The 70,488-nt window shown below is 38.2% G+C and overlaps 1 protein-coding gene across 3 annotated transcripts; it reads left to right on the top strand.

Annotated features, from left to right (window-relative positions):
- The first annotated feature begins 11,787 nt into the window (after positions 1 to 11,787).
- SUCLA2 (succinate-CoA ligase ADP-forming subunit beta) lies at positions 11,788 to 57,296 on the top strand. 3 transcript variants are annotated; one of them, XM_035003384.1, is made up of 12 exons: positions 11,791 to 11,930; positions 16,579 to 16,759; positions 28,755 to 28,854; positions 29,265 to 29,427; positions 40,241 to 40,369; positions 43,183 to 43,321; positions 47,650 to 47,811; positions 47,906 to 48,048; positions 53,509 to 53,629; positions 54,061 to 54,149; positions 56,024 to 56,124; positions 56,509 to 56,601. In XM_035003384.1, exons 1-11 carry the CDS (start codon positions 11,841 to 11,843, stop codon positions 56,114 to 56,116), a joined length of 1,410 nt encoding a protein of 469 aa, XP_034859275.1. In that variant the 5' UTR covers positions 11,791 to 11,840; the 3' UTR covers positions 56,117 to 56,124; positions 56,509 to 56,601. The 3 variants fall into 3 exon arrangements, with proteins under 3 accessions (XP_034859276.1, XP_034859275.1, XP_034859277.1); XM_035003385.1 differs by lacking the exon at positions 56,024 to 56,124 and having other exon boundaries at positions 11,788 to 11,930; positions 56,509 to 57,296; XM_035003386.1 differs by lacking the exons at positions 11,791 to 11,930; positions 56,024 to 56,124 and adding an exon at positions 12,653 to 12,734 and having other exon boundaries at positions 56,509 to 57,296.
- The last annotated feature ends 13,192 nt before the right edge of the window (positions 57,297 to 70,488 follow it).

Genomic DNA, 70,488 nt, shown 5'->3' with positions numbered 1-70,488 from the left:
AAATTAAGGGCGATCAATAAATTGTGCTGGGAGGAGCTAGTTATTTGGGAGGAAAGAGAGAACCTGTTCCAGATGTTCACACACCATGCACCGACCAAAAAAATCCCAGCTGAATCAGAGTTGTAATGAAAACGAACTAAAAATGAACAAATGACTAGTCTCTGGATGGGGAGGATTTACTTTTTTTCATTAATATAAATCAGGTTTTACTTCTACCAAAGTAATGTGCATATAATTTAAAAACTCAAATGGTAGAGAAACAAGTTAGGATGAGTAGGGATGACTTTATCCACTAGTCCTGCTTTCATTCACCTTTAGCTCTTTGAACTATTATTCCTGATATTTGTCTACATATTTCAAGTAATATGTTTATTCTTCATGTTCTGATAAATGACTAAACATTTGTATAGCATGTTTCCTTCCACCCACAAATACGTCCTTTAATATGTTATGCACCACAAAGATATTCTATAATATTTTCCCAAATAAAAATTGGCAACACATAGAAAGGATAATGTATCATAACTGAATGGAGTTATTCCCAGAAATACAAGGTGGGCTTAATATTTGAAAAATCAATCCATGTAATTTATGACATTAAAAGAGAGAAAAAGGAAACACATATAATCATTTTTTTTATAAAGATTTTATTTATTTATTTGAGAGAGAGAGAATGAGAGACAGCATGAGAGGGAGGAGGGTCAGAGGGAGAAGCAGACTCCCTGGCAAGCAGGGAGCCCGATGCGGGACTCGATCCAGGGACTCCAGGATCATGACCTGAGCCGAAGGCAGTCGCTTAACCAACTGAGCCACCCAGGCGCCCCCATATAATCATTTTTTAAAGAGTTTATTTGAGAGGGAGGGAGGGAGAGAGAGAGAGAGCAAGCAAGAGCACAAGAGCACGGGGAGGGAGAAGCAGAGTCCCCACTGAGGAGGGAGCCTGATGTGGCGCTCAATCCTAGGATGCTGGGATCATGACCTAAGCGGGAGTCAGCTGCTTTATCCAGAGCCACCCAGGTGCCCCAACACATATAATCATCTTAATAGATGCAGAAAAAAACTTGAGAAAATTCAGTACTTATTAATGATTTTTAAAGAGTTAAGCAAACTAGAATTAAAGGAAATTTTAACAACCTGATATAGGGCATTTACAAAGACTTACAACTAACATCATATTTAATGGTTGTTATGGGCTGAGTCATGCCCCCCCCCAAATTTGTATATTGAAGTCCTAACCTGCAATACCTCAGAATATAACTGTATTTAGAGAATAGGGCCTTTAAAGAGGTAATTAAGTTAAAAGGTCATTAGGGTGAATCCTGATCCAATATAACTTGTGTCCTTAAAGAAGAGGAGATTAAGGCAAACGTAGACGGGGAAAATCCATGTAAAAACACAGGGAGAAGACAGACATCTGCAAGCTAAGGAGAGAGGCCTCAGAAAAAGCCAACCCCACTGACACCTTGATTTTAGACTTCTAGATTCCACAACTGTGTGAAAATAAATGTTATTTAAGCCAGTTAGTTTGTGGTACTTCCTTATGGCAGCCTTAGCAGACTAATACAATGGTGAAAGACTAAGATTTGAGAGAAGCAAAGATACCACTTTAAGTCATCACATTGCTGGAGGTTCTAGTTAGTGCAGCCAATAAAATCAAGAAATAGTAAAAGATAGTTAAATCGGAAAGAAGTAACTGTCTTTAATCACAGACAATCTTAAGGAATCCACAAAAAAGCTACTAAAACAAATAAATGAGTTTAGCAAGTTCATAGGATTCTAGGTCAATATATAAAATCAATTATATTTCCATATACAGATAGTCCCCAACTTATGATGGTTCTATTTACAGTTTTTTGACTTTATGGTAGTGTGAAAGCAGTACACATTCAATAAAAACCATAACTTGAATTTTGAATTTTTATGTTTTCCCAGGGTAGCGACATGCAATGTGGTACTCTCTTACGATGCTGGTCAGCGGCAGTGAGATACAGCTCCCAGTCCGTATACAACCATTCTGCTTTTCACTTCCAGTACAGTATTCAATAAATTACATGAGATCTTCAATGCTTTACTGTAAAATAAGTAATAGTAAATAATATTTAATAAATTCAGAAACTGAATTTAAAAAACAGTATCATGGAAAATATAAAATATTAAGGGATACGTTTAGCAAAAGATGTGCAAAACCTGTACACTGGAAACTATTAAAGTTACTAGGGGAAATTAAATAAAAGGAGAGAACTACCATGATTATGGATCCGAAGACTACATATTGTTAAACTGTCAAGTCTCTTCAAATTGATTTATATGGATTCAATGATATCCCAACCAAAATACCAGAAGGCTTTTTTTTTCCCAGTAGAAATTGACAGACTGATTTAAAAATTTACACAGAAATGCAGAGGAATAGAATAATCAAAACAATTTTGAAAAAGGAAAAACTTGGGGGATTCATACTTCCTGATTTCAAGACCCAGGATAATGCCACACTAATCAAGAGAGTGTGGTATGTATGTATGTATGTATTTATTTTAGAGAGAGAGCAAGCACAAGTGGGGAGGAGCAGGGGGAAAGGGAGAGAGAGACTCCTAAGCAGGGTTCATGCCCAGAATAAAACCTGACATGGGGCTTGATCCCAGGACCCTGAGATCATGACCTGAGCTGAAACCAAGAGTCAGACGTCTAATCAACTGAGCCACCCAGGCACCTGTAGAGTGTGGTATTTATTAAAGCATATACATATAAATCAATGGAACAGAATGGAGAAGCCAGAAATAGACTTTTTTAACAGATGGTGCTAGAGCAACAAAAACAAAAGATCATTTATACTTGATGCCACATATAACAGTACATTCAAAATGGACTATTCCTAAATAAAAACACCTAAAAGTACAAATTTTCTATAAGAAAATATAAGAGAATATTGTGATCTGGATTAGGCATAGATTTCCTAGATAGGACACCAAAGGCATGATCTGTTAAAAACAATTGATAATTTGGACTTCATCAAAACTTAAAACTCGGGTGCCTGGGTGGCTCAGTTGGTTAAGTGACTGCCTTCAGCTCGGGTCATGATCCTGGAGTCCCGGGATCGAGTCCCGCATCGGGCTCCCTACTCGGCAGGGAGTCCACTTCTCCCTCTGACCCTCCCAACCCCCCCCCTCATGTGCTCTCTCTCTTGGTCTCTCTCTCTCAAATAATAAAATAAAATCTTTAAAAAAAAAAAACAACTTAAAACTCACTCTCTTTGAGAGACACTATTAGGGATGGATTGTATTTCACCCCTCCCCAAATATATTTAATTATGGGGACTTTGGGAAGTAATTTGACTTAGATGAGGTCATAAAGGTGGGATCCTCATGATGGGATTATGCCTTTACTTTTTTTTTTTTTTTTAAAGATTTTTTTTATTTTTATTTATTTGAGACAGAGAGAATGAGATAGAGAGAGCATGAGAGGGAGGAGGGTCAGAGGGAGAAGCAGACTCCCTGCTGAGCAGGGAGCCCGATGCGGGACTCGATCCAGGGACTCCAGGATCATGACCTGAGCGGAAGGCAGTCACCTAACCAACTGAGCCACCCAGGCGCCCGGGATTATGCCTTTACAAGAGACCAGAGAGCTTGATCTGTCTTTCCCCAACATGGGAGGACATAAGAAGAAGGTGGCTATCTGTACACCAGAAAGAGGGCTCTCACAAGGAGTTGAATCTGCTGGCACCTTGATCGTGGACTTAGCAGCCTCCAGAACTGTGAGTAACAAATGCCTGTTGCTTAGGCTGCCCCGTCTATGGTATTTTATTACAGAATCCTGGGCTAACTAAGATCTAAACTATGTTTCAAAATGAAGACAAGCTACAGACTTAGGAGAAAAATGTGCAAAGCACATTTCTGATAAAGGACTTGGATACAGAATATGTAAGGAATCCTCAAAACCCAACAATAAAGCTAACAACCCAGTAAATAAATGGGCAAAATTATTGAACTGAGATTTCACCAAAAAGCGATATGGGTGGCAAATAAACACATGCAAATATGTTCAACATGATGAGTCATTAAAAATTTAAACTACATTGAGGTACCTGTATACATCTATTAGAATGAATAAGATTTTTTTTTTTAATCACAAAGACTGGTAATACCAAATGCTGGAAGTCCAGTTAGAACTCTCACACAAATCTCTTGTCAAATAAATAAATAAGGGAGTGCTGGGTGGCTCATATGGTTAAGCATCTGCCTTCAGCTCAGGTCATGATCTCCAGTTCCTGAGATCGATCTCCCAGCTCAGCAGGGAGTCTGTTTCTCCCTCTCCCCCTGCTTGTGCTCTCTCTGTCTCTCTCTCAAATGAATAAATAAAATCTTAAAAAAATAAAATAAAATAGTGATTTATAAACACACATACACAAACTTTAAAAAAAGTTTATTAAAAAAATAACTCTCACACATTGTTGGTGGGAATACAAAATGGTACAGCCACTTTGGAAAGCAATTTATTGTTTCATATAATGTTAAGCATAGGTTTATCATACAACTCAGCAATCCCATTCTTAGATATTTACCCAAAAGAAATGAAAACTTATGTTCTCTTCAGGACCTGTATGCAAATGTTTTAGTGGCTTTATTCATAATAATCAAAAACTGTAAATAACTCATGGTCTTCAACTGGCAAAGGGATAAATCAGCTGTAGTACATTCATCCAGTGTAGTAAATTCAGACAATAGAAAACTACTCAGCAATATAAAGGCACAGACTTCTGATACATTTAACATGGATAAACTTACATTATACTAAGTGAAAGAAATCAGACATAAAAAGCTACCATGTGTATGATTCCATTTCTATGACATTCTTTTAGAGGCAAAACTACAGACATAGCAAGAAGTTCAGCTTTGCCTGGGGCTGAGCACGTGAGGAGGTTGACTAAAAGGGCATGAGAGATGTGGGTGAAGGAACTGTTCTATATCTTGATTGTGGCAGTGATAACATGGCTACGTGTTGGTCAAAACTCAGAATTATACACTAAAATGGGTGAAATTACTATATATATATTATACCTCAGTAATCCAATCTAACTTTAAAAAAAAAAGCCAAAAAAGAAAAATGCAATCTGGAGTTACGGAAAGAAAAAGTTGAGTTGGCAGTTCAGCAGTGGAGAGCTTCAAGGCAGCACAGAGCTAAGCTGCCCTATTTTACCAATGTTAAAAGTTGTCATTCTTGTGTGTGGAGTTATTCACTGGAGATTATGGTGTTTCCTGGGAGCTAGCCTTAGGATGGAGCCTGAGCTCGGTGGGGGGGGGGGGGGGGGTGGAGTGTGTGTTCAAGGTCACAGGCATCCTGTTAAGGAGAGTAGGCTACTCCTAACACATAGTAGGAAGTCAGGGGCTAAAGGGAGTGGTGGGCGAGGACAGCCTGTGACGTTCAGGAGTCACATTTAGTAGCCAGTTTAAAGTTTTCCTTTATTGGGTTTATAATTCCATTTTACTATCCTGAAGCCTTCAATAAAGTCTGTTTACATGTTACAGGCTGGTCTTAACCTATGCTTTGAAGAGTTGTGTAAAGATGTGAAAAAAGAATAGCATCAGGCCCAAGACGCACTGAGGTCAAGGAGAATGTCTTTGATCTCAAAGTTCTGGGGACTAGGAGCAGTGACTGACATGTAAGTGCCCTATAGATGAATACTTGAACAGAAGCTTCTCTCCTTATTATTGATGTGGAGAACAAAGGCAAAAGAAAAAAAAATAAACTTCCTTAAACTTACAGCCCATTGATAAGTATTTGGGACAGGCAGTGTGACCTTCCTCCAGGAACTCAACTGCCTCAATGTTAATACTTTGCTAAAGGCAAAAGGCAAGCTTAGCTTGACATTAGTCTGACCTCCAGGATCCTATAAGTCTACTTTAACTTATGAAAGTCCCTTGGCAACTCCCTTTATCTCTACCCATTCTGCCACTGCAAGATATATGCTAGCAATAATCCTCCAAGCTTATGGCAAACTGATAAACATCTGAAGAGTCTCTTAACTAGGGTTTTACAGGACAGTAGTAAATGACCTTTTCCTAACAACAGCTAGCCTCTCAAGGTCCTGGATACCTTGCTTCTAAATTCCTTAGAGACTCACACCATCCCTAACCCTCTCCCAACTTGAAAGTATGTAATCAGTCACTCATGACCCCAGGGAAGCTCATACTGCCCATGGTTTCTGTTCCTGTGCTTTAATAAAACCACCCTTTTTGCACCAAAGATGTCTCAAGAATTCCTTCTTGACTGTTCGCTCCCGAACCCCAACATTTCACATCAATTATCAGTATAACAAAATAGTTTCAATGTATTTAAGCAAATAGAAAACAATTTTTTCCTGAAATATTTATGTATATGTAAAAAGGTGGCATGATTCACATGAAATACAAATAGTGATGAAGGGAAAAAAAGACACCAAACTGATGTTTATGAATCATACAAGAGAAGTGTAAATCAACCCACTTAGTTGTCACTCTATTTTAGGGAATCCACATATCACAATTCCCTTCTGCAGGGTTTCCATCTAGGTGACCAAGGTATATCAGCAGTTCCTGCAGCATTAGAACCTAACAGAGCTTTGTATTGCCACATCTCCTTCATAGTTTATTCAGATTCCCAGCTAAAGGGTAGGGTAGCCAGGCAAAGGGCCCCTCCCCTGCCCAATTCCAGGACTTTATTGGGAGAGCACTGTTCTCCTCCCAGCCTGTCCTGTGTTTGATATTCAAAGCTGTATATAACTCACGCACCCACCTGATGGTTTTACGCAGCATGGTGTTGTATGCATTAAGGCAGAATTTAAATTTAACAAATTTAACTCACATCACAACTCAGATGCACAAAAATAATGACTTTCTTTCTCTTTCTCCCTTCCTTCCTTTCATTTTTTTCCCTCAAATTCTTTGTCACTAGTTGGCATATGGGTCTGTAGAGAATTCATTACATATTCAGTCTGGTTCAAGACAGTCCAGCCTAATAATTTAGTCAGGCCCCTTTAAAATCACATTCAGTTTATCTTGGTTTCAACAGCTGGCCTCTCAGTCACCTTTCTCCCTCTTATTTTTACTTAAGACATCCAGATGTATGAAGTTGTGTGTGGCTTGTGACATACTGTAACACTTTTGGAAGACAGTTTCCTTGAGTCCATGTGGACTTAACATGTGCCCAAGGATCAGGCAGGTAAGAAATCTGGAGTCCTCACATAACAACCAAGGGTGGCTGAAAGCCCCCCTCTGCCTGACTATACCATGTTACCGAGTGCGTTCTGGTTCCGGAGATTCTTCAAGGCAACCTTCTCTCAGAGCCTGAAAGTGGAAGTGTGACAAGACTGGGGCAGGACAAATCTTCTGCCTTCAACATTGCTCCCAGTGGAGCAGTGATGCCAAGTTCATTTCATATTTTCATATGTAGGAGAGAGATGAATATTTGTGTACATCGGAAGTTGAATTCTATTATTAATCTTATTACATCAAGTGCCAGAAAATCAACCTCTGGCAAATCAGGATCTATCTCCCTCCCACCTCCTTAGATCCAGGAGATAAATGCAGTGACAGATGAGCAGGGAAGAGCTAGTCTTTGGTACTGTTAGATAACTAAGCTGACATTGTCACATTCCTCTTCCAACATGCTCTGCGTCATTGTTCTTTAGAGGTCTATCCTTACATGTTTTCACCTGCTGTCTCTCCATGCTTGCCTACATAGCTGTCAAGGTTCTGGAAGCCCTTGCAGGCTTCCCCAGCTTTGGTGGGGTGGGTACAAATCCTGGGAATATGATTCAGCTCCATTTGCAGGGGTACACCAGCCTGCCAGAGGTTTCCACTTCTTCTGTGCCACCTGTGTGCTCAGGGGATTTTGTGTCTTCTTCCAATATATCTTGTTTTAGATCCCCCAAACTCTTTGGGGGTGGTAGAATAACCTTTCATCCTGGACACAATGGCATTGGGGAGTATACGACACGGGGGCTCTCCTCCAGGAACCACCAGAGTGTCTTGCTTCCCTCCCACTTTCCTCTCTCCATATTCTCTAGGGAAGAGGTAATTCCAGTTCTATTTCTGAGGCATAAACTTTCCTTGAGTCCTTGGTTCTGGCTTTTGAAACTTGAAGTTCAGTCTCTTGCAGGTCTCAGCCTTTGCATTTACGTCTCAAAGTCTGTCCTCTGATGGTCTGCACCATCATTTTTTCCTTTAGGTAGTGAATACTATTAATAAATGAAGTGAAAGGTAAAAGGTTAATGAAAATGATAAGATGATATGAATCTTAGTTATTTTCTCAAATTCTCATCTTGCCATTCGGAATTGGGTTCAGATGTTGTGCTGGAACAACTAAGTAAAAGCTATGACTGTGGGCAAGTTATTTATTGTTTCTAAACCTCTGTTTTCCCTTCTGTAAAATGCAGGACTGTGAGGATTACTAAGATGTATTTCTCTCTGTCTTTTGCTACTGCCATTCTAGGGTGGTCTAGATAAGTGTTCCTAATATTCCTTTTGAGGCTTTAAAAGAACTAAGAGAAATCCTGTGTAAACATACAGTTGTCCCATACTCTGTTACTCCTTCCTTCACTCCTAAACTCTATATAAATCTGGTAACTGTTTCTTTCTCCGGCACAGATTGGATGGGTAAAATGGAATAAGTTGAAAACCAGAGAATTCTGAAAATGTCTCATGGCAAAATAAAGGATAGAAAAAAATGTATGTAAGAATCTGGCACCAAGGGTGCCTGGGTGGCTCAGTCGTTAAGTGCCTGCCTTCTGCTCTCAGGTCATGGTCCTGGAGTCCCAGGAGACAGTCCTGCATCCGGCTCCCTGCTCAGCGGGAAGCCTGCTTCTCCCTCTTCCACTCCCCCTGCTTGTGTTCCCTCTCTTGCTGTCTCTCTCACTGTCAAATAAATAAAATCTTAAAAAAAAAAGAGAGAGAATCTGGCACCAAAAACTAAGTGTTCAGTAAATCGCCATTATTCACTCAGTCATCAATAGAAGTTCAGGGTAAGCCAATATATTGGAAGTTGTTTCTACAGTACTTGGTAATTCTATTAATTCTATAGTTAACAATAGGACAATTTATTCCAAGTGTTTCATTTCTCTGTAAAAAAATTTAGCAAGAGTAATTTGGACTACATTTCAAACTTGCCTCCTTCTTTTTGTATGACTTACAATACAAACCAAACCTCTTTTCTGTATCTTGGTGAATTGTCATACTTGTTTCTAAGTTTGAATCTGTCTCCAACATTTTATCCATTGCATTTTCAGGGTCATTCATGGCAGCCACTTTTCTCATCTCTGTCGATAAGTTTGCATTCAATAACTGGCTACATATTTAGAATCTCTCGAATCTAGATGGTGTTAACACTGATAGGTAGGGCTAACATTTCCAAGTCAGCTCTTTCTTCTATAATCCCATTTACATTTGTTTCAAATACTGCAAAGTTATTTGTAAAGTGAGTTAAAAGATTTTTTTAAAGTTTTTATTTTAATTCCAGTTAGTTAACATACAGTGTTATATTAGTTTCAGGTGTACAATATAGTGATTCAACACTTCCATACATCACCCAGTGCTCACCACAACAAGTACACTCCTTAATCCCCATCACCTAACCAATAGAATTTAGATAAGGCTTTGCTCTGGGCAATAAAATGTGGAGCGTATAATAATTTAATAATTTTAAAGGACTGAAAAAAATTAAAGTCTCTCCGTCAGGAAATTTCTCTTCCCCTTTTTCCTGCACACCACACCCATCCTTAATCTCCAAGTAGAGGTAGAGATAGACAAAGTGGGAGACTACAGGTCAAGCATAAGAATAACATTGCACGTGAAGAATATTTTTCCCCCCGTCTTCATATACTCTCCCCCTACCCTCCACCTCTGCATGTTCTACTTAATACATTCTGCCTACTAATTTCTAAGATCCTTGTAGAAAAAAATTACAAAAGTGTTTGCTGTAGAAAAAGTAGTTTCTTAGTAAAGCAATTTCATTTTTTAAGGCTGACTGCCTGATGATGAAACAAGGTTAGCAGGTAGGAGTCCCAACATTTTACCTCACTGAATTCTTTTAGTAAGGTATCAAGGCATAAAGAGCTCTGAACACAGTCAAGGAGTGCTGAGGAAGGAGTGCACCTCTGCCCCTTGCTTAGGCTTCTAAAGGAGCCAGTCCCACACCATCTGCATGTTCTCTTTCTCACTCCTTGACTTATTCCATATTTCTGCTGCTGCTTTTTCTGTTTTTAAGCTAGGGTCGAAGAGGACATACCAGGGGAGATGTTTAATGGATCACCTGTGACCCAGACTTGAAGGGTATGAAGCCAGTCAGGCTCCTACCAGGGGTAGAGCCTTACATCTTATTTTAGTACATTGACTTATTCTGAGTTTACCATGTGCCCTTTAAATAACTGGCCTTGGACTCAGATGGTTTGTTGTACCTGGTAGTTCAACTGCTGTGTTTACTAGCAATTAAAAACAAATGGCTTGAAAATAAGTATGTCCTATTCATATCTGATGAGATACGTGTTTCCAACAGAAACTGGTAGGTCCCAGGCCCAGCTTTTTGGACAGATTATCCCGATTTTATTTGATTGGCAATGATTGGCAGTTGAAGAGTAGAGCAAGAGATTTGAACTACCAATGTCTCTTTCCCACTCTCCCTATTTCTAACTGCACATAGTATATCTTTTAGTGATGAGGAGAGCTTTGAGGACAGTCCTCCATGAGTGCCAATGAAATGAAAAAGTCCTTGAGAAAGTTTTGCCTTTAAGAGCTCAGAGATTTTGGGGGCTGCAAAAAGCCCCTTCCCATTCCCTCAACTGATAGGCTGCTGCTTTAGATTCCCTTTTTTCTTTATACAGTGTTGTTCTGTGCATCAGGCCACTGTGCTTCAGAAGCAGCTCTGCCAGAGCCTGTACAATGCTTGTCAGCCACTCCCATCTATTCCTGGGTTAACATCTTTTACACTGAAAACTCTTCAACACAGTTGGTTAGGTGTCTGCCTTCCGCTCAGGTCATGATCCCAGACTCCTGGGATCGAGGCCCGCAACGGGCTCCCTACTCAGCGGGGAGCCTGCTTCTCCCTCTGCCTGCCGCTCCCCCTGCTTGTGCTTTTTCTCTCTCAGATAAATTAAAAAATAATAAATAAAACTAGATATCCAGAGGAGAATAAGGCTCCAGTCATTTGTCCAGTGGTCAAGTCTTGATGGGGCACACGTCTCATCTCAGGGTTTTCAATGTTTAGTGTGTGTATCTCATTCACCTGAGAGCTCTAAGAAATCCTGACTCCATCCTCAGGTGGGTCTGGTGAGGGAAATTTTCCTAAAGCTTCCTAGGCGATTCTGTGTGCCATTTGGATTGGTAACTAGTGGCTGATAGTCTTTTTTTTCTTTTTTGAAGGTAGAATCGCTCTGTTTTATTCACTGCTGTATCAACGCAAACTTTGGCACAAAGCAGACACTGAGTACTTATTTTTTGAATGAACCCCATCTTACAGATAAGGCAACTGAGGCTCAGAGAAGTTTAGATCGCACAGATGGCAACGCTGGTCATTTTTCCAATACCACATCTTACCACTTTACCAGGAAGTGTTCAGGTTGCTTTCTGTCACAGGTTGGATTACTGAGGCTGCGGTGCTGATATCTGAAGGTTAAAATTTGCTCTGTGCGAGTCAAGCCCAACCCGCCTTGAGCTGGCAATTCTGCTGAGGGAATCCGCTTTTGCAGAGTTAACCCCAGGTCCCGCCCGCCTGGGTGGGGCCAGGGCTTGGAGTGCGGGTCAGGAGCAGCTGGGTCGCCGGCCGCCTCGCGCCTCTGCGCCTGCGCACGGCGCCGAGGTACGGGGTCGGGCTCAGAAATGGCGGCCTCCATGTTCTACAGCCGGTTATTGGCCACAGCCGCCCTTAGGAGCCGCGGGTCCCGGCCGGCGCTGCGGGCCGCCGCCCAGGTATTGCGGCCCAGCCCGCTCTCGCTTCGAGGGTCGGCAGGAGAAAGGGCGAGGTGGGAGACCTGGCTCCTGTGGGCGAGGTTTGCGGGGATGTGAGGCCCGGCTCGGGGTCATTTCGCAATAGGTGACATTGGGTGACATGGGGGTGCCCAGTCGGGCCCGCGGGCGCTCGCCCTGGGGTGCTGCCCGCTGTGACTGCGAGCGGGCCCATGTTTGCGTCGCTCTGCTCTGGTCCTCAGCCCGCGAGGAGCCCGGCCATCCGGCTGCGGCTGCTCTCAGTTTCTGAGGGGCGGCGGGCAGGCGGGTGAGGGGGCCCGGGCAGTTTGTGCTGCTTTTTCCGCACCCCGCGCGGTGGGCAGAGGCATCCGTGGCCCTTCTTTGGGGAGGGGGAAGATGCCCTTCAGATGTACTTTTATGTCCCTTGGGAGCTGTCATAGGTGGGAATGTTTTCACAGGACCAGCTTGCTGACCGGCCTCTCTTGTGACGAGGCAGGGAAGTTTCCCACCTCCTGCCCCGTGTAGTTGTTTTCTGTTTGTCAGTTTACCAGCTGGGGAAGTAAGACAGTTACCTTTTGGATCACTTCATTTCTGGGTAGAGTATAGCATAATAATCACCAGTTTTTGTTTGTCTGTTTTAATTTTTGTTTTGGAGTGTTTACCGTGTGCCAGGTACTGAGCCAGGCATTTTACTTGTAGTTTCTTGTTAGGCTTTCCAGCAGCACTGTAAGGGCGTCATTAATATCCTCCTCATTGATGAAGAAACTGGCTTAGAGAGCGAGTAATTTGGGCTCCGGCACAAAGCAGGTAGGGTTAAAGCTAAGGCTTAATTCCAGAACTGTCTGGCTCCAAAGCCTGTGTGTTTGAGTCCGCTCTTCAATTTTTTCCAGAAGACTTGGCCTGTTCTTTCCAGCGTCGACACCAAGAAACTTGTGAAAGGGCATGATAGGCTTCTTAAGTCAATTCCAGAGGTTTAGATTATGTTCTGAAATTAACTCCTTAGACATGATAAAAATGAATTGATTTAAACTTTTTTTTTCTTTATTCTCTAAACCTGGAGGCAGTGAATTACATGAGTATGCTTCTTAATAGGAGAAGTGATTTTTTTTTTTTTGGTCTTGAACTTCCTTCTTAGGAGTCTTAAAGAGTGCTGTCTTTCCTTCCTAGGAAACTTGTTCAAGGTCACACAGTGAGTTTAGCAAATACTCTTAAACATTTTGTTTAGTTCTATGACCCTCCTAGTTTCTCTCTGTCTTTTGTCCAGTGTATATCTGATAAAATAGTTCAGGTTGTGAGCAGATGAACTAATTTTAAATATTTTCTCAGTTGTGAATCACATTCCCCAGTAACTACATTTTCCCACTTTTGAATTAATATGATTTAAATTAGGTGAATGATTAAATGGGTGGTGGTATAGGGATTTGGCCAGGAATTGGTGGCCTTTTGGCAGTAGGAATCTTCTAAGTGATAATGTGGAGAAAGACAAAGACTTCAATGTGGGAATCCTTGTGATTCTTCAGGAATATTTTTTACCAGGGTAACTAAAAAAACTGATATTTCAAGTCATAACTTCTAGAGGTGCAAGGAAAGGATTATCAACACTTCAGATATTAAAAAACCTTTAAGGAGGTATAAAAGCTAGCAGCATTACCTTATGAGTACTACTATTCTTTGTGAATATAGATATTTGAAAGAAACTGTAAAAATATACTCAGAGCTTTGTGTCATTGGTTTACCCTGAACTTTTTTTGGAAAAATTTCAAACTGATAGAATGTTCCAGCAATAGTACAGTGAGGACATATATTGCTTTCACCTATATTTAACATTTTGCCGCATTTTCTTTATCTTTAAAAAATTACATTCATTTGCATATATATGTTTATATATGTATGTATAAAATTACATTCATTTATTTTTGCTCAACCATTTAAGAGTAGGTGGCAGGTATTGGCACTTTATCCCTACATAATATTTTACCACACGCCTTTTAAACATAAGGACATTCTCCTAAATAACCACAACATAGTTATCATATTTAGGAAATTTGTAATTATCATACTTTGGAAATTTAGATTTAGATTTCCCCAGTTGTTCTCAAATGTCCTTTATAGATAGTAGTTTATTTATTGATTTTTTTCAAAGATTTATTTATTTATTTGTGAGAGAGCACCTGTGAGTGGGGGGAGGGGCAGGTGGAGAGGGAGAGGGGAAGGGGTCTTCCAGCTGAGCCTGGAGCCTGCTGGGGGCTCCATCTCACCATGAGATCCTGACCTGAGCTGAAGCCAAGAACCGGGTGCTTAACTGACTGAGCTACTCAGGAGCCCCAAGTTTTTTTATTTTCAGACTGGGATCAGGCCTCCGTAGTATTTTTTCTAGTCTTTCCCCTCATTAGGTGCTGCGTAATGACTCTGAATAATCTTATTTGTGTTGTAGGTGTTCATTTACATGCTCATTTACATTAAATGAATTCTGTGGCTGAAACCAAGTTGGTTTTATCCTTTTAGCATCCCTAGCACAGTGTCTGGTATATAGGCATTCAAAAAATGTTTGAGTGTATAACTATTTTTACCAAGCTCTGCTAGGTATTCCCCTTCCCCCCTTATTTTTATTGTTATTTTGAGGTATAATTTATATAAAGTGTACAACTTTGAGTGGGTAGCTAGATTAATTTTTATGTATGTATACATTTGTGTAGCCACCATTCAGATCAAGATATGTAATACTTTCAGCCCTCAGAAGCACCCATATCCTCTCTCCTTATTAGTACTCTCCAACAGAAGGTGACCACTAATTCTGGCTGACTTCTATCACTAATTTTGACTGGTTTTGAACTATATAAAAAGTATGTATTCTTGTGTTTGGTTTCTTTTCCTCAAAATTATGTTTTGAGATTAATCCATTGAGCAACAGGTATTTTTAAAAAATTGCTCTGTAATATCCTGGTATATGAATATGCCATATTTTATTCTGTTGATGGGAGATTGGGTCATTTTCACTTTTTATTTATTATGAATAAGCCTGTTATGCATATTCTTATATATATGCCTTTTGGTAGACGAAGCACTCATTTCTGTTCAGTATATACCCAGGAATGGGATTTCAGAAAGTAGATGTGTACTGAATGGTTTGGGATATTGCTGGTTTTTAATATTGAAGTGAACCTAAATCAGGGAGTTGAGTTACTCTGGGGAAATGTTCTTCAGGATTTTAGCTTACCAGATGAATCAAATAAGTTGTTACTAGGTGTGACTGACTTTTCAGACTTGTGTTTCTCAAACTGTAGGGTGCTTAAGAATCAGGTGAATGACTTGTTATGAATGCAGATTTCCTGAGGCCCATTCCAGAGATTCTGATTTTGTAAATGAGAGTGGGGCCCCAGAATCTGCATTTTTAGACACATTCCAGGTAATTTTGATGCAGATGGCTCATGAACCGCCTTCAAGAAAGACTGTTTAATAAAGCAATAGTTGATAGTCCAGCACTGCACAGTTCTAACCCTCTTAACTGTCTGTAACATGGACTATTAGTAAATGGTTTCCAATATTTTATATTAAAAAGAAATAGACTGTATATATGATCCCTTTAAATTCAATTCTTATGCTATTGTGTGTTTCATATGAGCTGTGTTTCAGTATTCTGCATTCCTGTATAGAGAATGGAAATGTATGGCTAATACTTAAATGTGTAATTTCAGTTCGTTCTTCCAGGGCTTTCATAGCACTTAATTTGTTCTACATATTGTCGTATAAAGTTGATAGGATTGAGGAATTTGGATGATATTTGCGGGCTATGAAATAGAGAGTTTCATTGAAGAAGTCAACTGGAAAGTGGTATCTGGATCAACACCTGTGGGGGAGTGAAGGAAGGAGGATTGAGTAGAGGGAGAAGTAGAAATGTGGTACAGTTGCAGTAGGAACCTTTGCCTTTCCTGTGGGATATCTGGAACTAAGATGGTCCTTCAGAATTATCCCAAATTGGGGTGAAGTGCTAGGACTTCATATCCTTACCTTAACCCCCACTGACCAGTCATTGGATGCAGGCTGACAATGGGAAGGTGTGACTTGGGCAAAGAAGCCAATGAGAGGACTCAGCTGAGAGCTGTCAGTAGCCAGCACTCCCAGCAGCTGGGCTATGAAAGGGGAATCTGAGTAGCACACCACAGTGATCACTACAGATGAAACCAGGGTTTTGAGTCTTGTGTGTATGAAAGAGTAATAACTATCACTCAACTAGGTACCACATATCTAGTGCCAAGCTATTTGTTTGGTGCTGGAAGAATGATGGAGAGAAGAAAGTTGGGAAGGATTTTTGGTTTGTTGGAAAAGATGAGGTTGGTTTTAGATCTGCTGAATTTGGCATTGAGGTAGAAATGCTCTGTAGGTCATTAGGGTAGTGGAGTCAAATAAAAGATAAGACCAGACATGATGAGAAAATAGTTGAAACTACAAGGGTAACATTTGGTATTTAGCTGGTAGGTTAGCTCTTAGGTTATAATTTAGGTACTCTGAATATTATTCTTTGATGATTTAATGTAACGGTTTTATTATAGTTATGAAGAACCAAGTACTGTATATAAAAAAGTATTTTGGGAAGGTGTTTTTAATAAGTTCCAAATTACTGTCATATATAATATGTCCCCAATTTCTTTAGGTTCTGGGAAGTTCTGGATTTTTTAACAACCATGGACTCCAAATACAGCAGCAGCAAAAAAGGAGTCTCTCACTACATGAATACATGAGTATGGAATTGTTGCAAGAAGCTGGTGTCTCCATTCCCAAAGGACATGTGGCAAAATCACCAGATGAAGCTTATGCAGTTGCCAAAAAATTAGGTACTAACTTAAGAAAAACTTAAGCCACTTTGACATGGGCACTTCTGATAAGATGTGAACTTTACTTATAGTTTATAACAGCTTATAGGTTTTATTTTATTTTTTAAAAAATGAATTTTATTTATTTAAAAGAGAAGGTGGAACTTTGTTGACATTCTAAAATTATTATGAGATTATTATGAGCTCCCATAGAGCTAGTAACTTAAGAACCAATTATATTGGAATTAGGAAGCCTTTAAAGTCCTGTTTTTAGTCGGAATATAATTGTGGGGAAGGAAGATCTGTTTAATATTCTGAAGCTTAAAAGACTGGTGTCTGTGATGATTCTTCAAGGAAGTAATGAAGAAAATCTTAGCTGTTTATGTGGTTGTAAAGAGGTCTAATATTCCTCCCCCGACTTTTTTTGACAGGAAAAGTATGGAACCAAGGTGGTGGGAGGGAGGGGAGAAGCTGAGCCCTAGACTGTAAGCTCCATGAGAGCAGGGTTTCTTTGTCTTATTTTGTCCAGTGATACCTCCTAAACTCTTAGAAGAATACCTGGCACTTAGGTAATCAGTAACTATTGATATTTGTTAAATGAATTAAGTACTCGCTCATGTTTATTAGTAGATTCTTTTATTGATAACAGAAAACTTAATAGCTTTTGTTAATTTATATTAATCTCTTATTTAAAAAATATTGACTTTAGAAGATATCCTTCACTTTACATTTTTAATGATTTAATATGAGGCCATAATAATGAGTAATTTACTAGTTATACACTGCATTTTATTTTTAGCAGTATTTAAAATCCCACCAATTTTATGTAGATTAGCACAGTCTGTTGTATGTATACTTGATTAATAAGGCTTTGAATGTGCTTTGGGAAAGACTTTGCTTTTATTAGTATTTTAAGAAGGCAGTGGAGCATTTAAAAATGTTTAAAATTTTTAAAGTTTTACTCTCATTTTGTATTTACTTGTTTCTAGAATGAGTTTTTCTTTTAAAAGTAAGGGCATGTACAAGTTCAGAAATATGTCATATAAGTTATGTTTTTGAATGAGATGACTTGGAAGCATGATTTTTCATTGACAGTTTAATTTTTTGTTAGAAAAAAATCCTTTTTATTCAGATTATAAGCAAACTTCTTTTTATTCATTGAAAGCCTTGTGTAAATTGATACTAATTTTGGTGAAATTTTTGTTAATTAATGGTGACCTGTAGCTTGAACTTGTGCATGGTAAAATATGTGCCTCATTTTTATCTTCAAAACACTGTATATTAGAGGCTCTTAAAGGTCAAGTTTAAAGAAAACTTGTGATTGCACTTTGTATTTCTGTAGTATTTCTTGTAAAGGCTACTTTTTAATAACTCTTCCCTTGAGATTTGATCTTATTTATATGACCTAAACTTTAATTTCTTTTTTATAATTTTTTTTTTTAAGATTTTATTTATTTGACAGAGAGAGAGCGAGAGCAGGAACAGAAGCAGGGGGAGTGGGAGAGGGAGAAGCAGGCTTCCCGTGGAGCAGGGAGCCCGATGTGGGACTCGATCCCAGGACCCTGGGACCATGACCTGAGCCGAAGGCAGACTCTTAACGACTGAGCCACCCAGGCGCCCTAAACTTTAATTTCTAAAGAAGAGTCAGCTAAGTAGAAGGGAAAAGTGGAAATGCATTTGAGAAAGTATAAGGTTTTCTTACTGTACTGTTCTGTCCTTAAGAGTGAAATTTAGACCCTTGACTTTGTTCCTTTATTTTTGTTAGTCTAATCTCTTGAGTGATGATTTTTTGTTTGTTTACCAATTCTTTCCTTTGTAATAATGCTGAAGCTTAAAATGTTTTTCATGCCAGTGTTAGTAAGGCCTGATTTATATTTAATGAAGTTGGTAAAAATTATTTTTTTCTATTTCCAAATTATAATTGTTTTTTCTGTATTTTCCGTATATTTACTCATTTAGTCAAAATTCATTGTTTTGTCAAAAAAAATCTGTAGGAACTCTTTCATAAAACAAATAGGATTTATTTGGATGCCAGTTTCTTGATTTCTTTATTCCTTATAAACTTTAATGATGCTTAAATGATTAAAGGAAGAAAGAATAGTTAACATGTGCAGGGTATACTCTAATTATGAGTATTTCTGGGAAGGCCTCTGGGACCAGGACTTCTATGAAGTAAGGAGCAGGTAGGCAGCTCTGATTTTGAGCCCTTTAGAACAGAAGATATCTTATTCATCTAGAAAGTATGTTTTTGTTAAATAACACTGCAGATGATGATTATAGTATGGAAGTGAGATTAGTGACTAAGGAGGTCTTTTAAATTTAGAGAATCAGAAATGCTACTTTTAAAAGGTATATTTAGTAACTACTATGAAGATGTTGAGGACAGTTTTGTCTTTTGTTGGGAGTCATTAATGTCAGAAGATGTTGATATTTAATGTCAGAAGATGTTGATTATAGGATCTAATTGCACAAGGTATGGTATAAGGTGCCTTAGAAATACACCTGGTTCTGGGCGCCTGGGTGGCTCAGATGGTTAAGCGTCTGCCTTCGGCTCAGGTCATGATCCCAGGGTCCTGGGATCGAGTCCCACATCGGGCTCCCTGCTCCTTGGGAGCCTGCTTCTCTCTCTCGCTCTCTCTCTCTCTGTCTCTCATGAATAAATAAATAAACTCTTTAAAAAAAAAAAATACACATGGTTCTGTCCATCTAGCTAGCAATTCCCAATGCTGATTTTGGCTCCTTTGCTCCTTGAGTTATTGAACAACTCACAAAGTATTAATTCCCATTTATTAAAACTCTTACATCACCAGCTGATATAGTGAGATATAAATGCTTTACAGGTGGGTCAAACCTGCTTCCCCTCAGTTCTGTGAGTTAGCATGGGGACTGGGGCCGCTGAGCCTTACAGCTGGTGATGACTCCTGAAATAGCCCTGGCCTCTTTCCCCAGTATTCCCTACAAATTCTATAATTTTCTGTGTATATCATGATGTGAAAAAAGTTGGAAACACTATTCTGGAGGCTAGTTTTGCCTGTTGTGAATAACTGAAGTTAGGGATGGAAGAATGGTTGTGAAGAAATATAGTTTCTTTTCCTTTGTGTGTGTGTGTTTTTTTTAATAGACTGGTTTTCTCATATCCATTTTTAAAAAGATTTATTTATTTTGAGAGAGAGAGATTGAGAGCATGTGCCAGGGGTAGGGGCAGAGAGAGAGAATCTCAAGCAGACTCCCGCTGAGCACAGAGCCTGATCCCAGGACCCTGAGATCATGACCTGAGCGAAAATCAAGAGTCAGACACCTAACCAGCTGAGCCACCCAGCCTCCCCTTCTCATATCCATTTTTATTTTATTTTTTACTTATTTTATTTATATTTTGGGAAAGATATATTTATTTGTTTGTCAGAGAGAGAGAGTGCACGCGAGCGCACACACAGGCAGGGGCAAGAGCAGGCAAAGGGAGAAGCAGGCTCCTCGCTGAGCAAGAGCCAGATGGAGGACTCAGTCCCAGGACTCTGGAATCAACTTGAGCTGAAGGTAAACACTTAACCAACTGAGCCACCCAGGTGTCCCCTCATATCCGTTTTTAATGATAGGTCTTTAGTAGACAGCTCATTAATTTCATGATTCTGTATTGCCAAAAATAGTATCTTTTAGGCTTGGGAAGTTTCTCCCATTTTTGTTTAATTTTCGGAGGAACTATAAAAGCTGTGCTTCATAGAATTTTAAAAGGGAAACCCTAGTACAAGTTCAGATACAAATACATCTTAGTTCCTCTATTACCCTAAATAGAATTGCATCTGTATTGGCTTTCCATGTTTGAAATTATACACAATGTAATCATTTTGCTGCTTGAAAATTGTTCAACCTAGTAAAATTTAGGTCTGTCTTTTTTGTGTATTTTGTTGACCCTTTTTTTAAGAGTAGACTATAGTTGCCAAATTCTAAATTTCATTAATAATAATACTTATATCTGCTACGTATTTTTTAATTGCTTAAAACATAAACTTATTGTTATGTTTTATGAGGTTAAAAGTTTGAAATGGGTCTTAAGTCCCATCTTTTTTTTTCTTTAATTTTGACTGCCTCCATCCATTTTTCCTATCTCCCACCCCCTGCCTCTGGCAGCCACCAGTCTGTTCTCTGTATCTGTGAGCTTAATTTTTTTGTTTTGTTTTGTTTTCCAATTCCATATATAAGATTCCGTTCATATGGAATATGTCTTTCTCTGGCTTACTTCACTTAGCCCGTAGGTCCATCCATGTTGTGGCAAATGGCAAAATTTCATTCTTTTTTTGTGGCTGAATACACACACACACACACACACACACACGTACACACACGTGCATATACCATAATTTCTTTACCCATTCATCCATCGATGGATACTTAGGTTGTTTCCGTATCTTGGTTATTGTTAATGTAAATACTGTAAATAGTGCTGCAATAAACATGGGGTACATATGTTTTTTTCAAGTTAGTGTTTTCTTCAGATAAATACCCAGAAGTGGAATTGCTGGATCATATAGTAGTTCTATTTTAATTTTTTTGAGGAACCTCTTTACTCGTTTCCACAGGAGCTGCACCAATTTATATTCCCATCAGGAGTGCATGAGTGTTCCCTTTTCTTCACATCCTCACCAACACTTGTTATTCCTTGTCTTTTTGATAATAGCCATTGTAGCAGGTGTGAGATAATACCTCATTCTGGCTTTGATTTGGATTTCCCTGATGAATAGTGATTTTGAACATATTTTTATATATAGTAGCCATCTGTATATCTTTGGAAAAACGTCTGTTCACATCTTCTGCCTGTTGTTTAGTCACATTTCTTTTTCCACAGTTGAGTTCTCTATATGTTTTGGATATTAACTCTTTGTCAGATATATGATTTGCAGGTATTTTCTCCTGTTCAGTAGGTTGCTGTTTTACTTTGTTGATGATTTCCTTTGGTATGCAGACGTGTTTTAATTTGATATAGTCTCACTTACTTATTTTTGCTTTTGTTGTATTTACTTTTGGTGTCAGATTGAAAACATCATCACCAAGACCTGTGTCAAAGAGCTTGCCACCTATATTTTCTTCTAGGAGTTTTATGGTATTTTAGGGCTTATGTTCAAGTCTTTAATGCACTTCAAGTTAATTTTTTTTTTAAAGATTTTATTTATTTATTTGAGAGAGAGAGCACAAGAGGGGGTAGGGTTAGAGGGAGCAGCAGACTCCCTGCTGAGCAGGGAGCCGGATGCAGTACTCCATCCCAGGACTCCAGGATCATGACCTGAGCTGAAGGCAGTCGCTTAACCAACTGAGCCACCCAGGTGCCCCAAGTTAATTTTTGTGTATGGTGTTAGATGGTGGTTCAGTTTCATGCTTTTGTACATGGTTGTCCAGTTTTCTCAACACCATTTATTTTATTATTTAAAAACTTATAAAGATTTATTTTTAGAGAGCAAGCGAGCAAGTGTGGGGCTGATGGAGAGAGGGAGAGGGAGAATTCCAAGCAGACTCCCTGTTGAGTGTGGAGCCGAACACGGGGCTTGATCCCAGGACCCTGAGATCATGACCTAAGCTGAAATAAGAGTCGGACGCTTAACTGACTGAGCCATCCAGGTGCCCCATCTCAACACCATTTATTGAAGAGACTGTCCTTTCTCCATTGTATGTTCTTGGCTCCTTTTTGATAAATTAATTGACCATGTATATATGGATTTATTTCTGGGCTATTTTGTTGTGTCAGTAGTATACTGTTTTGATTATTGTAGCTTTGTAATATAGTTTGAAATCTGGGAGTGTGATATCCAGCTTTTTTCTTCTTTTGCAAGATTGCACGGGCTACTTGGGGTTGTTTTTGTGGTTTCATACTAATTTTAGGATTGTTTGTTCTATTTCTGTGAAAAATGCCATTGGAATTTTGATAGGGATTGCATTGAATCTATAGATTGCTATGGGTAGTATGGACATTTTAACTGTATTATTCCAATCTATAAGTATGGAATATCTTTCCATTTATTTTTGTCTTCTTCAGTTTCTTTAATCAATGTCTTACAGTTCAGTATACAGGTCTTTTACCTCCTTGGTTAAATTTATCCATAGGTATTTTATTCTTTTGATGCAGTTGTAGATGAGATTTTTTTTTAATTTCTCTGATAGTTCATGATTAATGTATAGAAATGTAATTGACTTTTGTGTATTGATTTTGTGTCCTGCAGTATTAGTGAATTCATTTATTCTAATAGTTTTTTGATGGGATCTTTAGGGTTTTCTATATATAATACCATGTCATATGCAAATAGTGACAGTTTTACTTCTTCCTTCCTTTTATTTCTTTTTCTTGCCTGATATAACTAGGACTCCCAACACTGTGTTAAAGTGGCAAGAGTGGGCATCCTTCTCTTGTTGCTCATCTTAGAGGCAAAGCTTTCAACTTTTCACTGTTGTGTTGGATATTAGCTGTGGGCTTGTCATATATGGCCTTTATTATGTTGAGGTTTGTTCCTTCTGTACCTGCCTCGTTGAGGTTTTTGCATAAATGGATGTTGAATTTTGCCAAATGCTTTTTTTACATCTGTTGAGATGATCATATGTTTTTTACCCTTCATTTTATTGGTATAGTGACTGACTTGTGGATATTGAACCAGCGTTTCATCCCTGGAATAAATCCCTGTTGATGGTATATGATTCTTTTAATGTATTGTTGTATTCAGTTTGCTAATAATTTTTTTTTAATGTTTTATTTATTTATTCATGAAAGTCAGAGAGAGAGAGAGAGAGAGAGAGAGGCAGAGGCAGAGGGAGAAGCAGGCTCCCTGCCTAGCAGGGAGCCCGATGCGGGACTTGATCCCAGGACCCTGGGATCATGACCTGAGCCGAAGGCAGATGCTTAACCATCTGAGCCACCCAGGCGCCCCTGCTTATAATTTTTTTGAGGATTTTTGCATCTATGTTCATTAGGGATATTGGCCCGAAATTTTCTTTCCTTGTGGTATCCTTGTCTGGTTTTGGTATTGGGGTAATTCTGGCCTTGTAAAATGAATTGCAGGTGTTCCACCTCTTTTGTTTTTTGGAAGAGTTTTAAAGGATTGGTATTCTTTTTTTAATTCACCAGTAAGCCATCTGGTTCTGGACCTTCATTTTTTGGGAGGATTTTGATTACTGATTCAGTTTCCTTATTAGTAATCTCATATTTTGTTTCTTCATGATCCAGTCTTGGTAGGTTGTATGTTTCTAGGAATTATTTCTTCTTGGTTGTCCGGTATGTTGTCATGTAATTGATCATAATAGTTTCTTATCCTTTGTATTTCTGAGTTTTCAGTTGTAGTATCTCATCTTTTTGTGTCTGATTTTATGAATCCACTTTTTTTTTTTCTTGGTGAGTCTAGCTGAAGGTTTGTCCATATTGTTCATCTTTTTGAAGAAGCAGCTCTTACTTTCATTGATCTTTTCCATTGTCTATTTAGTCTCTCTTATGTTCTGACCTTTGTTATTTCCTTCCTTCTACTAACTTTGAGCTTTGTCTGTTCTTTCTTAGTTCCTTGAGGTGCAAAGTTAATTTGAGACTTTCCTTGTTTCTTGAGATAGGCTTTTATTACTGTGAATTCTTAGACTGCTTTTGCTGATCCCTTAAATTTTGGTATATTTCCATTTTGTTTGTCTCAATGTATTTTTTTATTTCTGTTTTGATTTTTTCCTTGACCCATTGATAGCATGTTTTTTAATCTCCACATGTTTGTGAATTTTCCAGGTTTCTTCCTTTAATTGATTTCTGGTTTCATACCATTGTGGTTGGAAAAGATGCTTGATGTGATTTCAGTCCTCTTAAATTTATTAAGACTTGTTTTGAGGTTTGCCATGTGATCTATCCTGGAGTATGTTCCATGTGCCCTTGAGAAGAATATGTATTGTTGCTTTTGGATGGAATGTTGTATATATATATTAAGACCATGGTCGAATATGTTGTTAAGGGCTGTGTTTGCTTATTGATTTTCTGCCTGGGTGATCTACTGATTGATATACGTGGGTATTGAAATCCCCTACTATTAATTGTATTGCTGTCTATTTCCCCCTTTATGTCTGTTGATGTTTGCTTTATATATTTAGGTGCTCTTATGTTGGGTGCATAAATATTTATCAATGATACATCCTCTTGTTGGATTGCCCCTTTATCATTATGTAACACCCTACTTTGTCTCTTGTTATAGTCTTTGTTATAAAGTTGATTTTGTCTGATATATGTATAGCTACCCCAGCTTTCTTTTGGTTTCCATTTGCATGCAGTGTCTTTGTTCATCCTTTCAGTTTCAGTCTGTGTCCTTACATCTAAAGAGAGTTTCTTAGAGGCAGCATAGATTAGTCTGTTTTTTTATTTATTCAGCCATTCTGTGTCTTAGTCCTAATGTTTAGGATTCTAGTATAATTAAGGTGGAATTTTTGTCTGGTTGAATAAATATGTGCAAAGGTTGCCAATTAATGAATAATCACCTGGAGGGAGATTTGTAATGGCATAAAATAGGACTTTGCCTTCTTTTTTCTTCTTCCCAGTGTTTTATTAGATGACTATATATGAAGAATGCTTAAGACATTTGTGAATAACTAAAGCTAGGAGGGATAGTGACTGTATTTTAAAGACAACCCTGGAATCCATAAAAGATCTTGTCTGACTAGAGCAAAGGGCCAAATCTAATAAGACTGTAAGCTCTCGGGGCGCTTGGGTGGCTCAGTCGTTAAGCGTCTGCCTTCAGCTCAGGTCATGATCCCAGGGTCCTGGGATCGAGCCCCACATCGGGCTCCCTGCTCCGCGGGAAGCCTGCTTCTCCCTCTCCCACTCCCCCTGCTTGTGTTCCCTCTCTCGCTGTGTCTCTGTCAAAAAAAATAAATAATAAAATCTTAAAAAAAAAAAGACTGTAAGCTCTCTAAGAGCAGAGTAGGTCTCTGTTGCTCATTGGTGTTTCTATGGCTCTAGGGGTAACTGGTATATAGATGTAATTGTTGAATGAATTAATGGAATTGAATAAAATCTTTGTAGCAATCAGTTGTCCTCAGATTTCTCTTGTAATCCCTCTTGTCTTGATGAGACTGTATTCATTAAATTTTTTTGGCTTTTCTTTTGTTGTGAAGGGCTTTTTTAGAAGGAACTTTTGAGGAATCATCTCTGCCCTTAAGGAATTTATATTCCTAAAGAAAGGAAATTGACATTTTGTGGAGGAAGAGACTTCTGTCTTGTAAAATATTTTTGAAAAACTAGAACTTTACTACTCTAATAGGTCAGTTTTTTAAGTTCTCAGTTTACTATGTTAGGAATGTTTGAATTTAGCCCAGCAAAGCACCAGTTTAACTATTGGCCATTTTTACATTATACTTACACTATTGGGTTTACATTTATCCTCTTTGGATATGAATGAATATTTCTAAAGTACTGGAAAAACCAGGTAACGAGAAACAGGTAAAACGACTAGTGTCTGCTCCTTTAAGTTTGGGCGTGAACTCTGTAATTTGCCATTGTCCCAAAGGCTACCTGTTTTCTTTCCAATAAGAAAATTATTGTTCGTTTTAAGGAAATTTCTTACGTTTTCTCTAATCTTCATCTAATATTAGTTGTTTTTACCTGAATGGTGGGGACCGTGGCAGATAGAAAAGGGTCTATCTTGTGTAAACCAGGCACTTCTAAACAGCTTTAGTTGCAGGGCCCAGTATTTCCAGTTCTGAGTTTTTAAAAGAGCAGTGGAAAATCAAGATATGCAAGAATTCTTTCCATCTTTAAATGTTCTTTTATTCAACATTCAGAAAATATATGCTAGGAATGCTCCCAAGAGCTTGAGAACATCAATGAACACAACAAAGATTCTGCCCTTCTGAAGCTTGTATTCGAGCAAAACAATGAATGGTAAACATGAGAAAATTATATGTTTGAAGGTGAGGAATTCTATGGAAAAAAGGCAGGGTAAGGAGGGGAGGATTGGTCCCAGGTGGGCAGGTTGTACTACTAAGTAGAATGATCAGGGTAAGCCTCATGGACAATGAGATATAAGAAGAAAAACTTGAAGGGAATGCAGGCCTTTCTCAAATGGATACAGGTGTCTTCTGGTATCCGAAAGTAGAGCATTCTTGCGAAACCTTTTGTAAGCCGAAATGGTATAAAGTGAAAGCAGTTAGCATTAGTTATAAGGAGAAATTTTCAAGTGTTCCCAGAGCCAGTAAATGACCCTTCCTGGGCGAAAGCACAGATGCTCACAGGCACGGTTCAAAGTTTGGAGGCTGGATGCTGAGAATAGTTCCTGGGTAAGGGGCTTGGCCACTCTTGCTGCTTGGGGTGGGTGCTACCTCTCTAATGGCTCGCCTCAAAATCAACACCGAATGCTGTTTTTTGCAAGAGCGAAAATCACTTTCGGATTTCTTTCAATTCGTGAGAACAAGTAACCGATGTAGGTCTTCTGTAAAAGCGAAGTGGGTGTAATGCAAACTTTGGAAAAGCAGGGGTTTCCTGTACCTGATGAAGAGTATTCCAGGCGGAGGGAGCATTAGAGCCAAATCCTGACGGCAGAAGCATGCCTGGGAACAGCTGGAGTGGAATGAACGATGAGGAGGTCATAGGAGATACAAATAGTAAGGGTACTGGGGAATCGTATAGGTCCTTGTAGGTCATCGTAAGGAGTGTGACTTTTACTTTGAGTAAAATGGGCATTCACTGTAAGGTTTTAAATAGAGGAGTGATGTGCTCACTTTGCTGCTTTGAGAGTAGTCTTTCAGGGACGAGTGTAATCTAGGTGAGAGAGGGTGGTGGCTGGGACCAGGGTTCAAACCAGGTGATGAAGAGTGGTCAAGATTCTGGATGAATTTTAAAGATGAGTATGGGGTGTGAGAAAGATGGTTTTTTTAAAACACTTCCTTGACTGACTCACAGGGCCATCTTCTAACTTCTAAATGTAGGCTCATTTACATCATTAATTTTCTAAACATTCTTTTTAAATAATTGTTTAGGTGTAAACTTTAGGTCATTTCTTCCTGGTTTTATCAGAAACTGCATTTGTTACCTCTTTGATTTTGTTGGGTTATCTGATTAGGTGGAGTCCCCGTATTCTGCATGGTGTGTGCATGGATTGGTAGTTACATACCGGGGACTGCTTTGGGCTTGTAACCAGTAAGAATATTATTATTTTGCCATAATGTAATACAAGTGTTGCACTGCTAGTATAGGCAAAATGCTGTAAGAGGCAAAATGAGGAGATTCTGAAATTCTACTTGTCTGGGGAGACAGAGAATACCCTCTAAGAGGAATAGCCCTGGACCATGAATGATGAGGGGTACCCAGGCTAACCAGCTGGTTTGCTGATTTTCTTCAGCACATTAGAAAGAGGAAGATAGAAGAGAGGTCAGTCTACCTGTTAAAGAAGAAAAATTCAGAATATTTATTTTAAAAATTTCACTTAAAAATTTTTAAAAAGTACTATAAAAAATTAAAAATTTAAGACTTATAACATCCCTGAATAAATATAGCTTAACTCCTGATAATACTCCTCATAACAGTATAGCTCAAGAAAGTGTATCAACACGTCTTTCTGTTAGTGGAACAATGTAAGTTGGTATGAGTACTGGCAGTTTCTCCTGAAGTTATGATGTATTTCTGCTCAGAGTAGCTTTTTTAACTCAAATTTTCACAGGATAGCAATTTTACATGTGAATAGAAAGGTAGGGAAATGTTGGGAAGACATTTGAGTCTCAATTTTTGTACTTTTAATACCTTCCAAAGCACTAGATATTTAGTGTTAAGGAAAAGTAAAATGATTTTCAGTCTACTCCAAGGAATCATGAATGGCTAATTTTTTAAACTTGAGGACCTTTAGATGGTGAATGTTGTAATATTCTAATCGAGAAAAACTATATATGTCGAATACTTCATTTTTTGACATTGTGGGTAAATGGGTCTACTACATATAATAACATCACTTAACATATATGCTTAATAACAGAATAATGTCTTGCATGCTATTCCGTGCTGCTTATCTAACAAGTGTTTTTCTTCTAGGTTCAAAAGACGTTGTGATAAAGGCACAGGTTTTAGCTGGTGGTAGAGGAAAAGGAACATTTGAGAGTGGCCTCAAAGGAGGAGTGAAGATAGTTTTCTCGTAAGTCCTGCTTTTTAAGGAAAAATCATCGTTATTAAAGAAAAAATATATTGTAAAAATGACCCCTTATTATTGAATTGATGAAAATACTGAAATTTAAATACTAAATGAGTGGGGTGCCTGGGTGGCTCTGTCGGTTGAGAGTCTGACTCTCGATTTTGACTCAGGACATGATCTCAGGGTCCTGGGATTGAGCCCCGTGTTGGGCTCCGCACTCAGCATGGAGCCTGTTTGAGTTTCTCTCCCTCTGCCTCTCCCCCCGTTGGTGTGTTCTCTCTCTCAAAATAAATAAATCTTTAAAAAAAATTAAAAAAAATAAATATTAAATGAGATAAAATTTTGGCTGTCATATGCTTTTGTTTTTCCTCAGTTGGAGGAGAAAAAAATTTGAGTTCTTTTTCTTTTTTCAGTCCAGAAGAAGCAAAAGCTGTTTCCTCACAAATGATTGGGAAAAAGTTGTTTACCAAGCAAACAGGAGAAAAGGGCAGAATATGCAATCAAGTATTGGTTTGTGAGCGAAGATATCCCCGGAGAGAATACTACTTTGCAATAACAATGGAAAGGTCATTTCAAGTGAGTAATTGTAGACATGATACCTTTAGGATGACTTTACTACATTCAATTTCAGAGGTTGGTTATTTCCATTTGTATGGGAAGGATTAAAAAGGTATGATCCATTATCTTATTTGTATATGTCATGAGCACAACATTTTTGTGTCATTTAAAAAAACCCAGCATGGTTAATGATACGAAATTTAATACATAATATTGTGCCTAAAAAAAAGCTGTAGGCAAAACCTTGCTGAAATAGAATCCACACGACTTCTAAATTGTTAATTTACTAAAAGCAGCTAAAATCCTTTGGCTTCATCTCTAGATTCCATAGACTGAGAAAATAATTTCTAGCAGAGTAAAATCTTTTAACAAAGAGAGTTCTGAACCCATTAAAAGAATGTATTTCCATGACTTCATCTTGTTCTTTTTCAACCTTTTGGTGTTTTTGTGTTTTTTTGTTTTGTTTTGTTTTGTTTTTGTTTTTGTTTTTATAGTTTGGGGGTTATTTCAGTAGTTAGTTTGGTGTTTGGCAAGTTGAAGGATGACATTCAGTAGCAAACAGTATGATTCTAAGGAGCATAACCCTACCTTTGCTTTCCTCTCTTTATGGGAACCTAAAATGCTAGCATTTAGGAAGTCCTTTCATAGACCTGTTGGCATTGAGAGAGCATTGATAATCATTTTATACTATAATTATCTGGCTTTTTGAGTGCATTGGCTAGATAATGGGCTGAATCTTTGTGGTAGCTTCTTTGTCTTTTGAAGCAACTTGAGTATGTATTTGGAAGCCCTAGAAAGGATTTGATGTAAATTACACAATTAGTAATACAACAGAAATTTTCAGGGTAATGAAAATAGGTTTTTTATATAAGACAGCTTTTTAAAAATAGTTATTTTCTATACTGTGATTTTTTTTTTTCCCCCCTACAGTTAATTATATCTTTAGTAATGTTTGAGTGATATTGTAAAGTGTCTTTTGTAACTTAATTTTTACAGGAAAGTATTTCTTAAGGTATAACACTAGGTGGTAGTAAAAACCCACTCAGGATATATAGGATAAAAGACATTGTTTTATCGTGGATCACCATATCAAAAACTAATGATGTATTGTATGGTGACTAACATAATAAAATAAAATTAAAAGAAAAGACATTGTTTTATTTGTAAGTGATGTCTTTACCATTATAGGTTTCTGTATGTGGTAGAATTTAGTTTTGTAAGTTACTTTAGAAATCTCATGACAATAACCTTATATATATTACACACATTTACAAAAACAATAATTTTACAAATTCACTTATTTTCATTACATTTTCCTTTCCATTGATGTTGTATATCAACATGTTTCATTTTGTTATTATTTTTATACTTTTTGTTTTAGAGTTATAAGTCCTGTAATATTAAACATTCAGAGTACCTCATTTTGATTGGAGTAAATATAGCAAACTGAATATGTGTTATTAAAGATATGACTATAACACACTGAAAATATTTTATTAAAGATATAATGACCACTGAGAGAAGAGTCATGACCAAATGCATTAGAGAAAAGGATCAAATTTGAGTTCATTTTAAGGACTTGAACTTTTAGAGAACTCTCTGAGTCTTGTGTGGGGGAAAAATGTTTTTATTTCACATTGCATAGCTGTAATAATTCAGATTAAAAATTTGGTAGTACCAGTGGGGCACCTGGGTGGCTCAGTCGATTAAGCGTCTAACTTTGACTCAGGTCATGGGATCGAACCCTGTGTTGGGCTCTGTCCTCAGCCAGGAGTCTGCTTTTCCCTCTCCTTCTCCCTCTGCCCCTCTCCCTGCTTGTGCTTGCTCTCTCTCTCTCTCTCTTTCCCTGTCTCCCTCTCTCTCACATAAATAATTAAAAAATTAAAAAAATAAAAATTCAGTAGTACCAATAAAACCATTTGGCCAGCTGTTTGATGCTCTCACATTAGACCAATGTAGAGTTGGTTGGTGTTACCTTTTGGGGGATGGCAAGCATTTTGGGGACTCTCTTTTAAACAAGACAAAAATCATCTATTTAAACTGAAAAGAAAAGAACATTTTTGACTGAAGTAAAGTTCTGTGTATAGAAGTCAGCTGATCATTAAAAATTGTTTTTGTTCCTTGTCTGTTTTTAGTAGTGTATCATAGGCTCTATTGGTCCTCTTTAGTATGTGTTACATCAGGAAGCTTGGGAAAATATTTACCATAGGGTTGGTATGTCAAGAAATCAATTTAAGTACCTACTCTGTTTTGGCACTTTCTCAAAATTAGATTTCTTACCATTTGCCCAGTACCTTCTGATCAGCTGCCTACAATTTTGGGATTTTTTTCTAATTGGTTAGGGAATTAGTACAGAGAGAGGCTGTTCACTTTCTTTTATATATTATTATTTCATATGTATTTTTTTGTCTTTTTTCCTAACTTACCGCTAACTCTTGGAGACCTAATCATTACTTCAGTGAGAATTTAATATTATCTTTTCCCTTTCAATAGTGCTACTTCTTTGTGGATCTTAATTTCTCTTATCAATAGATATTTTAAAAAAGGTAAAACTAAAATAAAATGTTCAGGGGCTCCTGGTGGCTCAGATGGTTAAGTGCCTGCCTTTGGCGCAGGTCATGATCCCAGGGTCCTGGGATCAAGCCCTGCATTGGGCTCCCTGCTCAGCGGGAGTCTGCTTCTCCCTCTCCCTCTGCTGTTCTTGCTCTCAAATAAATAAAATCTTAAATAAAATAAAATAAAATGTTCAAGTATTTTAAAAGTTTGTTGGTTTCTACCTCTTCTGTTGGATAAAATTATATTTTGGGGTTATCAATACATTAATTTACTTATATTCTACCTCAGTAGCATGATATTAATCGAACAGGGCCTTCTTAAATCTGTATCCCCCCTCCTTTAGATCTTTGTAAAAGCTTATAATTATGAACTGCCTTTCTAGAGAGGAAGTGAAGAATACCTTTTCATTTGAAATTTATTCAGGAACTAAAATTTAGACTATAATTTCAAACATTTCTCTTTAGTTTGCTATTTTTCTCTTCTTTAGTCTCAGGAGGCACAATGAATTTTTTCATTAAAAATTTTGTCTGTGCTGGGCGCCTGGGTGGCTTGGTCGTTAAGCGTCTGCCTTCGGCTCAGGTCATGATCCCAGGGTCCTGGGATTGAGCCCCGCATCGGGCTCCCTGCTCGGCAGGAAGCCTACTTCTCCCTCTCCCGCTCCCCCTGCTTGTGTTCCCTCTCTTGCTCTCTCTCTCTGTCAAATAAATAAAATCTTAAAAAAAAAATTTTTGTCTGTATATTATAGTGAGTTCTGATACCATTTATCCAGACTTGGGCCAAACCTCACAGGTTAAGGGTACAGGCCTCCACATGGCTTGTGCTCACTTACCAGCCTCAAGTTTGGGGCTCCCCAGGTAACCTGTATGCTTAATAGCTGGTTACAAATTTGGGGGTTCCTAGTGCCCCATCAGGTTTAATAATTTGCTAGAGTGAATCACAGAACTTAGGAAAATATTATACTTATGATTATAGTTTTACTATAGCCAAAGGACACAAATCAAAACCAGCCAAATGAAGACAGGGCAAGATCTGGGAGAGTTCCAAACATAAAGTTTCCATTGTCCTCAGGTACATGTCACTCTCCTGGAATATTGATACATGACAGTGCACAGAAAGAATACTGCCAACCACAGAAGCTCATCAAGTTTCTTGTCTAGAGTTGTTTTTTCTTTTTTTTAAAATTGTGGTCAAAAATATATAATAAAATTTACTATCTTAACCATTTTTAAGTATACGGTACAATCATGTTAACTTTATGCATATTGTTGTGCAGCAGATCCCTAGAATTTTTTCATCTTGCAAAAATGAAACTATATCCATTGAGCAGTTCCCCTTCTACCACTTTTTTTAGTGCCCGGCAATCCCCATTCTACTTTCTGTTTTTAAGAGTTTGATTTTTTTAGTTACAGTTAAACCTCATGTACGTGGAATCATGCAGTATTTGTCTTTTTTTGTGACTGGTTCATTTTACTTAGCGTTTATTGTCTACAAGATTCATGCTGTAGCATGTGTCAGGATTTCCTTTTTTTATTTTTAATTTTTTTTAAAGATTTTATTTATTTATTTGACAGAGAGAGTGAGAGCAGGAACACAAGCAGGGGGAGTGGGAGAGGGAGAAGCAGGCCTTCTGCCGAGCAGGGAGCCCGATGTGGGGCTCGATCGTGGGACGCTGGGATCATGACCTGAGCCGAAGGCAGATGCTTAACGACTGAGCCACCCAGGTGCCCCCAGGATTTCCTTTTTTTAAAAGGCTAAATATATTCCATTGTATGTATATACAGTTTTTCTTATTTTCTTTATTTTTTGTCTGTTGATGAACATTCAGGTTCCTTCCTCTAGGCTATTTTGAATAATGTTGCAGTTAATGTGGGTATGCAGATAATCTGTTTGAGATACTGTTTTCAGTTCTTTTGGATATACCTAGAAGTGGGATGGCTGGATTGTATGATAATATGGTATTTAATTTTTTGAGCAACCTTACACCGTTTTCCACAGTGGCTCCACTATTTTACATTTCTACCAACAGAGTTCAAGAGTTCCAATTTCTCCACATCCACCAATGCCTTTTTTTTTTTTTTTTTACAGAAATTATCCCTTATGGGTGTGAGGTAATATCTCACTGTGGTTTTGATTTGCATTTCTTTAATAATTAATGATAATGAGTACCCATTCTTATGTGTTGGCTATTTGTTTATTGTTATGGACTGAGGTTTATCTCCCACCCCAATTCATATGTTGAAGCTCTGTCCCCTAATGTGATGATGTTTGGAGGTGAGGCCTTTGGTAATTAGGTTTAGGTGAGGTGATGTTGGTACTGTGAAGTGGGGTGCTGCTATAACAAATACATAAAAACACTGATGTGGCTTTGGAACTCCGTAAAGGATAGAACCTGGAAGAGTTCTGAGGTATGTGGTAGAAAAAGCTGGGATTATCATAAAGGGATTATTAAAGGTGATTCTGGTCAGAAAGAAAAGCGCTCAGAAAGAAAAGAGCTATAGAGAAAACCTCCATTTTCTTAGAAAATATATAAATAACCATGAATAGAATGTTGGTAGAAATATCCATATGGATAGTAAAGACCATTCTTTTGAGGTCTCAGACTGAAACGAAGAATGATGGAAAAAAGGTGATCCTTGTTAAAAAATGGCAAAGAACTTGACTGAATTGTGTTTATGTTCTAGTGTTTTGTGGAGGGTAGAACTTCAGAGGGATGAATGTTTAGCTGAGGAGATTTTAAAGCAAAGCATTGAGGGAACAGCTTGGTTCCTTCTGACTGCTTATTGGTAAAATGTGAGAAAAGAGAAATGAATTGAAGAAGGAATTGTTAATCTAAGCAAAAAGGAATCAGAATTTAAAGATCTGGAAAATTCTCAGTCTGCCTATACTGCAAAAAGTGAGAAAGCTATTTGGGAAAGAATATGAAGGATGTGGCTGACTAACCATTTGATAAGGAGATTAGTATGGATGTGAACCATGAACTGTGAGAAATGAAATGTCTGTTGTTAAACCACCCAGTTTACTGCATTTTGTTTTATACTATCCTAAGCTGATGAAGACCTACATCTTTGGAGAGATGTCTATTCAAGTCCTTTGCCCATTTTTAAATTGGGCAAAGAAAATTATTGCCAAAGAAATATTGCCAAGAAATTATTGCCAAATCCAAGGTCTCCTAGAAGTTTTGCAGTTTCAGCTCTTACATTTAGGTCTTTAATCCATTTTGAGTTAATTTTTGTATATGGTGTAAAGTAAGGGTCCACATTAATTATTTTGCATGTGGATATTCAGTTTTCCCAACACCATTTTTTTTTAAAGATTTTATTTATTTATTTGTCAGAGAGAGAGAGCACAAGCAGGGAGAGAGGCAGGCAGAGGGAGAAGCAGGCTCCCTGCAGAGCAGGGAGCCCGATGCGGGACTCGATCCCAGGACCCTGGGATCATGACCTGAGCCAAAGGCAGGTGCTTAACCGACTGAGCCACCCAGGCGTCCCTTCCTAACACCATTTTTTGAAGACTATCCTTTCCCCATTGTGTAGCCTGGCACATTTGTCAGAGATCATTTGACTATATACGTGGGGATTTATTCCTGGGTTTTCTAGTCTGTTATATTGGTCTATATGTCTATCTTTATGCCAGAACCATACTGTTTTGATTACTGTAGCTTTATAATATGTTTGAAATCAGGAAGTATGATGCTTCTAGCTTTGTTTTGCTTTGTCAAGATTATTTTGGCTATTCATGGTCCTGTGAGAGTCCATATGAATTTTAAGTTTTTTTTCTGTTTTTTCAGAAAATGGATGATGAAAAAAAGATTGTACTGGGAAAATGTGCCAGTAGGGATTGCATTTAATCTGTAGATTGCTGTCAGTAGTATTGGACATTTAAACAGTATTAAGTCTTCCAATCCATGAACACAGGATATCTTTCTGTTTATTTGTGTCCTGTTCAGTTTCATCTAGCACTGTTTTATCATTTTCTGTGTACAAGTCTTTTATCTTTCTGGTTAAGTTTATCCTAAGTTTATTTTATTCTTTTTGATGCTGTTGTAAATGGGATCATTTTTTTAATTTCCTTTTCAGATTGTTCACTGTTAGTATATAGAAATGCAGGACATATTTGTGTGTTGATTTTTGTATACTATAACTTTGCTGAAATCATTTAGTAGTTCTTAAAGTTTTTTGTGGGTTCTTTAGGGTATCTATATACATGATCATGTTATCTGTGAACAGAGGTAATTTTACTTCTTCCTTCCCTATTTGTATGCCTTTTATTTCTTTTACTTGCCTGATTGCCCTGGCTAGGACTTCCAAATGCTATGTTGAAGAAAGTGGCAAGAGTGGGCATCTTTGCCTTTTCTCCTGATCATAGAAGGCAGCTTTCAGTTGTTTGCCATTGAGTATGTTGGTTGTGCGTTTTTTATATACGGCTTTATTATGTTGAGGTAATTCTTTCTATTCCTAGTTTGTTGAGTGTTTTTTTTTTTTTTTTTTAATTTTTTATTTATTTATTTGACACCGAGAGAGATAGTGAGAGAGAGAGAGCACAAGCAGGGTGAGCAGCAGGCAGAGGGAGAGGGAGAAGCAGGCTCTCCGCTGAGCAGGGAGCCCGATGGTGGGGCTCGATCCCAGGACCCTGGGACCATGACCTGAGCCGAAGGCAGACTCTTAATGACTGAGCCACCCAGGCGCCCCTTGTTGAGTGTTTTTATAAAAAGATACTGAATTTTTTTCAAATGCTTTTTCTGCATCAAAAACTTGATTCTGTTAATATGGTGAATTACTTTGATTTGTGTATGTTGAACCATCCTTGCATTCCAGGCATAAATCCCATTTATTCATGATTTTTAATCTTTTAGTGTGTTACTGAAATTGGTTGCTAGTGTTTTGTTGAGAGTTTTTGCATCAGTATTCATCAGAGATAGTGGTTAGTAGTTTTCTTGTAGTATGTTTGTCTGATTTTGGTATTAATGCTGGTCTCACTGAGTTTGGAAGTGTTCCCCTCTCCTCAGTTTTTTGGAAAAGTTTGAGAATTATTGTTAGTTCTTTAAATATTTGGTGGAATTCTTCAGTGATGCCCTTTGGTCCAGGGCTTTTCTTTATTGGGAGGTTTTTAATTACTGATTTAATCTCCTTACTTGTAATATGTTTATTCTATTCAGATTTTTTTTTCCCCTTTAGGACTCATTTTTGGTTGATTTGTTTCTAGGTATTTTTCCATTTCTTTTAGGTTATCCAATTTGTTGGCATGTAATTGTTCATAGTAGACTCGAATGATCCTTTTTATTTCTGTGGCATCCATTTGTAATATCTTCTCTTTCATTTCTAATATTTGTTGTTTGAGTTTTTTCTTTCTTTCTTAGTCTACCTAAGGGTTTGTAAATTTTGTTGATCTTTTCAACAAACCAGCTCTTAGTACTGCATGGAGCACTGGATGTTATACGAAAACAATGAATCGTGGATCACTACATCAAAAACTAGTGATGTATGGTGACTAACATAATAAAATTAAATTAAAAAAACCCAACTCTTAGTTTTATTAATTTTTTCTATTTTCTATTTTATTTCTGCTCTAATCTTAATTATTTCCTTCTTTCTGCTAACTTTGGGTTTAGGTCTTTTTTCTAGTTCCTTGAGTTGTTAAAAAAAAAAAAAGTCCCTGAGCTGGGTGCTTTTTCCCAACTTTTGGGAGCTGTGTTGACTTCTTTCTGCAGTATTACAAGTTCTGTAGTGCAGTATTACAAGTTCTACAGCATCCCAAGATGCTGAGCTCTCTTGTGTTCTCAGTTGTGTCATGTCTTCCCTGCACCACCAATTAGAGTATGCTTTTCCTAGTCAGTCCTCCAAGTCAGGTGAGACAGAAACCAGTTGCTTTGTAGCCCCCTGAAAAGTAGGAATGTTAGAGATGCATTCTACTTCCCCCTTTCCCTCCCAAGGAAGAAACAGGGCATTGGGCTATTTCTCTTGATCTTTAGCTGTGTCAGCCTAGGGGAGGGGCTGCCTTGGATGAAATGAAATGGCTTTTCTTACCTGTTTCATTGCATTTGAACTTAAGGTACTACAATTTCCTAACTGGTTTCTGGCATTCTCATAAAGAGATTTATTCTCATAGAAGGAAGTAAAAATTCAGATCATATATTGTTAAGTTAGTGTTTCTGTGGGAGGATGAGGTTTAGGGCTTCCTATTCTACCATCTTGCTGATGCTGATGTCCATAGTTTTGGGGGGTGCTTTATTAAGTAGGCATGACTGATTAAATCATTGGCCACTTGGTTGAGCTTAATCTCCAAGCCCCCTTTCCTCCCAGAAGGGTGGGCAGATATCATGTGGCTCAAAACTCCAAACCTCTAATCACAGTGTTTGTCTTTCTATCCTGGCCTGTGGCCTACCTGAGTCATCTCCTTTGTAATACTAGGGGTGCACCATGAGTCACTTCATTAGCATAAACTGTCAGATGTAGTGGAAGGTTTAAAGGTTGTCCAGACACTGGGAACAAAGGCCAGCCAAATTCTTTATTACATATGCATATTGCAATCTAATCACATAATATAAAATTTAAGGGGTATGAAGATGTACAAGGAAGTATAAATCTCCCACCCACCTGTTTCTCAGCCACCCAGTTTTTCTCCATGGAGGCTGGTACTATTTTTTAAGTTGTTTTTTCACTTAAGTAACAGTTAATTCTCTTAAAAAAAGTAATAGGTTATTTCTTTTCCTCTTGGCTATTGCCTTACTTTGAGGATTTGAAGGACTGTTTTGTTCTCCAGGCAGTAATGAATATAATACTATTCCTTTACATTATGTCTTAAAATGAGTTTGTTACTGAAACACTAGTTGCTGGGATAGAAAAGTGAAAATAGTCTTTTGTTTTTGTTTTTGCTTTTTTCCCATGAAAGTCACCCCTCTCCCCGATTAAGAATACTATGTTCACGGGGCGCCTGGGTGGCTCAGTCGTTAAGTGTCTGCCTTCGGCTCAGGTCATGATCTCAGGGTCCTGGGATCGAGCCCCGCATTGGGCTCCCTGCTCCGCGGGAAGCCTGCTTCTCCCTTTCCCACTCCCCCTGCTTGTGTTCCCTCTCTCACTGCCTCTCTCTTTCAAATAAATAAATAAAATCTTTAAAAAAAAAAAAAAAGAATACTATGTTCACTGTAAAAAAAATTGGGGGGGGGTGGAATAGTGACACAAAATAATAAAAGTCTTATCATGTAATGTTTTCCCATCTTTTTTTTTTAGTTTGTGTGATTAGTGAATGGGTACACTTTTAAACATACTTCATGTTAAAAAACCCCACGCAATTGAGAATAGAATCTAGAGTTTTATATCATTTTTTTCCCACATAACACTACTGAGATAGTTTTCTATATCATTAAATAGTCTTCAGTAATATGGTTTTACCACTTCCTTGTTTTTGCATGTAAAGCGTATTTCCAGTTTTGTGCGTAAATTAACAAATCTATTAGATTATTTTGCTCTAAGGTTTTTTTCTTGATTGATTTTAGATGACTTAAAAGTTAATTATTTACTATTTACATCTTATCTTCTTATATTGTTCATGATAATAGCCAGAACTATTGTTTCAAGGTAGGTAACTTTCTTTTTTACTAACTTGCAGTAGGGCTAGAGCTTATAAAATCTTCAACTTTAATTCATTAGACTTTCCTTTTTAAATATCAGTATCTTTTTTTTTTTTTTAAGATTTTATTTATTTATTTGAGAGAGAGAGAATGAGAGACAGAGAGCATGAGAGGAAGGAGGGTCAGAGGGAGAAGCAGACTCCCTGCCGAGCAGGGAGCCGGATGCGGGACTCGATCCCGGGACTCCAGGATCATGACCTGAGCCGAAGGCAGTCACTTAACCAACTGAGCCACCCAGGCGCCCCTAAAGATCAGTATCTTTTTTAATGATTTTTAAAAATGTTCTTTAAATAATACTTTAATTGCCCTTCAGTTCTTAAGAAAAGTGCACAGGTTATATTTTATATATATATGTTATATATATATATATTATATATATTATATATATTTTATATATGAATGTTTTTCCTTCGCAGGTGAACTATTGTCTTCCTCTACTTTTTTTTACTTCTTTTCCATTATTTCAAATGAATGCTTATAAAGGGGCACTGTGCAGGAGGTATAAGGAGAAATTCTCCAGGAAATTTAAAAATAGGAGTGGGGATTGATAGATGCCTAAGTCTGATAGTGTGCATAAATAGGTTTTAACATTTTATTGAAGGGTCCAAAATAAAATCTGGATGTTTTGTCTGTTTCCCCTCTTGCTAGGGTCCTGTATTAATAGGAAGTTCTCAAGGTGGTGTCAACATTGAAGATGTTGCTGCTGAGACTCCTGAGGCCATAGTTAAAGAACCTATTGATATTGTAGAAGGCATCAAGAAGGAACAAGCTGTCCGGGTATGTTGTATTCTGAAAAATTTCTGTCTAGCTTTATTGGATAATTGTAATACTTAATTAAAAAATGAGAATTAGTGAAGTGATTGACGAAACTTAAAAAAAATTTTGAGTGTCAAGGCATGTTAATATCTTGTTTGAAATTGAAACTTTTAGAAGTATCTACATTATTTCCTTTCTTTCCATAAATATTTCATTACTTGTCTTTAAAAGGTAAGGATTCTTTTAAAATAGGCACTCTATCATTGTTATACCTAGTAAAATTAATAATAATTCCTTAATATCATTACTTACTTACCTAGTCATTCCCATTCCCTTGTCTCAAGTTTTTCTTTTTTTTTCTTTTAAATTTGTTTGAGTTGGGATCCATATAAGGTCTTGTATTGCTTTTGGTTATTGTCTCATAGGTCTTTTTCTAATTTAGAGGTTTTCTTTCCCTCACTCTCTTCATCTTCTTTCATTTGTTGTAGACACTGGGGTGATTATACTTTATTGTTTATCATAGTCTGGATTTTACATCCCCATGGTGGCATTTAATATGTTTCAGCCTCCCCTTTATTTCCTGTAAAATTGTATGGAAAGGTAGGGACACTGTCTTATATATCCCTGTGATAGATCAGTGATTTTATTTTTTGAGGGGTTTATGGGTGCTTTTGAGAACCTGATGAAAGCGATGGACTTTTAGTGTCTGCACATACAGAGTAAGTTTTGCCCACAATTTAACTAGTATTCTGTATAGTCCTTTTTGTGTGCTTCTCCCCCCCCACCCCATTATCCACCCTTCCCACCCCCTGCCAAAAAAAAAAAAAGCCCAACCATGAAGTTTAATACCATGGCCTGTGAGAGTTGCTTGGTAAGGTTGGTAATACTGCTGTTGAATTAAATTGTTTAGTTTGGGTATGAAAAATAAGTGACCCATCTTAAAAGAAAAGTTTGAATATTAAAGTTTGAATGAAATTACCATCTATTAGTGGGAAATTATGTCAAAATAAGCTTATGATATTGAAGTACAATAGAACAGGAATTTTTGACTGGCACAAAGGTTTAAAGGAGATAGAGAAATTACTCTGATAATGTCAGTTAGGCAAAAGAATGGTATAAATCTTTAAATGGGACAGAGGTTCGATTCATTAGGTAGTTATGTAAGAGTGATGACTGGAGGGGTGCCTGGGTGGCTCAGATGGTTAAGCGTCTGTCTTCGGCTCAGGTCATGATCCCAGAGTCCTGGGATCGAGTCCCGCATCTGGTTCCCTGCTCCTTGGGAGCCTGCTTCTCCCTCTGCCTCTCTTTCTCTGTCTCTCATGAATAAATAAATAAAATCTTAAAAAAAAAAAAAAGTGATGACTGGACGGTTAAATTTAGATGAGAAAGAATACTTGATTTACAAGACTACTTGAAGGCATAATCTACTAAGATTATAGCTTTTTGAGTGATGAACAGAAATAGTACCTAGCATAGCATTTGGTAAATTACTGTCATTCTGGGTTGATCAGAATTCTGTCGTAATTCTCAAATGTTTAGATCTAAAATGGTGGATTATGACCTGGTGAAAATCTTTCTTAATGAAATAAAATTTCATTATTTCTCATTTATTTCTTCTTCTTATTTATTTGAAATAAATTTTTTTTTTTTTTTTTTTTTAAGATTTTATTTATTTATCTGTCAGAGAGAGAGAGAGCATACAAGCAGGGGGAGCGGCAGGCAGAGGGAGAAGCAGGCTCCCTGCTAAGCCAGGAGCCCAATGCAGGACTCGATCCCAGGGTCCTGGGATCATGACCTGAGCCGAAGGCAGATGCTTAACGGACTGAGCCACCCAGGTGCCCCTGAAATAACTTTTAATTGAAAATCACATTTCTTAGCTTGATTATCTACTTTATTGGCATTTGATTTTTTACAAAAACCATATTCACCCTTAAAGAATTTAAGATTTTCTGTAAAAATGTATTGCAGCCGTAGACAGCAGTTGGAAAAGAGGTGAATGTCCTCCATCGTGTTTTTGAGCAGTGGCAGCAGTTAGAATAAGCATATAGACATGTAGCTTCTGTACCAGTGGTTCAGAATTGCTTATGGAACTTCAAAAATTGTGGATGGCTTGGCCCACTGTAGAACTTGTGAACTGGAACTGCTGGGTTGGGACCTTGGGATATGTATTTAAAAAAAAAAAAAATAAATAAAAAATAAAAAGCTCTTCGGTATATCTAGTTAGGAATTTCTGCTCAAGCCTGTAAACTCTTCTATTAGATTGGAAGCTTAAGTACCTATATCTTTTGGGCTTCACTTACATTAGGTACTCCGTAGATTTTTGAATGAATGCAGTTATACTGGTTTGACTGAATGTGTCCTTTGCTTGGTAGACATTCTTCATAAATTACCTAAAAGGTAAAATCAGGTGATTTAATATTTCTGCTATCATTTGGACCATTGGGATTGTCAGTCTGCCTTTTATATGTCATTTTAATAAAATATAAGCCTCTTCTTCCAGTTTAGGTTTGCCATAAGGCTTAGAGGCAGTATGGAGGCTATGGAATAAACACTGGAACTGGAATCTAGGCAAATGGCAAGTCACTTGACCTCTCTGAATTTCTTTCTCATTTATAAAATGGGCATACTACTTGCCTTGTGAGAATTTTGAATAAAAGTTTTGTTTAACCATTTAGTAATAGTAGCTGCTATTTCAGTCATTCATGTTTGACTACAAATGATTCATGCTTATCATTTTAATGATAAATAATAAGGTTTTTTATTTACAAGAATTTAATGTTGATTGGATAGATGCAACATACCTATACTATAATAAAGAGACAAATGAATTTCAGCTTGCACAGAAGATGGGATTTCCACCTAATATTGTGGATTCTGCGGCAGAAAATATGGTCAAGCTTTACAACCTTTTCCTGAAATATGATGCAACTATGGTAGAAATAAATCCAATGGTAGAGGATTCAGATGGAACTGGTAAGGTATCTTTTTTTATCAAACATTAATGATGTATTTACCAATCATGTTTCACTAAGGAAGTTGAACTCATAAAGGAGTGAACTCACTCCTATGTAGAAACTTATTTTATAGTAAATAAAATGAATGTGAACAAATATTAAAGATACCTATTAAAATAAACACTTTATATATTTTTGTACACATGGGGGGGTTAATGCTGCACGGTACAATATGGGGGTTACTAGCCACATGTGGCAATTAAAATTAATTAAAATGATATATGATTAAAATATTCCTCAGTCAAACTAGTCACATTTCAGCTGCTCAGTAGCCACGTGTGGCTATCACATTAGACAGCACACATATAGAATATTGCTATCATTGCAGAAAGTCCTTTTGGGCAGTGCTGAGTAGAGTATCCAGTGTGGTAGTGAGTAATGGCTGTAGTTATGGGAAGTAGCCATTTTAGTCTCCCACAAGTTTCAGACTTTAGAATCATCATGGATCTTTATTATTACAAAGGGTAGACTTTGTTACTTGAGTCCTTTTAATATTTTTATCCACTGGGGAAATAAGATTAGCTTGTCACTTTGACACCTTTTCTTTTGTAAGTGTTTAAAGATTCTGAATTACCACACTTTCCATGTATAGTTATTTTAAAAATATAAGTTGCGTTATTGTAGCGTAAGTTTTTCTTGATTATTTTTTATTTAAATTCAGTCAGCCAACATACAGTACATCATTAGTTTCAGATGTAGTGTTCAGTAATTCATCAGTTGCATATACCACCCAGTGCTCATCACATCATGTGCCCTTCTTAATGCCCATCACCCAGTTACCCCTTCTCCCTTTTCTTGATCATATATTAATCACTTTTATTACTGTAATTTATTGGATTTTGTTTCAAGTCACTTTGGACATTGTAACCTCTTAAGCATTTGTAGATCCTCTTTCACTTTTATACTTCTAATTAGTTATATTCTTTATTATACAAATTGATTTTTGGTTGGTCATTTATATGGTTGTATAAAGAATGAGTAAATTCTCTTTTGATCATACAGGTAGTTTATAAAACTAAAAAAAAATTTTTAGAAAGGGTAAAGGCACATTTTAAAAATGAGATGTTCAGTGAAGGAGAATTATTTGTATAAAACAGGTATTTCTTTTTTTTCCTTATGTAATAATAACATTGAAAGCAAGATTCCTGAATTATTTTCAGCTGTGGAATTCTGCAGCCATATTCTCTTGCTAAGAGAATGTCTTTGTTCTCTTAAAAACCATTTTTTCCCTTTGTATTTAGTTTCTCTTCTTTGTATGCATTTCTATATATTTTGAAGGAGTTATTTTTCTTTGCTGATTAAGAGCATTGTATGTTTATTTTAGAAAATTTGCACCAAGGAATATCGATAGGTTGGAAAAACTCATATAACCTCATTACCTAACACCATTTTAATTTTTTAGTAGTTCATTTCAATCTCTAATTGGGAACATATTGTCTATTCAGTTTGTATCTTTCCTTTTTTTTTTTTTTTTTTTAAAGATTTTATTCATTTATTCATGAGAGACAGAGAGAGAGAGGCAGAGGGAGAAGCAGGCTCCCAAGGAGCAGGGAGCCTGATGTGGGACTCGATCCCAGGACCCTGAGATCATGACCTGAGCCGAAGGCAGACGCTTAACCATCTGAGCCACCCAGGCGCCCCTGTATCTTTCCTTTTTTAAACTTAAAACTATATAATAGAATATTTTGATGTTAAGTATTTTTCAGATTTTAAATGCTTATATATTATTTGTATATAAATATTTGCAGTCTTGATTCGTATAGATTCTTAGAATTTTGGGGTCAAAGAGGAGTAATATTTTCACATATGTTTGATTATTGGGTCAGGATAATAACATTTTGAGATGTATTTTGCCAGATTGTTGTCTGGAAAAGTTGTTCTAACATACACAGTGTCCATTTCATTGCCTACTTGTGCCAGAAGTGAGTTTTTATATTGGGTTTAAACTCTGTCAAACTGATAATCAGGAAATGGTATCTTAATTTATTTTTCAATTCTTTGATTACTTGTGATGTTGAGAATTTTTCATGTTTATTGGGCATATGTTTTCCTCAGTAGACTGCAAATTTTCTCTTGATGTCTTTTGGTAACTGTGTTAGTTTCCTGTGGCTTCTATAACAAATTACTACAAATTAGGTAGCTTAAAACAACAGGTACTTAATGTCTCAGAGTTTTAAAAGCCAGAAGTCCAAAATCAGTGTTACACGAATTCAAGGTGCTCTAGAGGCTCTAGGGAAGCCTCCATTCCTTGCCTTTTGTAACTTCTTACGGCATTCTGTGATTTGTGGCCGCCTTATTCTAGTTTCTGCCTCTCTCTTATAATGATACTTGTGATGTAATTTAGGGCCCTTCAAGATAAGCCAGGATAATCTTCTTCTAAGATCCTTATTTTATTTTATTTTATTATTATTTTTTTAAGATTTTATTTATTTATTAGAGAGAGAGAATGAGAGACACAGAGCATGAGAGGGAGGAGGGTCAGAGGGAGAAGCAGACTCCCCGCCCAGCAGGGAGCCTGATGCGGGACTTGATCCCGGGACTCCAGGATCATGACCTGAGCCGAAGGCAGTCGCTTAACCAACTGAGCCACCCAGACGCCCCTAAGATCCTTATTTTAATCACATCTGTAAAAATTTTAACATACAAGGTAACATTCACAGGTTCTTATGTATTAGGACCTGTTTATCTTTGGGTGGCCATTATTCAGCCTATTACAGTACTCAAAGGAAACTTTTTTTTATCACTTCAGGTATTTTCTCCTGCCCCATTCTCCTTCCTTTATCCTTCCAGTATCACGTTAGGTAACTTCTTGCTGTCTGACAGGTCACTTTTTTTTTCAGATTGGGTAACTTCTGTTTATCTGTCTTCAGGTTCAGGTTCATTGACCCATCTCCAATTAATACATTGTTAAGCACAGCCAGTGAATTTTTCATTTTAGGTATTGTACTTTTTAGTTCTAGATTTTCCATTTGGCTCCTTATGATAGTTTTATTTTCTACTGAGGTACCTATCTGGTCTTTTATTATGGCCATATTTTCATTTAAATCCTTAAACATATTTAAAAGAGCTTTTGGAGTCCTCTGATTCCAAATCTGGGTTGTGTTGGGTTTGGGTCTTCTTGACTGCTTTTTCTCTTTATCGGTGGTCATATTTTCCTGTTTTTCCTTCACTGATCTAGTTGTATACTGGATATTTTGGGAGATACAGTATAGAGACATAATTCTTTTATCTTCCTCTGAAAGAGTGTTGATTTTTTGTTGTTATTAGTAGTTAACTTAGCTGGACTTCAAATTTTGTCTCTTGTGTTGGGTAGCCTTCAGGGATAGCAAGGAGAATGTTGTAGTTAATTGGAATGAAGAAGGGATAAAGCACTGAAAGATGAAGTTGGGAGACGTAACCTTCATATTAGCCATTTTGGTAGAGTGCTGGAGGTAAAACCTGATTAGAGTGGATTTAAGGGAGGATGGTGGGAGGAAAAATTTGTGCAATGAGTTTAGGCAAAGTGGTTGGCAGATGTAAATATTTTAGGTTTTGTGGCCCACATATGGTCTTAGTTCCTGCTGCTTTTCTTCATATCCTTTTTCTTCTCCTTCTTCCTTTTCTCTTCTTTCTTCACAACCCATTCAAAATATATAAAAATGTGAAACCTGTTCTTAGCTCACAGGTAATGCAAAATAGGCATAGGCTGAATCTGACCCCTGAGCCATAGTGGTTTTTCGCTGACGCTTGATTTAAACAGACAACTCTTTAAAGAATTTTTGTTGTATTTGAAGAGAAGAGTAAGGGGGAAGAGGTGGCAAAATATTTTTTTTCTGCTTTTTTATGGTGGGAGAAATAACAGCATTTTTGCACATCATTGGGATTTAGCCAGTGGCAAAAGGGGGGGCAGTTTATAATGCAGGAATGATAGAATTGTTGGAACAATGTCCTTAAGTAGGTAAGAGGCAGTGGGGTCCAGGGTGCGTGTGAAGGGGGATAGCTCGGTGCTTGGCTGGTTAGTTTTTGGTAATTTTAAAACAAATTTTGAGTGTTTTTGAAGTGGTTTTTTTTTCCCTCTTTTATCTGTTATCATTTGCCTAGGATGAATGTAGAACAAGTAACTTTGGTGAGCAGTTTTAATTCCCAAATATTCTTTTTTAATAAACAATTTGAATACATTGTGAACATAAATTGAAATACTTTCAATAAGTAACAAAACCTTTTTCCTAAACTGAGAACATTTGATTATTGGATGGTTTATTATGTTTGTTTTGAAATTAAGATCACTTTCTTTTTTTTCCTTCAAAGTGCTGTGCATGGATGCAAAGATCAATTTTGATTCTAATTCAGCCTATCGCCAGAAGAAAATCTTTGACTTACAGGACTGGACCCAGGAGGATGAACGGGAGAAAGGTGCAGCTAAGGCAAATCTCAACTACATTGGCCTTGATGGAAATATAGGCTGTCTAGGTACCATGTATTGTTATGTTAAAGTTGGACTGGCTGAACTTAATTTATTTTCTTTGTGTTTGTTGTTTATACAAGTCATTTTCCCTCTTGACAGTAAATGGTGCTGGTTTGGCTATGGCCACAATGGATATAATAAAACTTCATGGAGGCACTCCAGCGAACTTTCTTGATGTTGGTGGTGGTGCCACAGTCCATCAAGTAACAGAAGCATTTAAGCTTATCACTTCAGATAAAAAGGTAAGGGCAGGGCTTATGTTTTAGAATTTGAATGACGAGAAGTAACTTGATTAATTAGTAGATCTGGTCATTACAGTAGTAGAGCATTAAATTTCAGAAGACCTAACTAGTTTAGAAAAAGTTACTGAAATCGATGCAATAAAAGTTAACTAGAAAAAAAGGTAAAATTTCCCACTGTAATTTAGAAAACAAGATGAAGATATATTAGATGGTATTAGGTAATACTATAAATGGTAGTGATCTGGTATGGGAGCCATTCCTGTGGAAAACTGCTGGAGATGGTAGTTGACCACAAAAGCCCAGAGATCTGGAAAATCTATAAAGCTACAAAGAAGAAAATTAAAATTACCTTTAATGCTGTCTAGAGATAATTTTTGTTACTATTGACTTGATCATTTTTTTGACTTCTTAATGCTTGTATATTACACACACACACACACACACACACTCTCTCACATTCCCTGTCTTTCTCTCTTTCTGTTTACATATATATCTTTATAGAAACAACTTTATTAAGATATAATTCACATGCCATCTAGTTCACCCATTCATAAATATATATCTTTCAAAACACATAGTTTGAGTTTTCTGGCTAGCATATCTTGAACCACTTTTTGCATTCACTAAGGTGTTCTTCTAAAACACTCATTTTAATGTTTGCATAAATCTTTCATATGTAGATAGGCCATAAGTTAGAACTATGATTTTATAAGTGATTATCAGAATACAAGGGATGTGAAGCATCATGATCCAAAAGATGCACAATATTATCAATCATTTTTTAAAAATATTTTATTTATTTATTTGACAGACACAGAGAGAGGGAACACAAGCAGGGGGAGTGGGAGAGGGAGAAGCAGGCTTCCCGACGAGCAGGGAGCCCGATGCGGGCTCGATCCCAGGACCCTGGGATCATGACCTGAGCCAAAGGCAGACGCTTAATGACTGAGCCACCCAGGCACCCCAATTATCAATCATTTTTTAAAGAAGTATATCTACTATGTGGCCATTGCGAGTTTTGTAAGACTTACGGAAAAATAAGATAGTGGCTTCTGTGGAACTAGTTTTACTGAATTCAGAACTGAGAATTCCTCATTGGTAAGGAGCATTTCTTACTCACTGTTGCCTCTTCCTGTGGCTGGCATAGTGCTCAGTGCATACAGAGGTCATTAATAAGTATTTATTATTGATGCTGCTGACAATGTACCTTTTTACTTATGATGTTAGACTCTAGAATTTTTAAAAAATCTGTTTTACCACTTTTTGAGCCTCTAGAATTATTTGCCATGTTTTGTTTTACAAAAAGCATTGAACTGAAATGAGAAATAAAAGTGCTTTATTTTCCTAGTTTAATAACTATTCAGAAAATAAACAAATCTTACTGGAACTATATTTCTATAGCTTTTTTTGGCATAAGCTCTAAAAGCAGAGTATTAGCTAATTATTTAACTGTTGAGTACTTACTAAGGTGAACTAGAATTCTAATTATTTTTCTAAGTATGGCTTTTAGGGTCTAGGTACAAGAATGGAGAAAAGCATATGAAGAATTTCCATGTTGTGGACTGACAGGAAGGGCATTGGAGTTGGAAACAGGCCAGGAACCCTTGGAGACAACATGGATAGCATTGAAGTAGCTGTATACTTATTATGTCTCTTTGTGTTGGACACTGTACTTGGATTTGGGAATACATGGTTACTTTGCTCAAGGCATTTATAGTCTGACTGGGATGGTAAACTAAATGTAGTATTGTGGAAGAACAGAAGTCAGAGCTGGTAACAAGTAGGAGAATCAGGGAGGCCTTCACTGAATGAACGATTTCTTGAGAAATTGAGTGAGTTAGGCAAGAGGAAGAAAATATACAAAGATATGTAGATTCCAGGGACGCCTGGGTGGCTCAGTTGGTTAAGCGTCTGCCTTCAGTTCAGGTCATGATCCCAGGGTCCTGGCATCGAGTGCTGCATCGGGCTCCCTGCTCAGCGGGGAGCCTGCTTGTCCCTCTGCCTGCCGCTCCCTCTTCTTGTGCACTCTCTCTTTTTCTATCTCTGATAAATAAATAAAATTTTAAAAAAAGATACATAGAGTCCAAAAAAGACCACTGTGTTTATGGAATGGTAAGATGCTTATGTGTAAGAATACAGCATTATTGGAATGAATGATTAATGTTGGCAAATTGAGACCACATTGTAAAGATCTCTATCTGTAGTTAGGGAGTTTGGATTTTAACTTCCTTACCCTAGTCCATACAAAGGGATATATATATATAAATATATCCCTTACCTTTTTGTTTATTGTTTATTTATTATTTAACTTATTTTTTTTTAAAGATTTTATTTATTTATTTGACAGAAAGAGACAGCGAGAGAGGGAACACAAGCAGGGGGAGTGGGAGAGGGAGAAGCAGGCTTCCCGCTGAGCAGGGAGCCCGATGTGAGGCTTGATCCCAGGACCCTGGGATCATGACCTGAGCTGAAGGCAGACGCTTAACGACTGAGCCACCCAGGCGCCCCCTTATTTAACATTTTTTAAAAAGAAGATAACTGTTAATAGAGGATGAAATGGAGAGGAGGGAGGCACTGGCAGGAGAGATAATTCAGTTGTTATACCTGCTTGTGCAAAAATATGAAGAGGTCCCTGACAAAGGTAGTGTCAATAAGAATAAAGCAAAGAAACCCAATTTAAAGGCATGTCTGAGATAGAATCATTAAATTCATTTTTTCCTTTTTGTTGGGAGGCCATGGAGAAGGGTTGGTTAGGTTAACAGTAGGACTTTTGTTTGGGGAGAATCATTGGGTGGCAGTGCCTTTTGTGTAGTCTGAGGCAAAGTAGAGAAATAGGTGTTTCTGACTGAATGTGTTAAGCTTGGATTGTGGTGACTGTCTAGCAGGTGATTATAAGGACACTATACTTCTTGTAATGGATGGATGTATATTAAGGAAGTCCTCAGTACTTTGAGAAAAGTTGAAGTGTTAGGAGTTGGTAAGATGACCCATGTGAGTGAGAGGCTGAAACCAAGAATGTGAACCCCTGCCACCCCCAGAGCTGAAGGATTGAATAGAGAAGGAAGACCCAATAAAAGAGAGAAAGAACAAACTGATAGTTGGAGATTAGGAGAGAGCAATGACATCCAAGGCCAAGGTAGAGAGTTTTGAGAAGTAAGGGATAGGCAGCAGTGTCCATCTGTAGGAGTGATCAGGTAGAGTAAGGACTGAATTAATGATTGGGAACCCTAGCAAGAACAATAGGGGGAGAAGGGGGCAGAGACCAGGTTATAATGGGTTCAACTGTGATCAGGAATTGAGGGAGTAGAGACTTTCAGGAGAGATTATCCTTTCAGGGTATTTTTTCTTCCTTCCTTCCTTCCTTCCTTCCTTCCTTCCTTCCTTCCTTCCTTCCTTCCTTCCTTCCTTTATTTGAGAGAGAGCATGTGTGCGTGAGCATGAGTCGGGGGAGGGGCAGAGGGAGAGGGGGAAGCAGACCCCCTGCTGAGTGTGGAGCCCACCCTACAGGGCTCCGTCCCAGGACCCTGAGATCATGACCTGAGCCAAAGTCAGTGGCTTTAATGACTGAGCCACCCAGGGTACACCCTGTCCCCAGGGTACAGAAGGACATAGAGGACATAGTGGTAGCAGTCGAATGGAGGTGGGGTTGAGGAGAGCTGTTTAGTGTCTGTTTGCTTTCTTGTTTGTTTAGAAGACCAAGAATATGAGCTGTATCTAGCTAGAGAGAGAGAAGAGATTTGAGGATGAAGAAGAAAGTGAGTTTAGCTAACGGAGTGAAGACCTGGAGGAGATATGTTGTAATGAGGTGGTGAGATTGTTTTAGAGAGGAGGTTAACTCCTTCCTTGAGGTATCATTGGAGAAAGGGAGATCACATCTAAAAATTAGAGAGCTTGAAGTGGGATAGGAGGCTTATGGAGAAAGTGAGAGGTACGAGGCCGACCACTAAAGAAAGGATTGTTGATGAAGAGTCATTATTGTACTGTTCTTTAGGTTATGCTAATGTTTCAGGGTTGTTGTTGTTTTAAACTTTTTAGGTCTTCCTTGAAGTTGGAATGAGTAAACTGATTGACTGGAATCATCCAGGAGTGCATTATTTGAAGGGATGGCAGAGGCAGACTGGTCTTGAGAGGAATGGGCATGGAGGAATTAAGCATGCAGGTGACAGTATCATTGGAATGCTGAGCCACAGGTTGCAGGCTTTGGTGAAGAAAACCTGATCTGCTGAGAGTCTGGGAGATTAGATCAAGGTTGAGAGACTAGAAGCTTTTAAGAGGAAAAGACTGGGTTTGATGGAGTTGGAGGTGAGAGGCAAAAGGAGAGGAGGTTGAGCAGAGAGTGGGATTTATACACTCGATATTCTAGAAACATTCATTCTGGTCAAGTCAAGGATTTAGCCTTGGTGATCGTTAGTTGAAAGAACTGGAGGTAAAAGTGACATGGTAGAGATCCAGTAACTTTAAGGCTAGAGTGTTGGATGATGCCTGTGGTACATATCAAAGCTATCCAGAATGAGGTGGGATGGAGGAAGAGAGGAGGGTGCATGCCAGGGTCATTGTGAATTCTAGTCTATTTTTTCATTTCTTAAAGGTCTAGAAATACTATTGGTAAAGATAAGGAATGCATAGTATAGTTCAGTGTGTTTCAACCTTTTTAATGTCTTATCATTCACAGAAAATGGTATTTCAATGGGGTATAGAAGGTAGATGGAGAAGGTTGCTTATAGTCAGAGGCCACTGGCCCAGAGGTGCTAGCTGTCCCAGAACCTTCCTAGCTGCCCTATGGGTAGAGGGTAACAATATCTTGGTATTTCTGTAACACATTTATATTTCACTAGTTGGAAGCTCTGGTGAATGAACTAATAAGACTCTTTTTAAAAAAAAGATTTTTGGGGGGGAAATGATAGAAGAACAGTGATTCAGATTCATCGGTGATGATGTAAGAATGCTGATCCAAACAGGCCTTGAGGTTTGGATGTGAAGTGTAGCTAGGAATGGGTATTCAGGAGAAGCTGAGTGATTTTGAAGTTCTGCTTTGTGTGAGAATTTGGTTGAGATGATGGGGATAAATGAAGAAGGAATGATAGGTGGTGAACATTAAATTGGAGATCTTGCATGTAATGTTCCCTTATATCATGATCTGGGGCAGTCGTGTTGGTGAATGGCTATGTTTAATAGAAAACAAGTAAATGGAATCAGGGAATCTTGTTCATATGGGCTAGGAGAGAAGAGACTATGAGCCAGGTGTTGAAATCACCCAAGTTGGGGAGAATGAGTTCTGGTGGGTGGTGGACTGCATAAACTTTAGTGATGAGAGCTGAGAGAATGTGATGGTCTGGCCGGAAAATATTACCATGGAATTAATTTGTATCATAAGGCACAGACACTAGTATTTTCTTGAGAAGGAAGGAGACATACTCCTTGCTTTTAGATTTTAATCTACAAAAACCGTTTTATTCACAGGTACTGGCTATTCTGGTCAACATTTTTGGAGGAATCATGCGGTGTGATGTTATTGCACAGGGTATAGTTATGGCTGTAAAGGATTTGGAAATTAAAATACCTATTGTGGTACGGTTACAAGGTGAGTGTAAAAGGTATCTTGCAATTGTTCCATGAACTCTGATTGTTTAAAAAAAATAAAATACAGTTTTCAAATAGCTTTATCTTTTAAATGAAAATGTTATGTAATAGGAAATTTTTAAAATGGGGGTTTAAAAAATACTTCTCACATCGGGGCAAAATTATGGGTTTTGCTTGGTATATAATTTAGTATGTTATTTATTTGTTGTGCTTTGTTTTAAATTCTGACTTACCTGAGTTACCATTGACATGGTAAGGCAAGATATTTCCTGAGGTAACTCCAGACTTTTACAGTATTTTCTTTGGTTTTAGAAGCATTTATGTTAAATGATGGAAGTACTCCTATGTTGAAATTTCATATTGTGACCAACATTTTAAATGATTTTGTGCATATATTTAAAACACCTTTATATTTGCATAAATCATTTCCAGGTACAAGAGTTGATGATGCTAAGGCACTGATAACAGACAGTGGACTTAAAATTCTTGCTTGTGATGACTTGGATGAAGCTGCTAAAATGGTAAACAGGCTATGTTAATCTAAGGATAACTTTGCAAAGTGTGTAAGATGGGTGATAGGTATAAGGGGTTCAGTGCTCCTAATATTTAGCAGAAACACTCATTATTGGCAATATTAGCTGGTGCATTTTAGAATATAAGTTAGTTTCATTTATTTTTATTTTTTTAAAAGATTTATTTGAGAGAGAGAGTACGAGTAGGGGGCAGCAGAAGGACAAGCAGACTCCCTGCTGAGCAGGGAGCCTGATGTGGGGCTCAATCCCAGGACCCTGAAATCGGGACCTGAACTGAAGTCAGGCACTTAACCTACTGAACCACCCAGGCGCCCCTCATTTATTTATTTTTAAAGGAATTTTTGTTTTATATAAATATTACATGGTTAAAGCAAGGTATATTCAGAGAATCTAGGTTTTATACTTACTCCTGTTTCTTCCTTCCCCACACATAACCAACCAGTTTTTCAAAGAAGTTTTTAGTTCATCCTTTCACTTTTTTAAAATAATAAGCAAATAATATATGTGTGTGCGTGTGTGTGTGTATATACACACATACATATACATACATATATATATACATACATATATATATGTATATCTATCTATCTATCTGGTTTCTCACATTGTGTGAGGATAACCTATATTTTACCTAATTTCTTTTACTTAATAATCTGTCTTGGAGCACATTCCATAGTAGACATAGAGGTGTTTTTAAGTGAGAACTTACGATTCTTTCCTACCGTTGTTTATGGTCATTTCATGGAATACTCTGGGGCTGTATGGTTTAATCAGCAGTAGGCTTTTGAGATTTGCTGAGTTAATGTGATACCATTTCATAAAAATAATAAAGGTCTTATGTCCTTCTTTGGGACATACTTTGGGAAAGTACTTACTAGTAAATAAAAATCAGCTGCACTTTAGTGACAGATTTATACTCGATCCTGAGTTTATTTTTTAATTTATTTTTTTAAAGATTTTTATTTGACAGAGAGAGACACAGCGAGAGAGGGAGCACAAGCAGGGGGAGTGGGAGAGGGAGAAGCAGGCTTCCTGCTGAGCAGGGAGCCCGACCTGACCCATGGGGCTCCATCCCAGGACCCCGGGATCTGACCTCAGCCAAAGGCAGATGCTTAACCTGCTGAGCCACCCATGTGCCCCTCAGTCCTGAGTTTAAATTAAGATTTTGGGCGAGGGAATGGTAGAGCAAAAGTGCTTTGTGGACATGGAAAAAAAGTAGAAGAATCAATCAAATCTTGATCAAGTAGACCATGAAAGATACAAGTGAACAGTTGATTTAAATTGTGACTGCAGGGCGCCTGGGTGGCTCAGTCGTTAAGCGACTGCCTTCGGCTCAGGTCATGATCCCAGGATCCTGGAATCGAGCCCCGCATCGGGCTCCCTGCTCGGCGGGAAGCCTGCTTCTCCCTCTCCCACTCCCCCTGCTTGTGTTCCTGCTCTCGCTATCTCTCTCTGTCAAATAAATAAATAAAATCTTAAAAAAAAAAAAAAAAGATTCTAAATTGTGACTGCAGTGTTTTTCTACTGACTGTGAGGTTATGGAAGTTCTGACAATATTAATAATAATATGATAGTAGCAACTGCTGCCACTTCTTATTTATTGTGCATGCAATGCTAAGTTTTTTTTCAGGTATTATGTCATTATATTTGATTACATAATTTCTGTTTTTATAGATGTGGAAACAGAGGCTAAATAAATTAAGTTATTCATCAAGATGACATGTCATAAACATCAGAGTGGGATTTGAACCCAGGGTGCCTAACTTTGAAACCTTTTCTTAACTACTCTCCTGGGCAGGAGAGAAGCTGAATTTGTGTTTGGTGTTAGACATGTTTAATTTTAATCTTTTGTGTGGTACCAGCTGGTTATCCTCACACAGATTATAGATACAGCATTGGAATTCAACTTGACAAAAAGTGAAATACTAACTTCTAGACCCAAGCTCCTATCCTGATATTGCAAGTTAAGATCGTATACATACTATTAAACAGACTTCGATTAGACGTGCTTTGCATTGTGTGCAAAAAAAGGCACTGTTTCTGCCTTTAAAACAGATAAAATTGAGGCAGTAAAAAAGAGGTGTGTGTATGTGTGTGTGTGTGTGTGTGTGTATGAAATCAGAAGGTATTGAACTGAGGCGTGAGTTATGAAGAGTCTCAGATTTGACAATCTTTCAAGAGTGGCAAATGCTTGTGTGAGTGTGAAGTGATTTATAACAATGTCAGTATAGCCCAGATGTTTTAAGTGAGAAAGATTGAATGTGCATTAATTTCACATTTACTGGTAGTTCTGATTTTATGGTTTCATGGAAATAAGGGACAAAGATGCTTTGTTTTTTCCTTTCAGGTTGTAAAACTCTCTGAAATTGTGACCTTAGCCAAGCAAGCCCAGGTGGATGTGAAATTTCAGTTGCCAATCTGATCGGAGAACCTAGTGGATGGCTGAAGGTGTTAAATGTGCTATAATCATTAAAAATCCTGTGTTCTGTATTATTATTGTTCCTTTTCTCTTCAGTGTGTGGAGATTGTAATTGCCAGCTAGACACAAAAACTTTCAAAAGTATTTGGTCTGCATTTAATTCTGCTGTTCAGAGTGGGCTGTTTGTATAAAGAATGTATAATGCAGTGATCTAGTTTCTTTTATTGCAGCTTTCTTTTTCACTTCTATAGAATGTCACTTGCAATATGCCAGTTTATTGTTAGATTCAACATTCTTCGTTGATAAGAGTCCTATGAATAAAATAAATATGAAGATAAAGCTTTATTCTTTAGTGTTCGAAATACATTATATCTAATAACTAGCCTCATTAGTAGAGCAATGTATTAAAACAATGTTTTATATAAGAAGTGTTTATCTTCAACACCAAATACCTATCTAAATATATCAATTACTATTTATAAAAAGAGCTTTCAGACACTCCTCAGAATATTCTTTTAAGTATGTCAGTGAAGTAACTTGTTATTTGAACATTGTTTTAATCATTATAAAACACTGATTACTGTAAGTCTTCTTGATCCTGTGGTATTGATAAAAACTGGTAGGTTTGTATCAGATAAAGGTATATTCACTAAGGACTTGGCAGACAAAATTAACAATGTCAGTTTGTTAATAAAAATCTCCCAATGTGACTCGGATTAATGTTTTTTCTTTTTTAAGTAAACACAGTGGATGGTGATGTGTTCATCATTGCACTAAATATCTTCAGGGAACCGATTTGTAGATCATGTACTGGGGCATGACATTACGTATTATGGAGCTACCTATAGATACTTCCCTTGAATTCTGATGTTTATGTGTGTACGTTCTGGTACCTTCTTTAAAAAAAAAAAAAACATGTTTTCCTTTGTGTCCCTCTGTGTGTGTGTGTGTGTATGTATGTGTGTATTAATCTTTTGTTCACTACTCAGAACAGTTGATATTTAACTATTAACAGTGTTAATACCATGGAAGGAAATACCAGCCAGGTGGTAGGCTATGTAACCATACTGATGAATATGAGAACTTTTACCTATTTTGATGTTCTTAATGTGTGATCAGATATATATACTATGACGGGTCGCATAGCATAGTGATTATGAGCACAGAATTTGAAAGCGGGTCTGTCTGGTTTGAATCTTCACTCTACTACTTACTATCTGTATGAGTTTGGACAAGTTTTTAAATTTCAGTGTATCTGTTTCCTTAGCTCCTTTCTCATCTTGACTAGAATTATATGGTGGGGAGAGGGAGATAGAGAAGGACAGCAGGTGATGGAGGGGGAGGAGGAAAGAGGAAGAGAGACATTCTATAAAGAGAATATATAAAATATATATTTAAACCAACTATACATATATCATTATCTAACTATCAATCTGCCCTTCCTGCTCATATATTAAAATACCAACTATACATATATCATTATCTAACTATCAATCTGCCCTTCCTGCTCATATATTAAAATACTAAATTAGAGTCATTAAGCCATTGAAAATTGTGATAAAGTTATAATTAAAAGTCCAAGCCTTTGGCTTTTGATTAAAAAAAAAAAAATTCCAAAAATTGCCAGCCAATGATGAACTCAGAAAAGATCGGCATTTTGTATTAGTTGGGGTCTAGTCAGGAATTTAAAACAATGCTTGGTATTTTGGGGAGGATAAAATACAGGCTATGGTAATAGTGGTGTTTCAGTTACCTATTCTTGCATACTAGATTACCCTAAAACTAGGTGATTTTCAAACAACATTATCTCACAGTTTCTGTGGGTCAGAAATTTGGAAGCAGTTTAGGCAGGTGGTGGTTTTGGTGCCACAGTCATTTGGAGGCTTGACTAGGGCTGGAGGACCTACTTCCAAGATGGCGCTCTCATACGGCTGTTGGCCCAAAGCCTCAGTTTCTCCCCATGTGGGCCTGTCGACAGGGCTGCTTGAATATCCTTGTGACATGTCAGCTGGCTTCCCCCAGAGCCAGTGATCCAAGGGAACGAGGGAGGAGTGGCATTGCCTTTTTTGTTCTCATTTCATTGTCACTTCTGCCACGCTCTTTGTTAGACGTGACTCACCGAGTCCAGGCCGCAAGAGAGGGGAATTCAGCTCCATTCTTGAAGGGAGAAGTATCAGAGTTTGTTGACATATTTTAAAACCATCACAACTCATGTTTGGAAACTGAAAGAGCAAACTGGATGCTGAGTTAACTCAGAGATTAGTAACTGCTAAGACTGAGGTAGTAGGGAGAATCTGGGAGCTGGGAGGACTTCAGTTGCTTACAGCCCTGAGGAGGAGCGTGCCTTGGCTTCAGTGGTGGGCCCAGGAAAACTACAAGGACATTTATCAGGGAAGGCAAGGAAAGAATGTTTCAAGGTTAGAGTGATCAATGGTGTCGAATACAGATAAGTCAAGAAACATAAGGACCAAAAAGTGTTTAGTGGAATTGAAACAGGACGTAACAACTTGGTAAGAGTGATGGTGGTGTAGCTGTGGGCAGGAAGTGGGAGTTCTGTGGAGAATGGAGAGTGAAAACAACCTCCTCCTGGCCACTTAGACACCCTCCCACTGCAGCCCCCAAACATCCATTCGCCCTTGAATATTCTTTTTACAGGCTTGATACTTCTGTCCCTACAGCCCTGCCTGCTTCCTGGGGGGGGGGCGGGGAGCCTACTTTAACATTTGAATTCTCTCCCTTACAGTTGAATAAATCCATCTGAACAACTCCACTTTCTGCATAGAATATAACCAATTTTGACTATGATAACAGCTTGCACAAGAACCCAGGACACCAAGCCTGATAGATATTCATACTTTGTACCAGATGGGGTTTTAGAAAAACCACATGTTAAGGGGGAAAACATGTAAAAACAAAAACAGGGAGGTAGGGAAGAAAGAAAAGAAAGAAGAAGGAAGGAAGGAAAGCAGGAATGAAGGCAAGCAGGCAGGTTGTACAACCCCAGCAACCCCAGCAGGACATTGAAGCTTTTAATGTTTTTTAAATACTTTGGTGAGTTTTTCTGTCTGGTGACGATTTCTATTTAAAGAAGTTTTAAGAGCGTGGGCATAAATGTTAGCAGGCTGGGGGGCAGGTGTGCTATAATTACAGTCATGTTCTTTTGTCCTGTTGGAAGGGGGTGAGATAGGACCTGTGGAAAAATCGGTTTTCAGATTTGTGTGATTTATTGTGTGGTAGTAAAAAATCGAAATAAGATTTAGAGGTTTACACTATAAAATGAGGAAAGGCAAAAGGTTGGTAAATCAGTTTTTGTCTAAAATGTGATTTAAAACGAAGAGGTGAAAGTGAAGGGATAAAATAGTAATTATTTAGGTGACAGCTGGAGAGAGGACTGGAGGAGGGAGGGCTGTGCTGAGCCAGAGGGACTTGAGATAATAAAGCTACAGTGTCCTCGAGTGCCAGGGTTTTGCCCCCTGTCTGAAAGTTCTCAGCATTGAAGCTATGGCAGTCTTTGTTCTCTTTTTCAAAAATCTTGCTCTGTCAGCTTCTTTTTCCACTTTGAGGAAATTTGAGTATCTTTGTTATTCATGACTTTGTTTCACAAGGAGATAAGACTATGAACAACTTCTGTTTCTTCACAAGTAACCAGCTTCTATTTTTCATTTCTTCCAATCTTGTGTGTGTACATTGTTGTTTTCCTGTGTATTGCCTCCTCTTCATGGTTAGTGGGGAGGGAGGCCCGCCATGCGTGCCACCCCCACTTGCCTTCCTTCACTTGATAACTCTCACTGGTTGTGCAGTCAGCAGCAAACTTCGTCCGTAAGCAGCCATCCTGGGACATGAAACTGGAAGGGCTGAGCCACGAGGATCCAGCTGGTTACTTCCCAAAGGAGTTTGGTTTGCCCGCCGCATCACCTCCTCTGTCATTACATCGTTACTGTTTTCATGCCTTTGCCTTTAGCCTTTATGTTCCCTACACGAATAGGCAGATATGTGAGGACTCTTGGACTTCACCTTACCCTGTCCATTAGGCAGAATAATGGCCCCTTCACAGATATCCACACCTAATCCTTGGAAGCTATGCATATGTCACATTACATAGAAAAGGGACTTTGCAGATGTGATTAAGGCTATGTGGACCTTAAAATAGGGAGATTATCCTGGATTATCCCCATACGCCTTTTTTGGGCTTCTATAACAAAATACTGTAGACTGGGTGGCTTATAAGCAACAGAAATTTATTTCTCACAGTTCTGGAGGCTGGGAAGCCTACGATCTCAAGGCACTGGCAGATTCAGTGTCTGGTGAGAGCCTGCTTCCTGGTGGATAGGCGATGCCTTCTCACTATGTCCTCACCTGGTAGAAGGAGCTAGGGAGCTCTATGAGGTCTCTTATAAGAGCACTAATCCCATTCGTGAGGGTTCCACCCTCTAGATCTGAGCATCTCCCAAAGGCCCCACCTCCTGATATTATCCACGTCAGGCATCAGGTTTCAGTGTAGGAATTTTGGAGGGACAAATAGTGTTATAGCAAGGCCCAATCTAATCATATGAATCCTTAAAAGCAGAGAGCGTTCTCCAACTGGAGGCAAGAGAGAGGTGGCTAAAGGGGAAGTTGAGAGGTTCCCACAGGAGAATTCAATATACAATTACTGCTTCTGAGGTGTAGGAGTCCGTGTGCAAGGACTACAGAGAGGCCTTTAACTGAGGGCAGCCCCCAGCTGACAGGCAGCAAGGAAATGGAGATCTCAGTCATACAGCCAAAAGGAATTGGATGTTGCTAACAATTGGAAGTGGTTTCTTTCCAGATGACCAGAGAAACCAGACAAGCCTATCTGGACTTCTGATCCACAGAACTGTGAGATAATAAATTTGTGTTGTTCTAGGTGCTAAGTTGGTGGTAATTTGTTATATCAGCAATAGGAAACTTAATATACTAACATCCATACTACTGTATATTAGTTATAAAAGCCAAACTGAGGTCTCTCAAACTGAGGTGAAGGGCCATTTTGTAAAAATTGGATATTTAAAATTTTCTAATCAGTAATGGACTAATTCTTTTATAAAATACAATCAAGACAATTACAAGAAATGATTTTTTTAAAAAAGCATACAAAATATGAGCTCCAATTTTATTTTTATTCAACAGCATAAAACTTCAAATTGCTGTAAGAGTTTCTAGATGCTTACTCTTTATCTGCTTATCTCTTGCGGATTTGTGAACTGTGGATCGGATCAGCATCAGTCCACAGATTACATTTTGAGTAGGACTGAGAAAAGCTCCATTACATCCAATTGTGAGGATGTGAACATAAAAATTGGAAGTAGGATGTAAACAAACATCTAGTGTTGAGAGGCTCAGCATTGAATCGTTTCTAGTCAATATGATGGTACTCACAGCTTTGTAAATTTGGGAAGCAATTGCCATCAATCAGCAAAGCCACAGACTGCTGTGTGTCCCGGAGTCCAGTCAGTGCTAATCCAGAAAATCAGTTGAGCAAATTGGGGTATGCAGGGAGAGGGCCAGGGGTGGTCTGAGCTTCATGTCTGGTTTGTATGTTGCTAATTTGCACACTAACATCATCAATGTCTTTGGTAGGAGTTGACTGATGACTAGTTGAGACCTTGCAGTCCTGCAGTTCAGGGTGACAGTTCCAGGGTGACGGGATAGACGTTTCATAATAAGGAAACTAGAGACAAACCTAGAATGGTTCAGGATTATTCCTATGGTCAGTTCTAAAAGCAGAAAAGCATCTTTTCTTCTGTTTCTGATATATGTATTTGATGAAACTAGCCTCGTTTTAGAAAAAGAGACCTTTGCTTCAGTGAAAATGATACATACTCATTGTAAAAACAAATAAAAACCTCATTGAGACAGAGAGTACCAAGACAAGTAAGACTCATTTGTAACCGCACAACCCAGAGATAACACCCGTTAACAGTTTGGAAAATATTCTTTGTCTTCTCTACGTCTGAGCATATGTGCACAGATAAATGAATATACTTTTACGTAAGTGGATCGAAGTCTAGATACTGTGCTATTCTTCAGTAAACACTTAGGCATCTTTCCATCGTGTCCAATATAGGTCTACATCATTTTTAATGACTGCACACACACGAGAATGTATGTACCATTGTCTTACATACGCAATCTTACATATTGACCTTTGTTTCCTACATTTTCAACATTCTAAATAGAAGAGGAGAATGCCCTGGTGCATAAATTCTCCTTCAGATAAAAACCTTTGAGTGGATTAGCTGTGTCAAAGCAGAACTATACTTAACATTCTCATGGCAGTCACTGAGCAGCAGCTTTGCTGCAAGTATGTCCTGGTTAGTCTCCCACTCACAGTGTATAACAGTTTTTCCATGCCTTTGACAACAGTGCGTTGCTAATTCCAATGGGCAAAAGACATGTCTTCCCTGTTTAATGCTGATGAGGTTTCATCTGTTTACTAATGATTTGTGCAGGAGCACATGTGTGTAACTTCCATTTCAGTGTTCTATTGACTTCATTCTAATTGATATTTAAGAACTTTTTGCATATTTGAGATTAGCCATTTGTCTATAATATATTATGTATTTTATCATATGTAATTTTTAAAAAATCATGGTAAGAGCACTGAACATGAGATCTAGCCTCTTAGCAAATTTTAAAGTGCGCATACAGTATTGTTTACTATAAGCACGGGGCTGTGCAGCAGGTGTCTAGAACTTACCCATCTTGCATAACTGACACTTCATACCCATTGAATAGCAACTCATTTTCCCCTCCCCCAGCCCCTGGCAACCACCATTCTAATCTGTTTCTATGACTTTGGCTATTTTATTTTTTTTAAGATTTTATTTATTTATTTGGCAGAGAGAGAGAGAACACAAGCAGGGGGAGCAGCAGAGGGAGAGGGAGAAGCAGGCTTCCCGCTGAGCAGGGAGCCCGATGCGGGGCTCGATCCCAGGACCCTGGGATCATGACCTGAGCCAAAGGCAGACATTTAACCGACTGAGCCACTCAGGCGCCCCAACTTTGACTATTTTAGATGCCTCATATAGTGGAATCATACAGTATTTATCCTTCACAGGTGTAATTTTCAATATAACAAAGTGTACCAATATTTATAGTTTCTGGTTTTCATGGTATACTTTGAAAGCCTTAATTTTGGTGTTAGTTCTGAGCTTGAGTTATGGATGCAGAGCACATGATCACTGGGTGATGACCTGACCTAGAGCCAGGTGATCAGAGGCTCCTCACCTGCTCCCCATCCTTGGAATGCACCTTCCGCCCCACCGGCCCTTCCCACAGCTGGAGCCATTTTCAAGGACTCTGCCTTGAGAGAGCCGCGTGTAGTCGAGACCGTCTGGCCCACATGCTGGGACTGAACGCAGTGCAGGCCTCTAGGTAAACTTTCAAGACCTGGCGGGAGGATGTGGGCATCTACTTGTCTCTCGGCTGCCCAAGATGAGCCTCGGAAGTAAGTTCTCTTGCTTATGGAGACGGCCGCCTACCAGTCTGGAGTGGCCTGCCCCTTTCTTCAGGCTCTCTTTATCACTCTGTGTTTGGGAGTCAGTTTTTGAACCAACATTCGCTCTGGGAGGGTTGCTGAAGAGTAATAGCCAAAGGAGCAGTTTAAACAAACTGGTCATGGCTCTCTTAGAAAGTGTGATTCAACTGACATGGACTACTTTTTTAGCTTGTGAGAGCCTGTTCATTATGAGTCAACCTTTTAAAAACCGTAGACTTAACTTGCCTAGGCTGTCAGTTCTCATGTGTTTGGTATCCTAAGTCAGTGTGAAGTCAGTGTGAAATATTCCAACTCGCAGAGACCGTTGAACAGATAAGGATCTGTATCTGACTCCTCTTCTGGCCGACCCAGCATTCCTGACCTTTGGTGCCTGTTCTGGCTCCTTTCCCTGGGGTTCATCCCTATGGTTAAATTCTCCCCTTGATGCCTGTTCTGGTGTACTTGACTGCGTACTGAGATCAGGTGCTTGGCTGAGCATTAATGCTACAACAGACAAATGTTATTTTTATGGTACAGCACTTAGCCTAGTGCCCATCTTATGGAGGTATCATTGTTGATGACGCAGTGTAGTGAGGAGATTCAAAAATTGACGTCCCGTTTTACATTGTCACTGAGGTGCCAGGTGATTTAACTTCTAGCAGTGCCATTCAGCCTGCTTACTTGAGCAGGGTTTGGCAAACCAGTCGTTTAGGGGACTTGTGAAAGAAATCCCATTTGAAGGAAGTCCGTTATTGTGAAATTTCCTCACTGAGAAAAAGGTTGATTGAAATCCAGGCTATTTCTGAGATGGGGAAGTTCTATTTAAAAAAAGAAATCAAAAGGATCCATTGTTCCTCAAGTCAACATAATTAAAAATTCAGTATCATGCTGAGAAATGGGCTACCCAGTACCAAGAATCCTATGAGGTTAATGGCAGTTAAACATGGGCCAGGTAATTACCATTGTAGGGGCCAAGGGCAGGCTGCCCCAAAATGTGCCGCCTTGGCATATTATTTTAAATAAAAGTTACTTAAACAGCCAGTGCAAAGACACTCAGACCTGCCTTTGTCCCTCTGAAAGGAAAAATCAATTTCCCATATGAAAGGGACCCTCCCTGAACTAAGAAGTAAAAAGATATCCTTATCACCAGAGATAGGAACTTTAAAGCCAAGAAAGATATAGAAACAAACCTTGTTACTTTCTATTTTTTAGCAACCTACTACCTCAGCCCAAATTCTGCATAGAATTCCTTACTAATTAAAGCTCCCAAATATCCATTTTCTTTATCCTGTCAATTCCTCACAAATTTATTTTCTCTTTGTCTAAAACGTGTAAAAACTGCCTGCCTTGGTTATTTCTTTAGGTCTCAATTTCATTATTGGGGCTCCATGCACACGTAATAAAACTTTGGCTTTTATTCCTGTTAATCTGTCTCATGTAAATTTAATTCTCAGTCCAGCTGGAAGATGTTGAAGGATAGAGGAAGAATTTTTCCTTCCCTACAACATGCATTTGGTTTGCTTAAACAGTAAATGGTCGACAGGCTGTAGGGCAAAGCCTGTTTAGAGTATGAGCAGTTTTTGCATTAGTTGATCAGCTACGCTGTAGTCACATACTTTCTTGAAATATGTGTGTCAAGGACAAAAAGTTCCTACTTGATGCCCACTTTTGGCTTCTGTTTTTTTTTTGGCAGCTGTAAAATGTGTAAGCAGTAAGATCTTTTTTTTTGCAGTCTCAGCTGACCTAGTCCAGTGGTTCCCAGATTTTGGTGTAAATTAAAAAAAAAAAAAAAAAAATCTTTCGGCCGCCTATTAGGCAGGTGGTTTCCTAGGTCTCCTACCCAGAGATTCTAATGCAGGAGACCTGGCAACATCCATGTTTAATACATTCCTCAGGTGATTCTAATGCAGGTGGTCCTTTGAAAAACAATGGATCAGGGCAAAGAGTAGGAGAAAATTAGTTATTGTTTTATGCATCTACTGTGCACCAGACTTAGTCATGCCAGGATACCTCATTTCGGTGGTTCCCTCCCAAACTTCAAATTCTGTGTCCACCTGCTCTAGAAATAATATATGTGTGTTAGAACCTATACCTAGGGAATTGTTCCTTTGATTTAAAGCTTTCTATTGTCCTTTAGATACCATTTTAGGACTAGCATAATGCTATTGAAAGTGCCAGTCTCTGAAGCGATTTGTTACTGATTTGCAACCAGGTAAGGATCTTGTGCCAGGATGTAAGTTATTTACGTCACTAAGCACACAGTGTAGCTCACCTGATAGATACTTTTGTCTCGGCAGCCAGATTTTTCCAATGAAGGAAGCTTCAGTGTTCTGATTTATGTGCTGGTGTAAGTTCTTAATTTTTCACACACTGGTAACAAATGGATTCAGAGACCACACTTTGAGTAGTGCTGCCTTAACAGACACTTGAGCCTTGAGGGGGTAAAAACAGAACAGCTTTGAGTGAAGAGATAAAGACTCTGAGTGGAAAAGCTCCCGAGAGACAACATTGGAGGTACCAAATACCAGCTCTGCTTCAGCAGGCCTGGCTTTTGTAAAAGCTCCAAAACTCACACCCTGTGATTGGCTCAGTTTCTTTTTCCTGCCTAGCCTGTTCCCACCCCCACCCCCACCGTGGAGGTGGCAAGGAGAAGAAAAACCCAAATATATTGCCTAGAGAAGAGGGCTAATTTAGTTAATCTGCAAGTCCTGGATTGACTGTGAAATCTGAGGATGGAAGTGTAGACTAGTAAAATGTTTCCCTCAAAGAACTTGAAGCTGAGTTTTTGTTGGGACTCTCATGGATACTTTTGAACATCACTTTAGAAGAAACATCCTTGATATCACTATTGCATTTACTGTTACTTCACGTAGATTAAATTGCTTTACTTCTTTAATTGTTCAATCTAAATGGGAATACTTGATAATAAGTAACTGAAAGGATTGCTAAGGTCTCTTCTAACTGAAAGATTCTGTGATTCCAGAATTCTTTCACCTACACAATTATTTCAGGGATCTACTTCCAGTATTCAGTTCATTCAACAAATATTAATCAAGCGCCTCCTATGTGCCATATAAGGTATTGGGGTACCCTGGTATATACAGTGATAAATAAGAGGCATGATCTCATGGTGTTCATAATGTAGCTGGGGAGATAGACATGCAATGAAATCAAAATAAGCATACGCATAGAACTGAATGTGAACCTAGTGAGAAAAGAGGTGACGGTTTAATGGTTGTCAGATATAAATTTCAGTTCAACTGAATGCAGCAGGTGGTTTTTTGAGTACATACTTTGTACCAGACGCTGTGCTGAGTATTAGAGACACAGAGATGGGCAGGAGAACATTCCTGACTGCAGAGCCATTTGGAATTGTACCTGAATAGCCATACCCATCTCCTCAATCCCATTTGATTTTGTTGGTTGATTTGTGTAGGCTTGACTATTTAATCGGCTTTTCATCCCATACTCTTAGGTAGGACTTCCTGGTATCCATTTGTCTGAGGATGTGGAGCTGCCTTTCTAGGTTTGTGAATTTGACCTGAAGAAAATCTTATTTACATGATTATGGCTTTTGAAACTCCCAGCTGAGCTGCTGAACTGACACAGACTCAGCAGAGTTGAGAATTATTATTGAACATCTACCACAAAATTGCAGTCTTTGAGTCAAAGTGATCACAGGGTATGCTCATTCCTTTATTCAACACATCTGAGTTCCTTCTATGTGCCAGGCACTGTTCTGGGCACATGTGGGGACATAACTGAACAAAGCAATAGGAGTCCCTGCCCACTTATGTTCCTTTCAACTTAAACATTTTCAACAGCTGGGAGATCATTCCCTTACTGGGAGCCATCCCATTTTCAAACAGTCCTAAATACTTGAAAGATCTCTATTATGCTGATCCGAAATCTGTTTCCCTATAACTTTTATCTGGTAGTGTGAGGGTCTATCTCTGAGCCACTCTAGATAGATCTAAACTCTCTTCCACATGGCCGCCATTCAAATATTTGGAAAATGCTCATGTTCCTTTTAAGGCTCCCCATTGTGTTATTTGATGTGTAGAACTATGCATAGATATATGAGAATGTGGATGTAACTTAACAATATAAATCAGTGGCATCTTGATTTTGCTTGTTGTATTTGTTCTTTAGTTCCCTGAATCCCTGAAATACAGGTATGTTAACCATCCCTCCACCCACTGTTGAAACAAAAACTTACCTTTGCTCAGTGTGTTAGTTTCCAGAATACTCTCGTGTGCATAGTCATTTGGGGCTCACTACAATGTCAGTGGCAGGTGTTGTCCCCACTTAGCAGATGAGGACAACAGAGATGCTAAGAAAGCTGAGTGACTTAACTAAGGTGTCAGAGTACTGTTACATGAACTGGGTCTTCAGACTTCAAAATCTGTGTTTTTCATACTACTATATTCATACTACTATATATCTCCTCTATGCCTTGCTGGCTTTAAAGTGGAAATGATGTTAGGCTTTAGAATATTCTGTCATTTGATAGTTTCAGGAAGAACCCTAAACTCAGTTCAGAAATATTCCCCATCTGATTATTAGGTGGACTTGAGCAGGGGCAGCTCATGGGGCACATCCCCCTTTCTACTCTTCCCTCCTGGTGGTCTACCTTTCCCTTCTATTTAATTTTCTTTTTGCTCTTCTCTTACGCTGATGCATAGCCTTTAAGCTCCCAGACTGGAAAGGTCTGTGACTTCAGAGCTAAAACATTCTCTGACACTGGCAGGAGCTGAGGGCAGACTCTAAGTATGTCTGAATCTGTTGGGGATGGGGTGTGGTGCAATGATAAGTACATTCCTCAAGCCTCCAAATTGAAATGTATTTGTTCCAGCAATAGATTTTATGCCCATAGTTAGGAGGCGGTGAGAAAAACTCACGCAAAGGAAAATATGCTACTTGGTAAACTACAGCAAAGCTGGAGTATTAGTTAAGGACACAGATACCAAATGTATAATTGGGTAGTGCTTTTATAATCACATTCCAAAACTGCTAACACTGCATAGGACTAGGAAGAACACTAGACCTTGTGAGAAGGAATGAGGCATGAACCCCTTAGAGGGGGCAAAATTAAATGAGCATTTCACCCATTAATTTGCAAGGGTAAGCGATCTTTAATGTCTTTTGCTAAAAGTGACTCCAGCAGGTCACTCCTCTGTACCTTTAATCAGCAAAGAACACAAGTTTGGGTAGTAAATAACTTGCAGAGAATATGATTTATGTTTAAAATTTGCTTTAATAATCCTGTAAACTATCACCTTAGGTCAACATAGCTCAATATACTGCTTTTTCCATTTCTCCGCCAAGAGTGCTATAATTAAGCAGCCAATAATCAGCTGCTTTTTCTCACATGAAAATCTCAGTCACCCTGAAAGACAGCACCAGAGGTTTATTTTCCGTAAGACAAACAAGCTAGTTGATTATCGGTAAGAGGTCCCTCCTTCCCTTATTTTCTGCTGTGCCACCTCAGATTCACAAAAGGGCATTTGCAAGGATTGTTCCTTTTCCTGAGAGATAGAGCTACTGCCTACTACCCACTGAATTTCATATTTCAGATTTATTTATACTCTTCTTTCCACAAAAGGATTTTGGTGACCTACAGCAGAAGATGTGCAATTCAGTTTAGTTGAATCAACATTTGTCAAGTGCTAGATTTTTTCGTGGGAACTGGGAATACAAATATGACTAAGGTCTCCACCATCTTAAGAGCTTAGAGGGGAAAATTGCTACTTTTACTAGAATGTAGTTGCCACAGTGATGAGGCTCTGCTTAGGGCACTGAGGGAGAAGTGAGGCTATGGTGAGGTGGGCAGGCTTCACTGCCCTGGGGACCTCAGGGAAGGTGTAGATTTAGATTTAAGCTTTAGATTTTATAGGTCCAATGGTGGCATAGACGTAAAGTGACCTATGAAAAGTACAAGTACCCAACAAAATGTACGTCTTCAAGGCGACAACAGAAAGGAATGATTGGGGAGCATTTCACTGAACCCTTTTATGAATCCAAATCAATATTTGTATGTCTCTCCTCCCACAATGAGGATCCTGTATTTCAGCAATATGAACATATTTACTTTTTTTGCTGCATCTAATAATACATCCAGAATCATTCCCATATTGTTTTGTCCTTAACACTAAGCAAACCTACTAAAAAGAGTTTAGGATTTGTTTGCCCTTTTTCTCACCCGGTATCCTAACCCGCCCCAGACTTAGGGGTTATAGACAAATACTTTGCTAGACCATGTTCATAAGTCATCTGGATTCATTATTTTTTCCCCTTCAGTGTGGCTATATTTTTCATTTGAGATACACTTAGATGCATTTGTTTCAGTTTGCTTTCGAATATTTGTGTTTTTTCTTTTTTCTTTTTTTTTTAAAGTGTATTTATTTGTC

Source organism: Mirounga leonina, unplaced genomic scaffold (assembly GCF_011800145.1).
Source record: "Mirounga leonina isolate KUSES-001 unplaced genomic scaffold, KU_Mleo_1.0 Mir_127, whole genome shotgun sequence".
Taxonomy (NCBI): Eukaryota; Metazoa; Chordata; class Mammalia; order Carnivora; family Phocidae; genus Mirounga; species Mirounga leonina.
Note: the sequence above shows the minus strand (reverse complement) of the source record. Positions and strands in the feature narration are given on the sequence as shown.

What these genes read in the sequence shown, in the direction of transcription:
- SUCLA2 (XM_035003384.1), top strand. Translation starts at nt 11,841, where the DNA reads ATGGCGGCCTCCATGTTCTACAGCCGGTTATTGGCCACAGCCGCCCTT. An exon ending in AGAAGGAACAAGCTGTCCGG is followed by an intron (nt 40,370 to 43,182) that starts GTATGTTGTATT and finishes AATGAATTTCAG; the next exon opens with CTTGCACAGAAGATGGGATT. An exon ending in TGGATGAAGCTGCTAAAATG is followed by an intron (nt 54,150 to 56,023) that starts GTAAACAGGCTA and finishes GTGTGGTACCAG; the next exon opens with CTGGTTATCCTCACACAGAT.